The 72089-nt window shown below is 46.7% G+C and overlaps 2 protein-coding genes across 2 annotated transcripts; one reads left to right on the forward strand and one right to left on the reverse strand.

Annotated features, from left to right (window-relative positions):
- Nucleotides 1-46377: 46377 nt before the first annotated feature.
- Nucleotides 46378-47859, reverse strand: LOC123089263 (uncharacterized). The gene is made up of 2 exons (XM_044510983.1): nucleotides 47185-47859; nucleotides 46378-46864 (listed from the first exon to the last, which is right to left on the reverse strand). The coding sequence occupies exons 1-2, from the start codon at nucleotides 47831-47833 to the stop codon at nucleotides 46779-46781; spliced, it is 735 nt and encodes a 244-aa protein (XP_044366918.1). The 5' UTR covers nucleotides 47834-47859; the 3' UTR covers nucleotides 46378-46778.
- Nucleotides 47860-51711: 3852 nt separating this feature from the next.
- LOC123093387 (uncharacterized) lies at nucleotides 51712-55475 on the forward strand. The gene is made up of 7 exons (XM_044515340.1): nucleotides 51712-52016; nucleotides 52193-52266; nucleotides 52385-52447; nucleotides 52911-53012; nucleotides 53117-53182; nucleotides 54069-54147; nucleotides 54250-55475. Exons 1-7 carry the CDS (start codon nucleotides 51908-51910, stop codon nucleotides 55167-55169), a joined length of 1413 nt encoding a protein of 470 aa, XP_044371275.1. The 5' UTR covers nucleotides 51712-51907; the 3' UTR covers nucleotides 55170-55475.
- Nucleotides 55476-72089: the final 16614 nt, after the last annotated feature.

Consider the following 72089-nt stretch of genomic DNA (forward strand, 5'->3'; position numbering starts at 1 on the left):
GCCTTACCAGGCCCGGGACTGTTTGCGCCTTTTGGCACACGTATATGATAGTGTCGCCAGCATCCATATGACAAGGAGCCCGATCTGACATAGCTAGTCATGAACCCAAAGTGGCACTAACTTACAAGGACAGGCATACATGACCCAGCAACGAACGTGTCGGTCATCAGCGAGTGAATCCGGGCTGTAGCAACTGGGCTAGCAGGACTCCGGTAAATCGGGCTGTAGCAGGCTAACAGGACTCCGTATACACCACGTGACATTTCCCTGAAGGGACAAACACAGGAACGAAGAAGGACACATGCCAGCCATCCTAAGTGTTCCGGAGCAGTAGCAAGCTACCAAGGCTCAGTGGAAGCACTAGGAGACATTTCCCGGTAAGAGAGGCTACCAAGGATAAACAACTAGATAGTCAGATCCCACACATACCAAGCATTTCAATAACATACACACAATATGCTCGATATGTGCAAATACAACATGGCATCACAACATGACTCTACAACTCAAGTATTTTATTCAATAGGCTCCGAGGAGCGAGATATTACAAACATGGGTCTCATGACCAAACATTCAGAGCATGCAAGTCAAAGCACAAGCGGAAGCTTAACATGTCTGAGTATAGACATCTACAAATGAAAAAGGCTGAGAAGCCTGACTATCTACCAAATCCTGCCGAGGGCACAAGATCGTAGCTGAGGTAACATGCTAAACATCGAAGTCCACGCGGAACTACTAGCGAGACCGAAGTCTCTCTGCAAAACATAAAATAGGCAAACGTGAGTACAAATGTACCCAGCAAGACTTGCATCCGAACTAACTACATATGCATCATTATCAACAAAGGGGTGGTGGAGTTTAACTGCAGCAAGACAGCTTTGACTCGGTGGCTATCCTGAACTACGAATGCAAGTAACTCTTTTGATGTGGCGCACATGAGTCCACATATTCACCATATCAATACACTACTATGGATCCGCTCCCGTCTCCCTACGAGAATGCCATCCATAGCACTCACGCTTATCTCGCGCATTTTAAAGTATCCACTTTCACTTGTCTATGAACTGTATAGGCAACCCAAAGGTCCTTTACCGCCGACGCGGCTATTCGAATAGATGATGTTAACCCTGCAGGGGTGTACTTCTTCACACACGCTCTTGCCACGTACCGCCATGTACACGTCATGTATCTCGGCAACCTTCAAGCGGAAGCCTGGCAAGGGTGTCGGACACGGCCAACCTAAACACTCAAGTCTCTAGTCCAGGTTTATCGCCTATTCAGGTTCCATCCGCAGGGAGTCCGGCCGAGGTTTCCACATACGGCCCCGAACGATGTGTACAGGGTTCCGCGACACCAAATGGGCGTCCAACATACCTGGTCACGTGCCTACTGCATCACAGCCCACCTGTGACGCCCCCGATTCAATCATACACTAAACATACATGCAAATGTGTACGATCAAGATTAGGGACTCACGGGAAGATATCACAACACAACTCTAAAAATAAAATAAGTCATACAAGCATCATAATACAAGCCAGGGGCCTCGAGGGCTCGAATACAAGTGCTCGATCATAGACGAGTCAGCGGAAGCAACGATATCTGAGTATAAACATAAGTTAAACAAGTTTTCCTTAAGAAGGCTAGCACAAACTAGGATACAGATCGAAAGAGGCGCAGACCTCCTTCTTGGGATCCTCCTAAACTACTCCTGGTCGTCGTCAGCGGCCTGCACGTAGTAGTAGGCACTTCCAGTGTAGTAGGAGTCGTCGTCGATGGTGGCGTCAAGCTCCTGGGCTCCAGCATGTGGTTGCGACAACCAGGTAGAATGGAAAGGGGGAAACATGGAGAAAAGCAACCGTGAGTACTCATCCAAAGTACTCGCAAGCAAGGATCTACACTACATATGCATGGGTATATGTGTAAAGAGGCAATATCGGTGGACTGAACTGCAGAATGCCAGAATAAGAGGGGGATAGCTAGTCCTATTGAAGACTACGCTTCTGGCAGCCTCCGTCTTGCAGCATGTAGAATAGACTAGATTGAAGTCCTCCAAGTAGCATCGCATCGCATAATCCTACCCGGCAATCCTCCCCCGTCGCCCTATGGAAAAGCGATCACCGGTTTGTCTGTGGAACTTGTCTGGGTGTGTTTTATTAAGTATCCGGTTCTAGTTGTCATAAGATCAAGGTACAACTCCGGATCGTCCTTTTACCGAGGGACACGGCTATTCGAATAGATTAACTTCCCTGAGGGGTGCACCACATAACCCAACACGCTCGATCCCATTTGGCCGGACACACTTTGCTGGGTCATGCCTGGCCTCGGAAGATCAACACATTGCAGCCCCACCTAGGCACAACAGAGAGGTCAGCACGCCGGTCTAAATCCTATGCGCGCAGGGGTCTGGGCCCATCGTCCATTGCACACCTGCATGTTGCGAGAGCGGTCGGAAGCAGAACTAGCCCCCTTAATACAAGAGCAGGCTTATGTTCCAATCCGGCGTGCGCCGCTCAGTCACTGACGTCATGAAGGCTTCGGCTGATACCACGATGTCGAGTGCCCATATCTTTCCCACGTAGTTGGTTAGTGCGTATAGGCCAGTGGCCAGACTCAGATCAAATACCAAGATCTCGTTAAGCGTGTTATTATGAAGCAACCGTGAACGCCGACCAGGGCCAGGCCCACCTCTTGCCAAGGCGGTCTCAACCTGCCCTGTCGCTCCGCCTCAAAGTAACAGTCGGGGGCCGTCGGGAACCCAGGCCCACCTCTACCGGGATGGAGCCACCTGTCCTTCCAGCCCTCACATCGAAATCACTTGCGGGTACTCAACGAGCCAACCCGACTTTAGTCACCATCTGTATAGTATGTAGGTATGTATTGTATATACCCGTGATCACCTCCCGAGTGATCATGGCCCGATAGTATAGCAAGGTAGACTGACAAGAATGTAGGGCCAATGATGATAAACTAGCATCCTATACTAAGCATTTAGGATTGCGGGTAAGGTATCAACAGATGTAGCAACAATGACAGGCTATGCATCAGAATAGGATTAATCAAAACAGTAACATGCTACACTACTCTAATGCAAGCAGTAGAGAGTAAAATAGGCGATATCTGGTGATCAAAGGGGGGGCTTGCCTGGTTGCTCTGATAAGGAGGGGTCGTCAACACCGTAGTCGAACTAGGCAGTAGCAGCGTCGATCTCGTAGTCTACCGGAGAGAAGAGGGGGAAGAAACAAAGAATACAATGCAAACAGATGCATAACGATGCATGACATAACAAGTAACGGTGTCAGGTGTGCCCTAACGCAGTAGGAGGTGATACCGGTGAAGGGGGGAAACATCCGGGAAAGTATCCCCTGAGTTTCGAGTTTTTGGACAGATGAACCGGAGGGGAAAAGTTGCGTGTTTTCTATGCTAGGGATGTGTGGCGGACGAACGGGCTGCGTATTCGAATTCGTCTCGTCGTTCTGAGCAACATTCATGTACAACGTATTTTCATTTGAGCTACGAATTATTTTATAGTCTCGTCGTTCTGAGCGACCCGTTGACTTAGTCAAGTTCCTATGCAAGCAGAATTCGTTCGCAATTGAAGTTATTTCATACATACCTTGTAAAGTCTCCCTGGAGATGAATCAGCAGCTCAACGCCCCGTTTTATGAGCAGGAGGTCAAAGATGTTTTATTTTAGATGTTCCCAACAAAAGCCCCGTGGACGGATTGGCTGCCTGCACATTTTATTCAGAACAAACGAAAACTTTGTCGCGAAGAGGTGACAGGTGTGGTTTTGCGAATTCTCAATGGAGAGGATTCCATGGAAGAGTTAAACAAAACATTCATCATTATTATCCCTAAGGTAGAAAAATTGACACTTTTGTCTCAGTTTTGACCAATAAGCTTGTGCAACATGATATATAAGATTGTCTCGAAGGTACCTGCTAAAAACTTATTCTATTGGAGTAATCCTGTGAAGCTTATTCCATCGAGGATTTTTTTGTTGAAAATCTGATTTCGTGCCAGGTAGACTCGCTAAGAACAATGTGATCAGGACATATGAATGCATGCGTTACATGAAAATTGAAAGGGGAAAGAAGAATACTCCCTCTGTCCGGAAATACTTGTCGCACAAATGGATAAAATTGGATGTATTTAGAATTAAAATACATCTAGATACATCCATTTCAACACTTCCAAATCTATCTTGCATTTTTTAAATGATGAGATTATTAATAACGCAAACCAGTTGGGTGTTTCTCTGGGTAGAAATGATGTTGAAGTCGATAAGTCAATTAATGATCTCTTGGATCTCAAAGCGGACCGCGCTTTAGAGATGATTAGAAGCCTAGCGGTCGTTAAACCTAGGAATGATGCTAATGTTGATGCTTTGGGGGTCAATGTGCTTGACAGCCTTTGTGCTGATCTGGCACCCCCTCCCCCCTTCAGGAGTATGAGGAGGACAACCTTTCTAGTTCCCCAAGTGACTCCATTATTGATGATTCCCAAGTGGATATGTCCACTGAGCTCGGGGTAGAACCGGGTAGAGGATCAACAAAGACCTAAACACAAATAAAGTCGTAAGATTTATCCGGTGTCGGCCGTGCGTAGAAGTGCTAGGATCTGAACAACCAAAAAATTACATGATGAGATATGAAAGGAATCTTTTGGAATAGCAGAGGTCTTAAAGACTTGGCTAAAAGAAGGTTTCTAGCGGATGCTTCTATTGAGCACAGTTTGGATTTCATTGCCTTGTTAGAAACGAGAAGGGACAATTTTACCCCCCAGTTTCTTAGTACTCTGTCAGGAGGGGTTGACTTTGATTGGCATTGTGTACCTCCAAGAGGAAGATCCAGAGGGATCTTACTTGGGGTTAAGTCTGAATCGTTGGAAGTTAGGAGTGTGGTTATGGGAGATTTTGCGGTCAATTTTCGGGTTAGATCAAAGGTCGATGGGTTTAATTGGGCCTTGGTGGCGATATATGGGGCCGCACAACTGATACGTCCATTTTTCATCATGCTTTTATATCAATATTTATTGCATTATGGGCTGTTATTACACATTATATATCAATACTTATGGCTATTCTCTCTTATTTTATAAGGTTTACCATGAAGAGGGGGAATGCCGGCAGCTGGAATTCTGGCTGGAAAAGGAGCAAACATTGGAAACATATTCTGCACTGCTCCAAAAGACCTGAAACTCCATGAAACTTATTTTTAGATTTAATAAAAATTATTGAGCGGAAGAAACACCTCAAGGGGCCCACACCCTGGCCAGGAGGGTGGGGGCGCGCCCACCCCTACTGGGCGCGCCCCCTATCTCCTGGGCCCCCTGGTGGCCCCCCGTTGTCCATCTTGTGCTATATGAAGGCTTTTACCCTATAAAAAATCGTGGGCAAGCTTACGGGATGAAACTCCACCGCCACGAGGCGGAACCTTGGCGGAACCAATCTAGAGCTCCGGCAGAGCTGTTCTGTCGGGGACACTTCCCTCTGGAAGGGAGAAATCATCACCATCGTCATCACCAACGATCCTCTCATCGGGAGGGGGTCAATCTCCATCAGCATCTTCACCAGCACCATTTCCTCTCAAACCCTAGTTCATCTTTTGTATCCAATCTTGTATCTAAAACCACAAATTGGTACCTGTGGGTTGCTAGTAGTGTTGATTACTCCTTGTAGTTGATACTTATTGGTTTACTTGGTGGGAGATCATATGTTCAGATCCTTAATGCATATTATTACACCTCTGATTATGAACATGAATATGCTTTGTGAGTAGTTACGTTTGTTCCTGAGGACATGGGTGAAGTCTTGCTATTAGTAGTCATGTGAATTTGGTATTCGTTCGATATTTTGATGAGATGTATGTTGTCTTTCCTCTAGTGGTGTTATGTGAACGTCGACTACATGACACTTCACCATTATTTGGGCCTAGAGGAAGGCATTGGGAAGTAATAAGTAGATGATGGGTTGCTAGAGTGACAGAAGCTTAAACCCTAGTTTATGCGTTGCTTCGTAAGGGGCTGATTTGGATCCAAATGTTTAATGTTGTGGTTAGGTTTACCTTAATACTTTTGTTGTAGTTGCGGATGCTTGCAATAGGGGTTAATCATAAGTGGGATGCTTTTCCAAGTAAGGGTAGTACCCAAGCACCGGTCCACCCACATATCAAATTATCAAAGTACCGAACGCGAATCATATGAGTGTGATGAAACTAGCTTGACGATAATTCCCATGTGTCCTCGGGAGCGCTTTTCTCAATATAAGAAATTGTCCAGGCTTGTCCTTTGCTACAAAAAGGATTGGGCCACCTTGCTGCACCTTATTTACTTTTATTGCTTGCTACTCGTTACAATTTATCTTATCACAAAACTATCTATTACCTACAATTTCAGTGCTTGTAGATAAAACCTTATTGAAAACCGCTTATCATTTCCTTCTGCTCCTCATTGGGTTTGACACTCTTACTTATCGGAAGGACTACGATAGATCCTATAAACTTGTGGGTCATCAAGACTCTTTTCTGGCGCCGTTGCCGAGGAGTGTAGCGCTTTTGGTGAGTGGAACTTGGTAAGGAAACATTAATATAGTGTGCTGAAATTTTCTGTTACTTGTTACTATGGAAACTAATCCTTTGAGGGGCTTGTTTGGGGCATCTTCGCCCCGACCAGTAGAGCAAAGATTTTCTCCTCAACCTACTGAACCTACTGAACCTACTGAAAATGTTCACTTTGAAATTCCTTCGGGTATGATAGAGAAACTGCTAGCTAATCCATTTGCAGGAGATGGAACATTGCATCCCGATTTACACCTTATCTTTGTGGATGAAGTTTGTGGATTATTTAAGCTTGCAAGTATTCCCGATGATATTGTCAAAAGGAAGGTTTTCCCTTTATCTTTGAAGGGAGATGCATTGACATGGTATAGGCTATGTGATGATACGGGATCTTGGAATTATAAATGATTGAAGTTGGAATTTCACCAGAAGTTCTATCCTATGCATCTTGTTCACCGTGATCGTAATTATATATATAATTTCTGGCCTCGCGAAGGAGAAAGCATCGCTCAAGCTTGGGGGAGGCTTAAGTCAATGTTATATTCATGCCCCAATCATGAACTCTCAAGAGAAATGATTATTCAAAAAAATTTATGCTCGGCTTTCTCTCAATGCTCGATACTTCTTGTGTTGGTTCTTATATGTTGAAGACTATTGAATTCAAATGGGACTTATTGGAAAGAATTGAACGAAACTCTGAAGATTGGGGTTCCGACGATGGTAAGGAGTCAGGTATGACACCTAAGTTTGATTGTGTTAAATCTTTTATGGATACCGATGCTTTTCGTGGATTTAGCGCTAAATATGGAGTTGACTCTGAGATAGTAGCTTCATTCTGCGAATCTTTTGCTACTCACATTGATCTCCCTAAGGAGAAGTGGTTTAAATATAATCCTCCCATTGAAGTAAAAGTAGTTGCACCTATTACAGTTGAAGAAAATACTATCACTTATAATGATCCTATTGTTCCTACTACTTATGTTGAGAAACCACCTTTTCCTGTTAGGATAAAGGATCATGCTAAAACTTCGACTGTTGTTGGTAAGAGTAATACTAGAACCTATACACCTCCTGAGCAAATCAAAGTTGAACCTAGTATTGCTATAGTTAAAGATCTCTTGGATGATAATTTAGATGGGCATCTTATTTATTTCTGTGATGAAGCTGCTAATATTGCAAAACCAGATGCTAAGATACATAGACCCGTTGTAGGCATGCCTATTATTTCTGTTAAAATAGGAGATCATTGTTATCATGGCTTATGTGATATGTGCTAGTCGGCGGGAAAAGGAAGAAGGAGTGGGGAGAGTGGGGGATCGGGGGGGAGAAGTGGGGGTTAGGGTTTCGGTCGATGGACCGGGGGGTTAAGTGGTGGTGGGGTGGGCCGGCCTATTCAGGCGGCTAAGGCCAGTTGGGCCACGAGGCCCAGCGGGGGGGTATGTTGTTGTTTTTTAGTTCTTGTTTTTATTTATTTTCTGTTTATTAGTTTTCTATTTTATTTTCTATTTATATTTGTTTTATAAAATATATAAGTAGTACCCAAATTAGTGTTTCAAAATACCCCGATGCCACAAAAAGTTTGGTGACAAACTAAAACTGTTTAGTATTTTATTAATTGTAAAAGGCATGTAATTAATTATTTTTGCTACTGTCATAATTATTTTAGAGCCTTTAAACACTTCTTCAGAGTTTGGTTTCGCCACCACATACTTATGATTTATCGGACACATTTTGGACATTTTTGTTATAGTGTTTCAAAACTTTTGTTGTTTGCTTGATTTTGAATTTGAATTTGAATCATTTTCGAACTAACGCAAGATTAGCAACAGTAATCGGGGTGACGTGGCAACATTAATAGGGAATTACTGTAGTCTGATTATCCGGGCGTCACAATTCTCCTCCACTACAAGAAATCTCGTCCCGAGATTTAAGAGGGGAGTAAGGGGGAAAGTTTTGATTATGAAATTCTAACGAATCTTCTCGGTCTTGGTTGCTCTTCTTGAAGAGGTCGATCCATACCATTGATGTCTCCATTCCTATGCATCAATGCATCATGATGAAGTTGGCGTCCTTCCTTCAGGATCTTCGCCTTACTTACGAAAGGATAAGAAGGGGAACTCCGGGAGAACGGACCCTTGCAAGGTTGACTATCTAGTAGATAACATCGGGGAAGGTGGCGGAAAGTAACTCTCGAATTGAACCATAAGAAAATATCGAGAGCAAAGTAAGAAGGTGTCATGAGAAGTTTCGAGCAGGCGGGCAATCGTTCGGTGCCTGAAACAGAGTGTGAAAGGGGTTCAGAGCAACTGGAATAAGTATTGTGTTCGATACCAGAATTGATCATTAGGACGGTGGCTTGAGAAATACATACGAAACGAAGTGCAAGGGATAACTTCGAAACAGGGATGTACAAGAGAGTCAGGTTTCGATCCAGTGGACCTGTGGGTTATGGGCCCACCATGTGGGTTGAAAGTAGGAAGGGTGGTGACATCTTGCATAGGCGCGACAGGGAGGCATGTCAGTGGATAGCTTGTCAGCTATGTCGGCAACAATGTCGATACCAAGGACGGGAAACAAAGAGACCCATTTTCGTGCTCGTTGAACGAGGCGAACCAATTGGCAAAGTTCTCATCCATCGGTGGTTACCGGAATGTCATCAACAATTGTAATAGGGTCTTATAGACAGAGTGGTACAACAAGGTGCTTACCTAACCAGGGAATTATCTCTGCTTAGTTAAGTCAGATTCAGGAAAGGTTAAACAAAAGAATGGAAAGGAAAATGCGATTATCGGATTAAACAGAACAATGGAAAGGAAAATTGTGATTACACACAATTATTAGGAGTACATCCTTCCCATGGTCAAGCAGAACATGGCATACAGGGTAGGAGAGCAAGTACCCAACCATTCAGATAAAGAGGCAAAGATTAATCAAGATGTTACCCATACAATGGTGTTTGGATAACTGACCAAGAAACATATAGCATCGCGCCTCCAATGTTTTGTTGATGAGCGGGGTATCATAGTCATGCTTCGAGGTAGCAATGATATGGTGTTTCAATCAAGGGCCAGACTTTGGATACACAAATGATCCATCAGGAGCAACTTACAAAATAAGTCTTACAATTTTCTTGAGGAAGAATGGTTACCCATGCAAAAGAAATTATAATGATAGGTCCTCCAGCCAGGGGGGTTCTAGGCATGACATCATATTACCGGGTCATCAAAGGACCAACATCATATCTCGTGGAAAGTTGTCCCAACCATCATACCTGACTGAGATTCAGATCCGATTGGTGTCATGATACCTCAGACTCAGGATGTCCGAGAAGAAAAGGTGCAACACAAATCGACGAAATGACATTGCAAGATTCTCGGGAAATGAACTATGGGAGCGAGTTCCAAAACAGTAGTTCATCTTTAAACCAAAGAGGGGATGAGGAGGTGGCTGATGGGCTCAGCGACAATTCATCGAGAATTCCAAACGAATGGATTTCCACAATAATGTGAACAAGAAAATGACACTTGTTAATTAAAATGATATAATGTTGTATGATCAAGGAAAAACATACACCATCAATCATTAGTTGAAAGGTGTGCCCGAAATATGGCATTTGGCAGCAAGATCAATGTTAGAGTGTCGATTCAATAACCAACAGTCTAAGAACAAACTGTCGATCGTTAACTCCAAAGCAATAGCGTTGCTAGAAGTACATAACTCAAACAACATCATTAGCATATTGGTATCCTGGTTAAAAACAACACGAGGACCAAGGAAGAATGGTGATGGTGAGAAATATCATCATACCAAGAATTTCTAAGAGGTGGAGCAATCCCCACAAAATTCTCGACATAAAAGACAGTAATAGTTCAAGGCAGAACACAACACTAGCTGGAGAGCAATTTGCATTCATAATGTGGACAAGTTCGTGATGGAAGGAAGTCAAGGGTGTTATCAATGATAATAAAAATCATCAAGGGCAAGGAGGGTATTTATCATTAAGAATTCGATAGATATCTTGGAAGCGCTCAGAATGCTGATGATGATCACAACACATTTGTCGAGAGATCTCATGAAGATGTAATCGATCGGCGATGATATCAAGTTGAAGGAATGATGAAGCGAAAGGTTATTGGAACCATGGGTACGACACAAACTCGAAATCAATTTTGTTGTTCAAGCAGAAATGATATGACGAGGAAGATCGACGTAAGATTAGCTCACCGTCGAAATTTGTGCTTCGGGAAGAACCAGATAGCACAGTTAAATTTAGCATGATAATGATGTAGCCGATAAGGCTAGGAAAGACATGATGGAGTATTAAACTCGTAAGCAATGAAGATTACTAAGAGTTGTCGAGTCGTAGTGCGGACTCGATTCACTATTTGGTGTTCTCGGTTGACTACAACCCAAAACTGATGGAGTGACTATGATATGGAAAGGTATTACTCCGGCACAAATTCATAAGATGTAGTGCAATGGCATGATATCCTCGAGATACCAGGGAGATAATACTCGAAGGCATATCAAATTAAAGGTTGAAGTGAGGTGTATTGATCTATAGAAGACAAGCGCTTTTACTTATTTGAGAAATGGAATCAAAGGAAGAAATTACGGTCGGAACCACGATTGCAAAGGATCAATTCACAGATCCAGATGATATTTTCAAGGAAATAGTTATTATTGCAAGAAGCTTTCATGATAGGATCTACATCGTGTCCATGGGCATGAACACAAAGGTTCAAGGTCGACTCCCACTTCGTCAATGCATAACCTTCCATTCACCTCTCGTATTTCAAAAATGACATTAGTTCTTGAAAGTTTACCTGGTGCAATATCAGATAAGTATGACCCGTGAAATCTTTCGGGTTCACACGGATTAGGGAACGCGTAGGTTCAACCCATCAGTGCATCTTAGGAACATATACCACAAACTTCAATAGTAATTAACAAGCTCGATAGTAGAGCATGGGTGACAAAAGGAGAGGATACAATTTACCGAATGCATTATGTATTAGGGAAAGATCTTCTCGAGGTTTTTGTATACGAAGGACACTGTCGGATGATATTACAACAAAGGATCTGACGGTCCATAGCGGAGCTAATGTGAGTATCGGTACAAAGCAGAGGAAGAAACAATGCGAAGGCATTGGATTATAGAAGCAACTGACTAATTCAAAGCTCAATGTAAAGAATCATGATTCCTGACTCAAGGGATCAGAAGCAAACGCTCTGATTAAGGATGGTTAAGCTGAATAGACTTAGGGGTACAATCAACGACAATTTGATTGGTCGATAAACGGATCATGTTCAAAATGACATCTTAGCTGGAAAGGTAATTTTAAAAGAATCAACCGATGATTGTGTGCATTCGCACTCATGTTGAATCAATAGGATCAAAATGACGGTGTCAAAGGAGACTAACGAATGTTGCTAGACCTATGGGAAGCAACCATAGTGCAAGCAGACAAGTATATGTAGAGCAATAGTTTTAAAGAGGATTCTCGAATGATCGGATAGAATTTCCAAGTATCATATGAAACATATGAACAACTCGGGATGGATGAATACTCGATAAGTGCGAGTAATTATTTGCAGGGGTATTCATGTGGTAAAGAACGGCAAAGCAGTAGACACAAGGTATTCTTTTATCAATAGAGAGCAAGATCAACTGGGGATAAAAGTAAGAACGACATGTGTATGTATTTATCCATAGGGATATTTTGGTGGTAGGGAATTGCAAAAGCAACAGGCACAAAGTCTCAAGAGAACATCAGAGGGTATCTTTGGAATCCTTCGGTGCTCCAAGCAATCATCTGGAGTGAGGGGCTCTCCGGGAGAAAGTAGTTATGAGAACCTAGTGTTAGAGTTAGGAAAAACCATTTAACCTGAATAGAAGAGATGACAGAGTCCCAGAGTATAGGTCAAGGAATAAAAGATCCTAATACCACCCAATGGCGACGTGGAACCGTAAGACTCACAGCCATGTTAGTAAAAGTTATGTAATGACTAGACTCGACTTCGTCCAAGGAGTTTGGAAGGGGGATTCCTATAGGCAGTCGGCTCTGATACCAACTTGTGACGCCCCCGATTCAATCGTACACTAATCATACACGCAAATGTGTATCATCAAGATCAGGAACTCACGGGAAGATATCACAACACAACTCTAAAAATAAAATAAGTCATACAAGCATCATAATAAAGGCCAGGGGCCTCGAGGAGTGGGGGATCGGGGGGGAGAAGTGGGGGTTAGGGTTTTGGTCGGTGGACCGGGGGGTTAAGTGGTGGTGGGGTGGGCCGGCCTATTCAGGCGGCTAAGGCCAGTTGGGCCACGAGGCCCAAGCGATGGGGGCTATGTTGTTGATTTTTAGTTCTTATTTTTATTTATTTTCTATTTATTAGTTTTCTATTTTATTTTCTATTTATATTTGTTTTATAAAATATATAAGTAGTACCCAAATTAGTGTTTCAAAATACCTCGATGCCACAAAAAGTTTGGTGACAAACGAAAACTATTTAGTATTTTATTAATTGTAAAACACATGCAATTAATTGTTTTTGCTACTGTCATAATTATTTTAGAGCCTTTAAACACTTCTTCAGAGTTTGGTTTCACCACCACAATTACCTATGATTTATCGGACACATTTTGGACATTTTCGTTATAGCGTTTCAAAACTTTTGTTGTTTGCTTGATTTTGAATTTGAATTTGAATCGTTTTCAAACTAACGCAAGATTAGCAACAGTAGTCGAGGTGATGTGGCATCATTAACAGGGAATTAATATAGTCTGATTATCCGGGCGTCACACCACCCCTCGGGTCAGCGCTGTGCAGGGCCTCCAGCATACTACAAACACCAGAAACTACTTGCAACTCCTGGACAGAGGACAAGGGTGATTAAGAAGCCGAGAGGGTCAATTAAGGATCCCAATGAGTGGTAGTAGATGTTCATGGATCACAAACACAGAACTCAGTTCCTGAGGACGGCTTCAATGAGACAACCCACCACGTACTCCTACATGGCCTCTCACCGCTACCTTTACCAAATCGTGTTCACACACTTAGCTCACACACAGTAGGACATGTTCAACACCATTCCAATCCATCCCCGATGAATCAGACCTGACTCAACTCTAAGCAGTAGCAGGCATGACAAACAAGCAAGAATGAGTAGGCACATCAGGGCTCAAACAACTCCTACTCATGCTAGTGGGTTTCATCTAATTACTGTGGAAATGACAGGTCATGTAGAGGAAAAGGGGTTCAACTACCACAGCAGGTAACACATGAGTCATTGTTGTCCTAATGCAGTAAAAGAGAGCAGGAGCGAGAGTGTGGGATTGTATCAGAATGAACAAGGGGGTTTTGCTTGCCTGGCACTTCTGAAGATAGTATAGTTCTTCATCGGTGTCATCGAACTCATCGTTGGAACCACGTCTATCGGGAGGGGACAAACACCGGCAAATAAGGAAGAACACAATCAATGCAATGCACAATATGATGCATGATCATGACATGGCAATATGCTGTGGTTTGATCTAATGCAACTAGCAGCGGGTTAAATGGAGTTGGTTTGAATCTAAGATTCAAATTCAAACTCCATATATGACATTTCAAATGCCATTAATTCAAATTGTTGTATACAGCAGCTTTAAGTTGTTCAAACATGCATGATAATGCCATAAACAGATTCTTTGGATTTTTCTGATCATTTTTCATATATAACTTATTCCATTTGGAGTTACAGATAATTTTCTATGATTTATTGAAGTTTTGGGCATTTTCTGGATTTCCTGAATAGATTAAATCCAGAAAATACATATTTCGTCAGCATGACATCACCCTGATGTCAGCAGGTCAACTGGGTGCCTCCAGGTCAAACCTGGCCAGTGGGGTCCACTGGTTAGTGACTGGGGCTGGTTAGTGATGCTGACAAGTGGGCTGGTCAACAGACACGTGAGCGTGGTCAACACTGATGTGTGGGATCGGTTAAAGTGTGACGGGGCCAGGTAAAACTGACCTGTGGGGCCCGTGGGGTTAGTTTTATTAAACAGAAACAAACCCAGGTTAATTAGGCCGTAGGGCCCATGTGTAAGTGGGTCAGGGGGTAATTAAGCTGGGTGATTAGCGCTGACTAGGTGGCCATGTCGACAGTCGTCGGAGCCTCGCCGGCGGTGACCTCGAACCGCAGCGGAGTTTGCTCGGAACTCGCCAGAGGCGACAGATCGACGCACCAGGGGCACCAGAAGGTAGCCCATGCCCGTGCGCATCTAGGGAGAGCAACGGGAGGTGCGGGGTGGCCGGAGTTCAGGCTCGAGCGGGTGTGGGGCTGCGGTGGTCGGGCGAGCGAACGGAGTGGCTAGGCAGCACCTACAGGGCAGCAGAAGCTCGTCGGAGCAACTGGCTTGAGCGGAGGGGCTCGGGAGCACGGAGCTCGCCGGCCATGGCGGACAAGGACGTCGGGTGTTCGTGGGGCGGTGGCTAGCGCGCAAGTTAGAGCGGGAGGTGAGGGGGAAGACGGAGGGGCTCACTTGGATTCCAATGGAGGACTCAACGGGCTCAGGGAGGGGCTGATGAGATCATGTGGCCGCCGGTGATCTCGGGGCAGAGGCGGCGAAGATGGCGGGGCAGAGGGTGGTGCAGGGCGTCTGGCATCGTACGAGCTGATGGAGAGGAGTGTGCAATGGAGCCGGAGCCCGTGGACAGGTCGGAGAGGCGAGGGGAGCTCAGTGGGCACGGCTATAGCGAGCGGCGGCGACGGCGGCGCTCGGGGAAGAGAGGGGGAGGGAGCCAGAGGAAGGGATGAGCATGGGGAGAGTGAGAGAGCGACGAGGGGGTCGGCTGGCGTCGTCTAGGCGCTCCTGGGAGGAGCAGGCAGGCAGGAAGGGAGGAGGTGGCCGGGGCGCGTGCATGCGCGCGTCGGCCACACGCGCGTCCTCCTCGCAGAGGAGGAAGGCGACAGGAGAGGGGCCAAGTGGGCTGGGCTGGCTTTGCCCAGCTAGGCTGCTATAGTGCCAGGCCAGGTGGGCTTTACCAGGTAAGTTTCCTTTCATTTTATTATTTCCTGTTTTCTATTATTTCTGTAATTGTTGGGCTTTATTAAAAATAGCTAGGCACTTCCAAAAATCCTAAAAATAATTGTGGGCTCTGTTTAGATTATTCTCAACAACCCTCACTTATTTCCAGAATTATTTGGGCATTTAGAATATTTTATAGCATTTAAATGCCCAAATGCAAATACTATATGATTTAATTCAGTGACCCTCTGTTGTCCTAGAAAAGGGTGCACCATTTTTGTCATAGGTTCTAGACCAAGGCAAAGATGATGAACATTTTAGAAGGACATTTTGGGTTCAGTGAAAATGGTTTTAGTAAACCCTAGTTGGTTTAAAGGGGTGCTGGGGGTTCTGTCTTCCCCATTTCAAGTTTCTGAGAAAATTTAAACATGATGCAACAACAGATGCTAGCTCTAGACAGACCAGAGCTAGGGATGTGACAGGAGCAGCAGCACTTGAAGTGAGTTTCTTCGTCAGATTGACGAACCGGACCTTGGCGCCCTTCCAATCAGCATAGTAGCGATTGAATTCATCACTCAGTTGCTTGATTTCAGCTTGCAAGGCAACAAGTTGATCAGGGGTAAGAGTGAGGACATTGTCCTTGAGCTAGCGCTGCTTCTTGTACTGCGCTTTCTTTAGCCTTCTGCCTTTCTTCAAATTTCCACTTCTCTTCCTCAATGAAGGCAGTCAGAACATGACTTTGACCAGGAGTGAGATTCATCTCCAGCAAAGGTGTGTTAGGGTCTTTGTGCCATAGGTCAATGAAGTCGAGGATCAACTTTGGATCCAATAGAAGTGGCAGATTGCTGCCTTTGGCTCTAACGGACCTGGCCTGCCTGTCTCTGATGATTTCGGCAAGTTCTTCATCATCAGCCTCATCGTCATCAGAGGGCACTTGGAAGGCGACCTGCTTCTTGTGAGGACTTGGTCAAAGGCCTTGTCCAGCAGTGGCATTTTTCTTCAGCGGAGAGGGGCCAGCTGAGGAGTTTGGTGCAGCAGAGGAACTTGTAGATGCTCCTGAGGCAATTGAGATGCCTATAGTCCTTTGGCACGTAGCGAGATGCACAGGTGCACAGGATTTGGTCGGAGCAGCTAAAGACTTTGTCGGAGGAGCTGAGGACTTTGAAGGAGGAGGAGCAGTCTGAGGAATTGGCCGTGAGGGCTTTGAAGAATCTGGCCTTGAGGGCATTGCTGAGGAGCTTGGCCGTGAGGGCATTGAAGGAGAAGCACTTGACTTATGCGGAGGCTTCTTAGGCATCGCCTTCTTCGGGTTACTAGCAGAGGCCTCAGCAGCGGTAGCAGTAGCAGCAGAGTCTGCATTGAATTTCCTCACTGCTTCCTTTGCTTGCTTGGCCAGTTTGGCCTAGCGCTTTGCCCATTCATCAACATAGTCCTCACCGCGCTTGAGGCTGGTGGGATCTGCCAATTGGCCTGGTGCCAATGGAGGTATTGAGCATGGAGGGTTGAGTGCAAATTTCTTCATGTACTTGGGAGTAACATACATGTACTCCCTCCATTCTCGTGTCCATCTCCTTTCTATCCTTTGTATGCGCACCTTGCACTGATTTTTATCTTCCTTGCCAAATTTGGCCTCATCAGGAGTGCAGTATCCAGCATAAATGTCCTCAGGGATTTCGAAAGCAGTATTGACCTCACGCCTCTTTCCTCCCTTCTGTGGCTTCTTACCTTCAGCCATTTTCTTTAGCTGAGGAAAATGAACAACTGAAGTTTCTGAAGAGGTGTGTAACTTTTCTTCGAGGAACGCTGCAAATGAGTTAAGTTGATGAGAACCTAGTGATTCAGCAGCGGACATGAGTACCTGTGAACAGAGTATAGTTGCGAGGAATATGGAGAGGTCATATGCATTCTCAAAAGATTTTCAAAAAGAATAGGTTTGAGGAATTTGACCAGATCAGTATTAAAGAATTTCACTAAGCGTTCTTAATCTAAGGTTCCAGAGTTGTACAGATTGAAAATCCACACAATTGAGGAATCTAGAAGAAAATCATCGCTTAGAGAAACGAATCAAGAGCAGATGACATGTGAGGTGTTCATGTGTGTGAAGAGTTGAAGAATAAACACCTTTGAAGATTTTCAAGAAAACATATGAATCAAAGAGGGCAGTAAAAGTAACTTTTAATTACCCGAAATGAAGAACTCGACGAACTGGGAAGTGTAGATGTGAAGTTCGTCAGTTCAGATCTTCCATGCCCTAACTCGGCAGAGGAAGACGGCTACGGCGGCGGTGGAGTGAAGAAATCCGCAACCGGCGCGAGTACGACGGCGACGAGGTCGAGGCAGTGAAGCTCTTCCTCACCGGCGACGATGAAGTAGCAGCAGCGCAAGGGTTTGGGAAGCTCGAGTGGGAGAGAGAGCGGGCGGAGTAAAAAACGAAGTGAAGAAGAAACATGGGTATTTATAGTGGAAGTGAAACACAGTACGCCCGAGGAAATCGGACGAACGTGCCCCTGGCCCTTCTCATTCGCTTGACATGTGTCACCCACGTACTGAGAGGTGGCGATCGTGTAGGATCGTGGGTGAAGATAAGTATTGTCGTGGGATGCGGAACGGTTTGAGCGGCAAAGCCGAAAATTCAGATAAGATAAATTAAAGGTTCCGTTCGCAATTTCTTCGGCTGTCAAGGACACAGTGAAGATTTTGAACGAGTTTCAATTAGAACGCACATGAAGAATTTGTGAACAGACTTGGTTGAGTTTAGCATAGAGGGGAAAGAGTCCGATCACATTCACTTAGCAGAAAAATCAACTTGAAGAAATAGTAATAAGTGAATGCTGTAGAGGACATAAACTCATATCTATATATATATATATATATATATATATATATATATATATATATATATATATTCAAATGAAGAACAACACCGGAAGGAGTGAAGACAAAGCAAATTTGAAGAATTTGAAAAACTGAGGAATTTCAAAAAACAAAGAAAAACTCAAATTGAAGATTTTCAACTTTGGTTGGTGGCGTATCCCACCGTATAAGAAAGCTGATTTCAGACACCACGTACAATTGTCGTAGGGCTCTGAGAATCAATTTCTTCATTAATTTCTTCACACTTAGAGGGTTAGTCTTCATTAATCGAAGAAAAACGTTACTTCATGTGTTGCGCATCTAAGTCATCAAGTCAGCATAAGTGTTAGGATGAGTGTCCATTTCAGAGAGCATTCGAAGATTTTAGGATATTTAGCTCACACCGCAACTTGCTAAATCTCTTCTCATCCAAGGGCTTAGTGAAGATATCGGCCAGCTGATCTTCAGTGCTTGCATGGTCAATGGAGATATCGCCCTTCAACACATGTTCACGAAGAAAATGATGACGAATTTGGAAGATCGTCCTAGGAAATGGCATGTGCCTGACGTTGACTTGCGATCCACACGATTGCCAGCATAGTCAGAGTCTGAATATCCAATGAGATCAAATGAGGAGCCCTCGGGATACCATAATCCAAGTGTTGGTGTGTGAGCTAGATATCGAAGAATATGCTTCACAGCCTTATGGTGTGATTCCTTCAGTGTAGCTTGAAATCGGGCACACACGCAAACACTAAGCATAATATCTGGCCTAGATGCACATAGGTACAATGAAGAGCCAATCATGGAGCGGTATACCTTTTGATCAAAGTCTTTACCATTTTCATTAGTGCATAGATGGCCATTTGTGGGCATTGGAATTTTGACCCCTTTGCAATATTGCATGTCGAATTTCCTCAATACGTCCTTGAGGTATTTCTCCTGAGAAATGAATATGCCATTGCGTTGTTGACAAATTTGAAGACCTAAAAAGAATTTCAATTCTCCCATCATAGACATTTGATATTCTTCACTCATCATATAGGCAAATTCATCACTATATCGTTGGTCAGACAGCCAAAAATGATATCATCAATGTCGGTGCGAGGACGACACCTATGGGATCACGAGATTCCCTAATATGGTTGCGGGGCGCGGGGTTGTGAGAAGGGCGGATCGAACAGATAGCACACGGGTTCTTTTATCCAGGTTCGGGCCGCGAGGATGCGTAAAACCCTACTCCTGCCTTGATGGTTTGTTTATCTGTGTTCTTGAGCTAGCAATGGGGCATGAGGAGCTCCAAATAGCCGAATCCCCCTCCTGGTCGCCTCGGGCCTCCTTTTATATGGAAAGGGGTTGCCACAGTGGCACCCAGGAGGTGGAAAGGGTACAGTGATGCGAGTTTATCCCTCACATTACATGACAAGGCGCATTTAATGCGTTTTGCTTAGGTGTTCTTGCTTTATCGGGGACGGGGGAGAGCCCAGTCTCGTCCGTCGCCGCTCCCTTTCGTGTCGACACGCGCCCTAGCCAGCGGTGCCCGTGGTGCCATGTAGGCAGGCAGGCAGCTGAGGTGGCGCAGTGCTGGGTCTCCACGAAGATCCTTTCGCCGCCATGCAGGTGCCTGCCCAACTAGTTGGGTCAGCAGCTACGTGTGAACGGTGGTGGAGGTTTGTATTGGTGTGGGCCTGATGGTGGCCCTACCGGTGTCCTTGGCAAGGGCCTTGCTGTAGCCCCGGCAAGGGTCTTGCCGGGGCCCCGGCAAGGGTCTTGCCGTGGCGCCTGCTGTCATCCCCGGCAAGGCTCTTGCCGGGGGCCTTGTGGTCTTCCTTGGCTGGGATCCCGCCAAGGGTCGTCATCTTCTATAGTGTGTATCCGATCTTGAATGTCTTCACAAAGATCTGCATGCCACCACGGGGATGTCTCCCGAGCCCTTGCCCTTATGGGGGCAGTTGACTCAAGGGTGATTCGCTCCGTAGGTGTGGGGCGAGCTGCTACGGCAAGGGTCTTGTCGGGTTTGCTAAAACCGCCCCCCGGCAGGGATCTTGCCGGGGGAGTCCGCTTCGCCCCCTTTGCTCTTTGTGGTCTTGGTCTTGGCGTTGTTCTGCTCCTTTCAAGCCCTGGCCTTAACCCTGGCTCACCTCCCTTGCCTTGCTCAGTGCGGTGGTGTCCGTGGCTTAGACTGCCCGTGCACAGTTATAGGGGTTCAAAAAGTGTACTCCTCTTTTTGTACACCGACAGGAGCCCCCGGGCCAAGGCCACACGTAAGCGCAATCGCGTCGTTGGGCTAGGCCCAAAAATGGTGCGCGGGCAGGCGGGGTAGTTTTTACCGCGGTAAGTTTCTTCGCGCGTTGCGCTTCCCATGCCTCCCGCGCGTGGCTCGGCGTGGGGAGGCGTGCGTGACATGGGCGGCATGCGTGGGGCTGAGCTCTGCGCGCATGCGTCACGTCGTTGTAAAAGGGGGCGGTTCGCGCCTTCCCCATAAACGGAGGGAGGCGTGGAGGCTTGGCCCATTCACTGAACGGGGCCAGGGTGTGGTCTTCAAGGCGCCCACCCCCCATGATCACGGGGTGGGGAGAGGTCACCTCACCCGTCGCCTCGGTCCCGCATGCCTGTCACATGGTTCTCACGCGCTCAGGGTGGCGAACGGTGGAGGCGGGGAACCGGGCCGTCGCGGGCCGGGCAGTGAGTTGGTCCCAGTTCCCTGCGCCTTCCGCGTCTTGATTGGCTGAGTGGGGTGCCCGAGCCCCCATCCTGGCTCTTTATAAAGAGCGGGGGGAAGGAAATGGCGTCCCGCACTCTTCCATCTTCTCTTTCCTTCAGCTTCTGCTCCCCCCTCCCTCCATCCGCCCTGGAGAGAGGGAATCCTGGCTCTTCAACGGTGGTGGCGAGGGTCACCGCTCAACAACGCGCCCTCCCTTCCCCTTTACCCGTGGTGGAAGAGCCAGCCGCGAGGGGAAGGGGGAGGGGGCGAGGCTGTGGGCGAGGCCGAGGCGCCCAGGGAAGAGGAGAACGAGGCGGCGCGCCGGTCTCGCCTTCGCCAGTAGTTCCTCCCCCCAAGGAGGGCCATGTTGGGGATGACCCTTGCGAGTTCTTCGTCAGACTGCGCCGGTTGCCTTGCCGTCGTCTTCGTCTCCCGACTCCATTCGCGAGCGAGATGGAGCTAGATCCACCAGAGTCCTTGCGGTTGCACATGAGGGGCTGCTGGATCAGCGGTACGCGAGCTCGCGTCGACTTCCCATCCCCTCACGTGATGTATCTTGGCCGAGGGTGGAAGACGTTTGCTCATATCCATCGCTTGACGGCGGGGCTCACCCTTCATTTCAAGCTGATGGAGGGCGGCCTCCTCTCCGTCAAGGTCTTTGGGTGCTTCGGGATTCAGGCAAGGTGCTGCGTGGAGAGCTCTTCTGATAGTGAAGACTCCTCCTCGGGCGGGAGTGACGAGGAGGACAGCGGCAGCGACGACGAGGGTAGCGGGCGGCAGGATGACGGGTCCGACTAGGTGTCAGGCGCCGCTCCATGCGGCACCGGCGATCCCATCATTCGTGTCGCCGGCTTCCTGAACTTCTCGGGGTCGTCTCCATGGGAGGCTGGCGTTGGGAGGCTGCGGAAGAGGAAGAGGGCGGGCGGCAAGGCCATCAAATCGGAGTATGCGGGCACCGACGCCTTCGACCCGTGCTGACGTCCTGCCGCCTCGTCTTCGAGCTCTGCTTCCGGCGCCGCCATCACCATCCAGCCTTGGGACGGTCCCCGAGATGTTCTCTTGGTACCTCCTGCCACCCGTAGCTCGCCTAGGAGCTCGTTTTGCCCTTTTCGCCTCCTTGACCTGCCTCCTGAGGAGAGGGACAAGAAAGGGGTTACGGGCACCTTATCTCTTTTTAGTTTGTATGCCTTTAGGCTTTAGCTGAATTTAAAACTTGTAATCCCACCATTCATGTTTTTCATTCCCTATGGGTTGTACCTGAGTGGAATGTTTTTAATGAAAAAGGGATGCTTGCCGGGTCATTTGTTTGCGGGTAGAACCAACGACAAGGAGTAAATCCTTGATATCCTCAAGATAAACATTTCCTTGCCCGGCAACAGGCCCTACCGTCTTCCCACTTCGCTCGACCCTTCTCACCCTTTCGGCGGAGGCAGGGATGAGGTGGGTTCAGGCTCCTCGTTTCATCCTTTTGCCGTCGCGACCACGATTAAACCTGGCCCCAGGAACGAGCCCTAGGGCCTAGAGTTTTTAGGGGAGCACGGTAGCCTTGGAAAAAACGAGGTTTCACATACCTCAGTCCATGAGGGAATGCATGATAAGGGATGAAGAACTTATCTGAAGTTGTAGCCCCGGCAACTCTGGTTTGCGTGGGTGAATCTTTGTACTTGCAGCCCCCGGCAATACTGGCTAGTCGGGGTCTAGATGTCGGTCTGTCCCTCTTTTCTTTTTCGTCCTCAAGTGATCCGGCAAGGATATCTGCGAGTCCTGCGAACCAAAGAAGACAAAAGAACAGAAAAGAGACGCACACTCGACCTCTAAGCTAGGGGTTAGTCGCCGCTTAAGCACTATCAACCCTAACCAAGGACGAGACTTGACCTAGCATGCATGCTATAACTTAGGGCGCCAGCGCTTCATTCATTTATGCTCAGGGTCTGCGTCTGGCTTTGTACAAAGGGTTACATGCATCATCGGCAATGCTTGTACAAAAGGTGGCTCGCCGAGGGGCCCGGCAGGCCGCGCCTCACGGGTAAAACTTGCGAAGATGCTCAATGTTCCAGGAGTTACTCACCGGAACAACATCTTCGGTCTCCAGGCGAACTGCGCCGGGCCTGGTGACTCGTATTACCCGATAAGGTCCTTCCCACTTTGGCGTCAACTTGTTGGAATTCTTGGCCGATTGAACGCGCCGAAGGACAAGGTCGCCTTCCTCAAGGCTTCAGGCATGAACCTTGCGGCTATGGTAGCGGCGCAAGGCTTGCTAGTAGCGTGCTGCTCTCACAGCCGCCCGAAGACGATCTTCCTCAAGTAGCATTGCGTCATCTTGCCGCAGTTGCTCTTGCTCAAGCTCGTCATAAGCGAGCACTCGAGGTGACCCGTATATGAGTTCAGTGGGGAGAACTGCTTCTGCCCCGTATACCAGGGCAAAAGGTGTCTGGCCGGTGGCTCGATTTGGCGTCGTCCTGATTGACCAAAGAACCGCCGGCAACTCATCAATCCAGTGCCTTCCACTCTTGTGCAGCCTGTCAAAGGTCTTAGTCCTTAAGCCTCGCAATACTTCAGCATTTGCCCTCTCAGCTTGACCATTGCTTTGCGGGTGAGAAACGGAAGCGAAACAGACTTTGCTGCTGAGGTCTCGGGTATATTGCATGAAGGTGTGGCTTGTGAACTGTGTGCCGTTGTCGGTGATAACCCTGTTGGGCACACCAAAGCGGCACACTAGTTCCTTGAAGAACTTGACGGCCGACTCAGCTGTAACCTTCCTCACTGCCTCCACTTCTGGCCACTTTGTGAACTTGTCGATTGCTACGTACAAGTACTCAAAGCCCCCGACAGCGCGGGGAAAGGGGACCAGTATGTCGAGCCCCCAGATCGAGAAGGGCCAGGAGAGAGGAATGGTTTGAAGGGCTTGAGCTAGCTGATGAAGCTTCTTTGAATGGAACTGACACGCTTCACACCTGGTGACTAGTGTCGTCGCATCCTGGAGGGCGGTGGGCCAGAAGAAGCCTTGCCGGAATGCCTTGCCGGCAAGGGCCCTTGACCCAATGTGGGATCCACGTACGCCCCCGTGTATCTCTGCCAACAGCTCCAGTCCTTCCTCTTGAGGGATACACTTCAATTTCACACCGTTCGGCCTCTTTCTGTACAGGGCGTCATCGACGAACTGGTACATGGCAGAGCGATGGGCTACTTTCTCTGCTTCCTCCTGCTCCTTAGGAAGTTCCCCTGTTTGGAGGAATCAGACGGTATGTTGTGCCCATGCTGGAGCCTGGGGCTCGACGGCGAGGGCCAAAGGCATTTCCTCCACCATAGGAGAGGTTGTCTCGACGGCAAGAGCTTGACGCTCCGCCGGAGCCAGGCGTCCCATGGCGGGCTCAGTGTCCTTGGCAACATCCCTGCCGGCGGCTCTGGGGAGCTCGGCGGGAAAGTACTTGCCAGGCCCTGATTTCCTCCTCTTATTCTTCTCTGTCGATGGATCAACGGACGGCTGAGTTAGCTGAAGCAGAAAGGTACCTGGTTCCACAGGTAGCTTGAGGGCAGCGTGTTTTGACAGGTAATCGGCGATATCGTTCTCTGCTCGGGGAACGTGTTCAGCCTGTATACCGTCGAAACGCTCTTCCAGCTTTCTCACTTCATCGACGTAGGCCTTCATCAACGGGCTTTGGTAATCCTTGTTGACTTGCTTGACGACAAGCTGCGAGTCCCCCCTGACGATGAGTTTCTTGATTCCGAGGTCCACCGCGATCCTAAGACCAGCAAGCAGCCCTTCGTACTCTGTCGTATTGTTGGTCGACACCTCCCTGGGGAAGTGCATCTGGATCACGTACTTGAGGTGCTCTCCGGTGGGCGCGACAAGCAGTACGCCAGCTCCGGCGCCTTGTAAGGAGAAAGCTCCATCAAAGTACATGATCCAATCACAACTTGCTTCCTTGCCGGGGAGAGCAGTCTCTTGGGCTTCTTCATAGGCATTGTGGTCCATTCTGCAATGAACTCTGCTAGGGCTCGGCTCTGAATCGTCGAGGTACTTTCAAACTTGAGGCCAAAGCTGGACAGCTCCAGCGCCCATTCCACAATTCTTCCCGTTGCAGCCGGATTGTGCAATATCCGCTACAGAGGGAAGCGAGTGACGACAGTAATCTCGTGTGCCTGGAAGTAGTGACGCAGCTTCCTCAAGGCCATAAGAAGGCCGAAGAGCAGTTTCTGCATGCCGGAGTACCTTGATCTAGCCCCCTGCAGGAGGGAACTAACAAAGTAGACCAGGTGCTGCATCATTTTCTTCCTCGGTGGCACGTCAACTGGCTGTGTCGTCTCTGCATTGGTGGTATCGGGCTCTGCCGCTGCCATAACCTTGTCGTCAACCTCTCTCTGCGCCACTAGTGCGGCGCTGACCACCTGGTCCGTTGCCGCCAGGTATAGCAGCAACGGCTCCTGCGGCCTAGGCGCAACTAGTATTGGCGCGGAGGAGAGGTACTTCTTCAAACCTTGCAATGTTGCTTCGGCTTTTGGCGTCCACTCCATCGGGCCCGCCTTTTTCAGGATCTTGAGAAAGGGAAGGGCACGCTCGGCAGACTTGGAAATGAACCTGCCCATGGCGGCGATGCAACCGGCAAGCCGACGCACATCCTTGATTTGCTTGGGTGCCTCAATCTGCTCTATAGCTTTGATTTTGTCCGGATTGGCCTCTATCCCACGTTGTGACACCAAGAACCCGAGAAGCTTGCCGGACGGGATGCCAAAGACGCACTTCTCAGGGTTCAGCTTGAGATTGATCTTGCGCAGGTTCGCAAATGTTTCTTGCAAATCTGGTATGAGGGTTGCCCTGTCCTTGGTTTTGACCACTATGTCATCCATATAGGCTTCCATATTTCTATGGAGTTGGGGTTCAAAACCAATCTGGACCGCCCTTGCAAATGTCGAACCAGCACTCTTCAACCCGAAAGGCATCCGCATGAAACAATACGTACCACATGGGGTGATGAATGCTGTTTTCTCTTCGTCTTCTCTTGTCATGAAGATCTGGTGGTAGCCGGAGTAGGCGTCGAGGAATGACAGCAGATCACACCCAACCGTGGAGCCAACAATTTGGTCGATGCGCGGCAACGGGAAGGGGTCTTTAGGGCAAGCCTTATTAATATCCGTGTAATCAATGCATAGTCTCCACTTCCCATTTGCCTTGCGCACCACGACCGGATTGGCCAACCACGTTGGATGGAGCACTCCTCTTACCAAACCCGCTGCTTCCAGTTTCCGGATCTCTTCTGTGATGAACTCTTGTCGTTCCAAAGCTTGCTTTCTGACCTTCTGCTTGACGGGCCGCGCATGTGGGCAGACAGCAAGGTGGTGCTCAATCACCTCCCTGGGAACACCGGGGATGTAGGAAGCTTGCCATGCAAACACATCGACATTCGCCCGTAGGAAGGTGATGAGCGCGTCTTCCTATTTGTCGTCAAGGGTGGAGCTTATGGTAAAAGCTCCTCACGTGCCATCCTCATTGACAGAGACCTTCTTGGTTCCCGGTGGTACGACCCTGGGCTTCTTGTTTCCGCCGGTGGAGTTCTCTGGCACGTCCTCGACGGCAGCGCTACACCCCGAAGAGGTGTGTTTGCCGGAGTGGGTGTCCGAGGTCTCACCGGTCTTCTTCTTCTTCTTCCCTCCCGGGGTCCCAGCGGCAGGAGCAAGTGCCCAAGCGGCGGCAGCTGCTGCAACTGCTTGCTGGTATAGTTGGTCAACGCAAACCAGCACATCTTTCTTGTCGGAGGGAATGGTGATGATCGTCATAGGCCCTGGCATCTTCACGGTGTTGTAGGCGTAGTGTGACGCCGCCATGAACTTGGCCAGCGCTGGGCGGCCAAGGATCCCGTTGTAGGGCAAGGGGATCTTGGCAACATCAAACAGATCCTCTCCGTCCTGAAGTTTAAGTCGCTTCCAAAAGTCACGGGTAGCGTGACCTTTCCCTTGGGTTGACTTCTTCCCAGGTTGACCCCCTGAAACGTACCCGTCTCTTCGAGGTCTTCATCAGGAATCTGCAGTTTCTCGATCATGGCGGGCGAGATCAAGTTCAGACCGGCCCCGCCATCGACTAGCATCTTCGTCACCTTGAGGTTGCGTATTGTTGGTGAAACCAACAATGGCAAGCACCCGACCGCAGTAGTCCGATCAGGGTGGTCCTCAGTGTCAAAAATGATAGGCGTGCTGGACCACTTCTTCGGCCTTTGGGCATCAAACGACGGCTCTGCCGCTGTAATCTCTCGCGCCCACTGTTTAAGCCGGCGGTGAGAAGTATGCAGCGAGGCGCCACCGTCGATGCACATGGCCTCTGTAGCTTTCTGAAACTCTTGGTCGCCGGATTCATCGTCCTCTTCATGATCGTCGTCTTCCGGCTTTCTGTCACGGCCCCGGGTGGGCCTTTCCTGTTGCTTGTCCTTGCCGCGACGGCCTGCCTGGCCGTCACGCTTCTTGCCGGACCCCTCAGCACCATCTGGGCCCTTCTCCTTGTCCCGCCTATCATACTCAGCTCTCTTCTTCTCAACGAGGAGCTCAACCTGTCGGCAGTCTTGGAGAGCATGGCCTTTGGTGCGATGGATCTTGCAGTATCGCTTGTCGGAGCTTCCTGGCTTCTCGGCAGCCGCCAAGGCCCGGCAGGCGACACATCTGGCAACCTCCTTGCCGGGGTCATTTGCCTTGGTTTTCTTGGTGGAGTCGGCGTCATCAGATTGCTCGACGGCAAGCACGGCTTTCCCTTTGCGCTTCCTGTTGCGGCGCCGGCCTTTCTTCGCCGGGGCGGCGATATCCTCATCTGAGGAGTCGGTTTCCATGCCGGCATCTTCGCCGGGGTACTTCCTTCCCTCTTCAGCTCGGGCACATTTGTCAGCAAGAACATAGAGTTCTGCTACATCTCTCACCTTGTTCATTGCCAGCTCTTCGCGCATCTTGCGGTTGCGCACATTCTGATGGAACACGCTGATGATGGCGGCAGGGTGAACATTGGGGATATTGTACTGTACCTAGCTGAACCTCTGTATATACTTGCGGAGACTCTCGCCTCCCTTCTGGGGAATGACGTGCAGGTCGCTTGCTTGGCCATGGGCTTGGTGGCCTCCAATAAAGGTGCCCACGAACTCATGGCACAAATCTAACCAGGAGGAAATAGAGTCTACTGGCAAGTGCATCAACCATGACATGGCGTTGGGTTTAAGAGACAATGGAAAGTAATTCGCCAGCACCTTATCGTCGCGGGCTCCGGCAGCTTGCATCGTGATGGTGTAGACGCTGAGGAACTCGGACGGGTGGGTCTTTCCACTGTACTTTTCACCCACGCCAGGTTTGAAGGTGCGGTGAGTGGGCCACTGGAACTGTCGCAGCTCATGGGTAAAAGCCGGACAGCCTACCTTGTAAGGGAGGCCTCCAGGGCTCCCCGGTGCCGGGTGGCTCACAGCAGGTCCTACTCGCCTGTCTGATTGGTGGCACGCTTCGCGCCGGCGCTCGATAGTGGTTCGAGCGTCTTCATGTTCTCGTTCCCGAAGAACTTGGCGCTGGTCACAGTGGGCCCGCGGGTCGGACGATGCCACGGAGATCTCGTCGCCCGTACATCGCGACGGGCTGGCGTCCGCGGTACCGGGCGAGGAGGAGGCGAGTGCACCGTGGTCGCGGCGCCGCCGGCTCTCCTGCCACTGGTGCGTGGGATTCCGTCGGAGCGTCGACCCGGGGCCTCCAACGGACTCGGTTCGTCTTTGTTGGCCACCGCAACAAGGCTTCGGATAGTGGCTCTCCATTCGTCGAGTTTCCCCGTGGTGGGAGGGAAATCGAGGAGCAACTGCGCGCGCGCCAGGGCTTCTGCTGGCGTTGGTGGCAGCGAAACCTGCACGGATCGCGACGCGCTCTGACTTCTGACCATGTCAGAAGGAGTTCTAACACGACCCCGCGGTCGCATGCCATCTTCACCGGCGCCTCGGCGAGCGGGCAGGTCTTCTAAGTCCCGGGAGTGGCGCTCGGGGCTCTTTCCGCGGCGACGTCCGGGGTCCTCGGCGTGATCACGCCGTTCGTCGCGCGCCGCTTGAGAGGAGCGCGCCGTCGGCGCCGGCATGGGAGTCTTGGAAGCCCTCGCATCGCCTTCGGGCGGGGTGGCAGCGATCTCGGAGGGCCCTGCGCCACCGCCGCCTCCCAAACTTTGGCTGCTGGGACGGTGTTGGTGTTCACGAACGGCGCCCCGGGTCCTTTCTGCGACCGGTCCGCTGCTCACCCGCGTCGGGACGGAATGTCCGGCTCCCAACGGGCCAACCGCCATCGTCATCTTCTTCTTGGGCGCCATGACGATGAAGAAGCGTCGAACTAACTGCTAGAGCCGATTCTCACAACTGTGCCCCCCTACCTGGCGCGCCAAAGATGTCGGTGCGAGGACGACACCTATGGGATCACGAGAATCCCTACTACGGTTGCGGGGCACGGGGTTGTGAGAAGGGCGGATCGAACAGATAGCACACAGGTTCTTTTATCCAGGTTCGGGCCACGAGGATGCGTAAAACCCAACTCCTGCCTTGATGGTTTGTTTATTTGTGTTCTTGAGCTAGCAATGGGGCATGAGGAGCTCCAAAAAGCCGAATCCCCCTCCTGGTCGCCTCGGGCCTCCTTTTATACGGAAAGGGGTTGCCACAGTGGCACCCAGGAGGTGGAAAGGGTACAATGATGTGAGTTTATCCCTCGCATTACATGACAAGGCACATTTAATGCGTTTTGCTTAGGTGTTCTTGCTTTATCGGGGACGGGGGAGAGCCCAGTCTCGTCCGTCGCCGCTCCCTTTCGTGTTGACACGCGCCCTAGCCAGCGGTGCCCGTGGTGCCATGTAGGCAGGCAGGCAGCTGAGGTGGCGCAGTGCTGGGTCTCCACGAAGATCCTTTCGCCGCCATGTAGGTGCCTGCCCAACTGGTTGGGTTGGCAGCTGCGTGTGAACGGTGGTGGAGGTTTGTACTGGTGTGGGCCTGATGGTGGCCCTACGGGTGTCCTTGGCAAGGGCCTTGCTGTAGCCCCGCAAGGGTCTTGCCGGGGCCCCGGCAAGGGTCTTGCCGTGGCGCCTGCTGTCATCCCCGGCAAGGCTCTTGCCGGGGGCCTTGTGGTCTTCCTTAGCTGGGATCCCGCCAAGGGTCGTCATCTTCTATAGTGTGTATCCGATCTTGAATGTCTTCACAAAGATCTGCATGCCACCACGAGGATGTCTCCCGAGCCCTTGCCCTTATGGAGGCAGTTGACTCAAGGGTGATTCGCTCCGTAGGTGTGGGGCGAGCTGCTACGGCAAGGGTCTTGCCGGGTTTGCTAAAACCGCCCCCCGGTAGGTATCTTGCCGGGGGAGTCCGCTTCGTCCCCTTTGCTCTTTGTGGTCTTGGTCTTGGCGTCGTTCTGCTCCTTTCAAGCCCTGGCCTTAACCTTGGCTCACGTCCCTTGCCTTGCTCAGTGCGGTGGTGTCCGTGGCTCAGACTGCCCGTCCACAGTTATAAGGGTACAAAAAATGTACTCCTCTTTTTGTACACTGACAATCAACATAAATTTGGCACACAAACAATTCACCATCATAAGATTTAGTGAAAAGAGTTGGGTTGAGTGAACCGGGTTTGAAGCCTTTCTTCATGAGAAATTCCTTCAAAGTATCGTACCACGCCCGAGGGGCTTGCTTGAGGCCATACATGGCCTTATTGAGTCTGAAGACTTCGTTAGGATGCTTTGGATCTTCAAAACCTGGGGGTTGAGCAACATATACTTCTTCCTCAAGCTTACCATTGAGGAATGCACTTTTCACATCCATTTGTTGTAAGATAATATCATGATGGTTAGCATAAGCAAGTAATATGCGAATAGCCTCAAGTCTAGCAACAGGTGCAAAAGTTTCATCGAAATCAATCCTTCAACCTGTGTGTAGCCTTGAGCTACAAGCCGTTCCTTATTCCTCACCACAAGGCCATTTTCATCTTGCTTGTTGCGGTAGATCCACTTTGTGCCAATAATGTTGTGCTTGCGAGGATCTGGACGTTTGACCAGTTCCCAGACGTTGTTGAGATCGAACTTATGTAATTCTTCTTGCATAGCATGAATCCACTCAGGCTCCAGAAATGCTTCATCTACCTTAGTGGGCTCTGTGATAGAGACAAAAGCAAAGTGCCCACAAAAGTTAGATAAATGTGAAGATTTTGAGCGTGTGAGAGGACCTGGTGCTTCAATGTCATCGATGATCTTCTCGATTTGCACTTCGTTTGCAATGCGAGGATGATCGGGTTGTCTTCGAGGAATTTGATCCGCATTCTCTTCAGGAGCATTTTCCTCAGTGCCATTTTCTTCAGGTGCGCCAGCTCGACGTTCATCACATTCTGGAATGAATTCTTCAGCAGATTCTTCGGTGGGAATGACATCCTCAGTAGCCTTGAACTTGATAGATTCCTCAGGTGTTGGTTCATCTAACACAGAAGGTAGGTGATCTCTTTGCAAGCCATTAGTTTCATCGAACCGCACATCTACAGTTTCAACAACCTTGCGAAGAACGGTGTTGAAGACTTTGTAGGTGTGCGAGCCCGTTCCGTAACCAAGCATAAAACCCTCATGTGCTTTCAGTGCAAATTTAGAGTTGTTGAGGATCTCTAATCCAACATTTATCACCGAAGACTTTGAAGTAACTCACATTGGGTTTCTTGTCAGTGAGGAGTTCATAAGCAATCTTCTTGAAGAATTTGTGAAGATATACTCTATTGATGATGTGGCATGTAGTATCAATAGCCTCAATCCATAAACGACGAGGTTTCTTGTATTCATCAAGCATAGTGCGAGCCATCTCAGCAAGAGTTATGTTCTTGCGCTCTACGACGCCATTCTGCTGAGGAGTATAAGGAGCAGATAACTCATGAGTAATACCAAGTTCATCAAGATAATCATCAAGACCGGAATTCTTGAACTCGGTCCCATTGTCACTTCTGATGTGCTTGATCTTCACACCAAAGTTGGTTGAAGCCCTCGAGGAAAATCGTTTGAAGACTTCCTACACCTCATGTTTGTAAGTGACAATGTGCACCCATGTATAACGAGAATAATCATCAACAATAACAAAACCATATAGAGATGCATCATTTGTAAGAGCAGAATAATGATTAGGACCGAAGAGATCCATGTGAAGCAATTCAAATGGTCGAGTGGTAGTCATGCTAGTCTTCGCTGGATGCTTGGCATTTGTCATCTTTCCAGCTTCACAGGCTCCGCATAAGTGACCCTTGAGGAATTTGACATTCTCAATGCCAATGACATGCTTATTCTTCGCAAGCGTGTGCAAATTCCTCATGCCAGCATGACCAAGTCGTCGATGCCATAGCCAGCCTTCTGAAGCTTTTGCAAGTAAGCATACGGCCGGTTGTGGTCCTGTAGAGAAATCAACGATATACAAGTCTCCTCTCCTAAAGCCTTCGAAGACTTTGGAATGGTCAGCTTCCATGATCACAACACAACAATATTTTCCAAAGACAACAACCATATCGAGATCACAAAGCATTAAGACAGACATGAGGTTGTATTCTAAGGACTCGACAAGCATGACTTTGTCCATGTGTCGATCCTTTGAGATCGCAACCTTGCCTAGATCCAATACCTCACTACAAGAAACTTGTTAATACACGACAGATTCAGACCGTCACAAATGTGCTCAAAACCATCATGGAAGGGCGTCCATGACGGATTTGAAATCCGTCATGTATATCGCGTCATAATTTGTCCACCACACAGTCCATGACGGATATTGGCCGTCATGGATCCATGACGGATTTTGACCGTCACAGGTGAGTATTTAACGGACGCGCTCATAACGACGTTAAGATGCATTCCACATCATCATCTAACGTGGCAGCCTCCATGAATATGAGGTGGCAGCCCATTTGATCACCGGCCCAGTTAAAATTTTGGCCCACTACATTTGACTATAATTAAGATTTCAACCCAATAATTCCAATACGGCCCAAATAGCACAGCCCATTTAATTCAACCAGCTAGCACAGCCCAATACATATAATTTTGCCGAGCCTACAAATTTCCATTAAATTGTTTCATTCAATTACAATAACCATCAGAGGTACATCACTGAAGCCACATTGCCATCATTTACAAAAAATATCCAAAACATCAGAAATTACACACAATAATCACTAACAAAATACAAATGTGTGTGTCAAATGCAGTACCATGGGTTGCATGAGATTTGTCCTTGAGATGAAGCAGGTAGAAGTCGATGATGTGATTCTTGCTCTGGTACAGCTGCTCCTGAGCAGCTGTTAAAATACTACACCAATGGGTTTCTAGCTGATATGGAATAAGGAAATAGGAAATGATCATTATATGCACAGTACAATTATGGAGGAAAGTTAACAATTGTGCCTCAAAGAAAATGTGCATCACACGTGTCACTTAAACAATTGTTGGGAGGCCTAATTTTGTATTTTCTAAACAAGTAAAGAAACAGAGTTTACAATTGTCAAAAGCCCTATTTTCTATTCAAAAATATATAATTCTAAGGCGACGTTTTGGGTCATACTACCATATGATCCTATTATCTGGACCGCAGGATCAGCTTCTTGGGTGTGTCTCGTCACCATTAAATGATCAATGATGTATGTGCGAGCAAATAGATATTCAGGTATTCAGCTTGTCTGTGTATCTATAGAAGTACCTAGAAGTTGGATACGTAGGCTGGTTTCACCAAATAAATAGCTCACATGGCGGGCCCGGGCACTGGACATTGGATGAGACGGATGGTCTGTCAGTACGGGAGATGCCTTGTAGCAGGACCAAGGTACACAACATTTTGCAACCAGCACGTTTACACAAACACAACCCATAGATTGATTAGAGATTAATAATACAAAAGTCTGTGCTAACCAAGTACTAAAAAAACTATCAAGAAAATCATGTACACCCTGCAAAAAAGAAAAAGAAATCTTGTATGCAAATTGGGGTATCCTTTACCATCACAAAAGCTTCAAAATGTACTACTGAGATTTGCATGCTGGGCGAGAACAATCAACAGGGGTTGAAAAAGCTAATTCAAATCTATACAAACTAGACCAGATTTCTTATTTTTGCACAGGCCGGGTTAGTTAGAAGTATTTTATGTAAAAATATCAGTTCAACGGACATGTAAATTAATGCATGTGTTTTTCCTTCTACAAAACAAAAAAATTTGAGAACTTTTTTTTTGCACCAGTGAGCCAAAGTGAAGTTTAAAGCAACAAATAATATTTTGATAAGAATGGACGCAGCTTGATTCCAGATTTCATTGACAATGCAAAAGTCCACAGGATGCTTACACATACATAACTGGGAGTATAGGCCATGCTGCTCGAGCTCCATGGAGGTCTTCAAAAAATATATTCAAAATCCACATTTCAAAGTTTCAACAATTATAAAATATGCAAACTGTCATATGAACACATACTAGATGTGTGCAAATTTTAATGATGGATGGAAAGGGATACCTCGCTGCCAGCTTAACTTTGTACTGTGATCTGTGCATCAAATCAAGTTATCCATCACTTTTAGTTTTGAAGTACAGTTTCCGAAAAAAAATACTAGACAAAAAAGTTGGAGGGCACTAGATTTGTCTTCAAACCACAATCTTGTCCATGTGCTTACCAGATATCTAAGTTGGAAATAATTTGGGAATATTAAACCTAGAGAGGACCTAATAATGCATTGAAACTAATGTTCAATTTGAAATATGGATCATTCAATAGCGTAATTCTGATCCTAAGGTAATTTCACATACTGTGATTGGATGCAAAGTATTTTTGCAGTTTTTTTAAAATACTATTGTTTCTGAATAACTTTGGTATTAAATACTTTGAGGTGTTTGGATAAAACAAATACTGTACTTTCACATAACAAGGTATCTACCATACTATGGTTTTTTTGCGATATTTAGAAAAGAGGTCGGGACCTCTTTTTTCTAAACTGAACTGAGAGAACTCGTCGGCTTGTCTACATCCAAAGTTGATAAAATGTGATTGCCGCCTCTGATCCCTCTATATATTATCTTTTCAACGAAGTGTTTCTGATTATTAGGTGCTTTAGGTTTGGTGTTAGTTTCTCTACAGAGATGGCGCGCATGTTACATTCTTCTGAAGATCTTGCACGCTTCTATTGGAATGATGGCTGCAAATTACACGAGTAGCGCATGATTTAAAAAAATTGCTCCTGGAGTATATCCATTGGTCGTTGGAGCACTTGTATGCAGCAGGCTAAAAGCTACCTACCAATCAATTCTACGCACATATAGGCTATGCGCCCGTACACGCACATATAGGCTAGGAGGGGATTTGACGTGCATGACATGCTGCATGCATTGGGCGTCGTTTCTACATGCAGATCAGCTCCACGAATATAGTTGAGCAAGGCGCAGCAAGTCAAAATAACACTTGCCAAATACATCGGTGGTTTTATCAAAACTGAGGAAAAATATGGTATTTAGAAACTGAAGTATTCATTTCCCACACATTTAAAAACCGAGGTTTCAGATTACTATGGTTTTTCAGAAACAGTGCTGCCAAACTAAGCTATGTTCAACTTCAATCTGAAACGGCAGAATCTAATACTACATCATTATTTCAATCCTAAGGAAGCATCCCAACTTAATTCTGAAGTATCTAATTTGACAACATAACATAGCAAAACAAATATCAGAACAGAGAGTAGAGATGCAGATATGAACTACTAATAAATCTGTAGTAAATCTAAGAAACAGGGGATTCGACAACAGCTACATCGGATTATCAAATAACCATAATTCCAATCCCAACTAATCATATCCTGTGCATGGGAATAGAACAACGACTGCGCCCACTAGAAGAAATTCCAGATGGATGCACGTACCGGAGACAGTGTTGGTGGGGTTCATTGCGAGCTGGTTCAGGCGACGTAGGAGGGCGTGGTGTGGTATGCGGTTGCCCTGGTCGTTGGCCATGATTTCGACCTACTGCCACACGCTGACGTAGGAGTAGGTCGTCCCAAGGTCGATGCCGATCAATGGAACCTCGCCCTTGGTCATCTCCTCCTCTGCTCTCTTTGGGGTTCGCTGGAAGACGTGAGCAGCGCTCTTTCTCGCGCGCGCTTGCCTATTGAACGCAGAACCGCACGCCCACCGGAGCCCGCGCTTGGGTTCGGTGGATGCGATTTGGGCGCCGATGTTGGCTGCCGTAGTCGCGCCCTGGTGAGGTGGTGCCTGCCCGTGTCGTGCCCGGCTCGACCACGCGCCGTCGCGTCGCACCTCGCGCCTTCCTCTGGCTGGAGCAGTCGTGCGCGCCTTGCACGTTTCTGCTGCCTGCCGCCGACGGAGGAGAAGGCGGGGACGACTAGAAGATCGAGATCCGGCCACTGCCTCGGCGGATCCGGCCGGTGGCTCAGCGGAACCGGCCGCTGGCTCGGCGGATCCGGCCGCTGGATCAGCAGATCCGGCAGGTGCGGTGGGGCGACGTCCTTTCCTCGACCTGCAAATGAATCGTGGGAGGTGGGACGACGGAGATCACGGGAGGTGGGAGAGAAGACGGGGTGGCGGGGGGCTTTGTTCCTCTAGGTGGAAGAGCAGCCGACGGCTCGGGGTGGAGAAGCAAGGAGAGAGAGGGGCGGTTGTGCCCACCGTTGGATCCCAGGGAATGGGCGGTGCTTATGCATGATCCATGGGAGGGTCGTATCAACCAATCAGAAAGCAGCTTCGGCAACACACATGATCGAGGGAAGCAGGACACATCAGCACGAGCAGTCTGTGACGGTCTGGATGGTTTAGAAAAAAAAGTTTAGGCTCGGTGAAGAATATGACATCAATATCATCAGATCAATCTCATCAAGCAGAAGAACAGATAAAACAATATGAGGATGTGAGAAATGAAAGTTCATTTCTTCATGATTAGCCTGCGTCCTTTCAGGCACTGTTCAGGTCTCCAGCAAATTCTTCAGACGTTTTAAGCACGTCTCGAGACCTGACCCTGCATAAGGGATTAGTTCTTTTTCTTCACCACCAACATCTGAAGGGGTGGCAAAGAATTCATCACTCTGCGAGCACCATATGAGAAAGGTGGCATAGAAGCCAGACCACTTCGTTTCACATGTGAGGGGTTAGGGTAAGCATATGAATAAGCAGAGAAATTCTTTGAGGACTTATGAACATAATGATTGGAAGAATAATGCTCATATTCATAGCCCTTAGCTCTACCCTGCGAAATGAAGGGGTTAGCACGATGATGATCATGTGAGGACTTTGATCCTTTTGAGGAATTTGATCCACGTGAGGAATTTGGTCCGTATGAGGACTTGGATCCATATTATGAAGAATTTGATCCGGAGTTTCTATTCTTCACAGGTGATGTCATGAGGACATTCAGCTGAAGACTTTCAAGGCAACTTTTGGGAACCCAGATTTTCCCTTAGGGGAACCATTCATGCAGTTAGTGCCAACATATCTAGCAAATACTTCACCATTCTGATTTTTGAAGAGTTTATAGTTGGAGTTAAATGACTCATCAGAAGAATGAGGAGATTCACATGAAAAACCAGATAAATTGGATGGATCCTGGAGGTCCCTTTGCAGCAACCCATGAGGTTTTGGGATATTGCTCAGGCTTCCAATATGTTCATCAGCATTGAGTTTCCTCTCAAAGGCAATACCCTCTTTCCTAGGGTTCCTGTTGAGGATCTACTTTTTAAGCACATCACAAAGAGTCTGATGCCCTTTAAGGCTTTCGTACATGTCTATCATGTACAATTCCTTCAGCCCTGCATCATCAGTGATACTAGCAACGTCCTCAGATGAGGAATTAGTGATAGCAGAGACAGGTGAAGAATTTGTAACATTAGAAGTATTTGAACATTCAGGTGAACAATTAGCAGATTCACGTTCAATGCACTTCAGACATGGAGGAACAAATTCTTCCTGAGTAGCGCTGATTTGTTGAGCAAGTAATGAATCGTGCTCCTTCTGAAGATCTTCATAACTCACTCTTAGCTTCTCAATATCTTGCTTTGTTTGAAGAAATTCATAAGAAAGCTTCTCGTGATCAGATAAGAGAGTGTTATGATGACCCTGAAGGTTGTCAAACTTGGACTGAAGTCTCTGAAGATTTTCAGTCAAGGTTTTAGTATGATCCATTTCTTCACCCAACATATCATCACTTTTATCTAGCATGTTTTGAATTTTTTCAATAGTCTTTTATTGTTTCACAGCAATCTTAGCAAGTTTAGAGTAGCTGGGCTTGAGGTTTTCATCAAATTCATCCTCACTAGATTCAGAGGAGGCGTATTTAGTTACCTTGGCACCCTTTGCCATGAAGCAATAGGTGGAAGTGTAGTCGTCATTGCCTTCATCAGCCCTGTTGGTGAAGCCATTTTCTTCAGAGTTGAAGATAGACTTGCTGACGAATGTCGTGTCGAGAGCTAGACTTGGCACACTAGACTCGGACTCCTCGGATGCCTCCTCTTCCTCATGTTATTCAGGTTCAGCCTCAGAGTCCATTTCTGTGCCAATGAATGCTCGAGCCTTCTTGGAGCTGCTCTTCTTGTGAGATGAAGATTTTGAGGATTTTGATGATGAAGACTTTGAAGATTTCTTCTTCTTCTTGGCATCATCAGAACTATAATCCTTGTATTTCTTCTTCTTTAATTCCTTATCCCACTGAGGACAATCTTGAATGTAGTGACCAGGTTTCTTGCATTTGTGGCATAGCCTCTTCTTGTAGTCACTGGATGAGGAATCATTACTCCTTGAGGATTTTCTAAAGCGACCATGTCTTGAGAACTTCTGAAATTTCTTCACGAGCAGTGCTAGTTCCTGGCTCAGTTCTTCAGGATCACCAAAGCTGCTAGTAGAGTCCTCTTCTTCAGACTCAGAGACTGTCTTGGCCTTCAGAGCACGTGGTTTGTCATAGCTCGAACCATAGAGATCTCTCTTCTTAGCAAGCTGGAACTCATGAGTGTTTAGCCTCTCGAGGATATTAGCAGGATCAAGTGACTTGTAATCAGCACGCTCTTGAATCATCAGTGCCAGAGTGTTAAATGAAGAATCGAGCGATCTCAGCAATTTCTTCACCACCTCATGGTCGGTGATGTCAGTGGCGCCAAGAACTTGAAGCTCATTTGAGATATCAGTGAGGCGATCGAAGGTTTGCTGAACATTTTCATTGTCGAGTCTTTTGAAGCGGTTGAAGAGATTGCGAAGAACGTCAACACGAGAATCGCGTTGAGTTGAGACTCCTTCATTCACTTTGGAAAGCCTATCCCAGATAAGCTTAGCAGTTTCCAAAGCACTCACTCTTCCATATTGCCCTTTGCTCAGATGGCCACATATGATGTTCTTCGCTTGAGAATCAAGTTTCTTAAATCTCTTCACATCAGCAGCATTCAGGGAAAGTGTGACTGAGGGAACACCATTTTCCACAACATACCAGAGATCGTTATCAATTGCCTCAAGATGCATTCGCATCTTATTCTTCTAGTAGGGGTAGTCCGTTCCATCGAAGGTAGGACACCCAGCAGAGACCTTGATCATACCCGCGGTCGACATAACTAAAACTCCAAGCGGTTAAACCAAAATCACACAGAACAAGGGAGTACCTTGCTCTGATACCAATTGAAAGTGCGTTATATCGACTAGAGGGGGGTGAATAGGCGATTTTTATGAATTCTTCACTGAGGAATTTGCTGGTGAGGAAATTCCTAAATGAAGAAGTACTTGCAGCAGAATAAGTACTCGAAAGTAAACATAGCAGAACACAAGCATGGTCATCATGATGGAATGAAGACAAGCACAGAGTACAGAAAGCGTAAGCACAGGATAACACAAGATGAAGACGAACTAACTGAAGAAATTGAACTGAGGAAATTGAGAAAGTCTTCAGTCAAAGTCTTCAAACAGATATGAACAAGCACACAACAACAGAACTGAGGAAATGAAAGAGTTGAGGAAATAGAACCAGTAAGCTTGGTGATTTGGTAGACCAGTTCCAACTGTTGTCTTAATTGTATGTCTGGTTGGAGCGGCTGAGTATTTAAACTCGAGGACACACAGTCCTCACCGTATTCTCCTTGAGCTAAGGTCACATAGACCTCGCCCAATCACCCGTGGTAAGTCTTCAGGTGACTTCCAAACCTTCATAGACTAGGTCACTCGGTGATCCACAATTCCTCTTGGATGCTCTAGACCATGATGCCTAACCGTCTGTAAGAAGCACAGTCTTCAAAGGTAACAAGCGTAGGATCGACGCAGGATCAATCTCTTCAGTGATGCTCAATAACTTTGGGTTTGTAGGTGTGTTGGGTTTGGGTTTTCCTCACTTGATGATTTTCGCTCAAAGTCCTCGGAGGATGGGATGCTCTCAAATGACAAGTGTCAGTTTCTCTCGGAGCAGCCAACCAGCTAGTGGTTGTAGGGGGTGGCTATTTATAGCCTAGGGAGCAGCCCGACATGATAAGACATAAATGCCCTTGTCTGATATGACCGTTAGGTGGGCAGATATTTCGGGATAGCTGGCGCGTAGCACAGCAACGGTCGGAATTTTGACTCTCAAATTCCTCGGGGCTATCATGTTCCTCACTGTGTAGGCAATTCGCACTGGCGAATTCCTAACTCCTCAGTCATAACAAATTCCTCAGCAACTAGAAGAACTTCTTCTCTGTTACTGAAGAAATTGACTGAACTATATGAGATTTCCAATGGCTTCACTCAAAGGGATTGGTAGGTGTAGGATTATGAGTTGAGCATCACTTAAAAAATTTTCCTTAGTATTTCCTCGACCCCCTTTAACAGTAAGGTGTTTCCTATGACTCAAGAAAGAGAAAATGAAACTACGAAAACAAAAGTCTTTATGCTTCATGTTCCTCGAATGATTGCCAAGTCTTCCAGGTCACAACAATTTCTTCACTTTCAAAGTCTTCAGATATCCAAAGTCTTGAGTTGAAGAACTTCATTTTTAGGGGTCGACTTTCTCTGTAAATATCAAACTCCTCATAGACTTATAGACCTGTGTACACTCACAAACGCATCAGTCCCTTAACCTATAAGTCTTCAATACACCAAAATCACTAAGGGGCACTAGATGCACTTACAGTGTATTTGGGCTCTAGTGGATGAAGACCTCTCTCAGCAACTAGCAGTTATAACAGAACCAAATGCGAAGCAGTGGCTGTTCACACTTATGGAGTTGTTATCACATGACCAGTTCGTTAAGCTCACGGTTACGCTGTGGGCGGTTTGGCATGCACGCCGTAAAGCTATCCATGAGGGAATTTTTCAGAGTCCGAAAAGCACACATGGGTTCATATGCAGGTTCTTACAAGAGCTCGAACTTATCGTAGAACCAGGGCAGATTACCTCAAAGCGACGAGCGGGAACAACTCAACAAAATCACCGGCCGAAAGCCCCTCCTCCGGGGGTGGCCAAGATACATGTTGATGCAGCTTGCCGCTTAGGCACAGGAGGAGTCGCAGCAGCAGTGCGCAGAGATGCAGATGGGGTATTCACGGGGAGCTCTGCTCTAGGCATCACAGGTGTTGACAATCCTGCTATTTTGGAGACTATTGCATGCCGGGAGGCACTATCCCTAGCTCAAGATCTAAACCTCCATGATGTTCTAGTGGCGTCCGATGCCAAGGATGTTGTGAGCGCAATCAACAAGTCTTGCCAGGGTTCAAACGGAGCCATAATTGCTGAGATAAATAGTTTATCCTCTTTATTTGGAGTTTCTTTTACTTTTGAGTCTCGTGTCGTCAATGTAGAGGCACATAGTTTAGCCAAGCATGCTTTTTCATTGGGTCCGGGCCGTCACTTGTGGTTAGGCCAACCCCATGATCAGCGATGTATCCCACATTCTGTGGAATTCTCTGAATAAAGCTTGGTTTATCGCTAAAAAAATAAATAAACAAACGAGATACTATAAGAAAGATGTGTGTGTGTGTGTGTGTGTGTGTGTGTGTGTGTGTGAGTAGAAGAGAGGACGAGGGCTCATTTTATAGCCAAAAGGCCGGTGGAATATATGGAAAGTTATAATTGTTGGGCAAATATATGCGTGTGAATCCAAAATATATTTATTTTGAAGATATTTCCTGTGGGTCCAGATCCTCTTCTTTAACTGTACCGCAGATATGGTCGCTGACATTGGCAGTACGGCGCAAAGTTACTGCAGAGGATCTTCTCAACCCATATCCTCGCCACAAAATCTTTGTTTTCCCAAAACAGAAGTATGTGAACCAAAAAGATTTTGCTTGAAATATATTTCCTCACATATGTACATAAAATCGAAACTAATTCTTCCTGTTAAATATTTGCTCCCGAGATTTCTCACGTGCTCATATTTTTAAGCAAAATAGCTCACATCACGTATACATCTAAGGGACTATCTAATTGTCATACGTCTCATTTTCAATTCGTTTTAGGTCATATTTTAGCCCAGTCATGTGTTCACGCGTGTCTTTGCTGTCTACTCAGTCCAAACTTAGCACACAAAATCCAATTGTTTTCATCCTAGTTTCAGGTCGAATTCCCTACCCCTACTCTCCCTCTTCGACATTCTAACGATTGCACCAGCCTCTCCCTCACGAGCCGCATGCAAACCCGTTATTAACACACAAAACAAAGAGTGTGCTTTGCTTCCTTCCCCCATTTACGAGCATGTTCTTCTTCTTCCCTAGGCTGATCCGGGACAAGCAACTGGGAGTAATGTTGCTTGCGATCTGGACCGCAACCACATGCAGCCACCCAATGCGGGATCAACTCATGTACACCCCCCCCCCCCCCCCACACACACACACCACCCCCACCCACATGTTCCTTCATGTGAGAACAGGGTGTCATCCTGTTGGTTAGGATAGCATAGAGCTATCTAGCCCACTCGGGTTCGAGTCACGAAGTGACCCGTGGTGCTTAGAGTTACTTCTATAAAAAATATGCCTCCAAGGGCTAGTTCTGGATAGTCTCGTTTTTTCATGTTCCTGCATACCGGGGTCTATCACTCCCCTATGTATTGTATGTTAGACGCCGTTTGCAAGCAAGGAAAATTTAGACCTTGTATCTGGAAAAGGAGACAGGAACCGGACAACACCTAAATTTTAGGAATACGTCACTGAACATGAACATGTATGGAAAGTTAATAATTAAAGTAGAATGAATGACTGAAGAAAACTGAGAACTAGAGTGCAGCCACATACAGAATGACAAATAAATTTTATAAACAGAAGGGTGCACGCGCCAAAAAGAGGTTTCGTACCTAATGTTCCATGTAAAAATGCCCCATAGAGAGTCCTCCCGCGTAGGTACCTTTGTATACAAACATGCCAGAAAAGAAACATAAGGGAAAAGGACTGGAACTTTATATTCTTGTTTTTGTCCTCGAAAAAGACATGCAAACTAAAAGGTGAGATGAAGGTTATTGCATCCAAAATATATTAAGTATGTGTCATAAATAGAAATTGCGTATGAATTGATCGGTATAGTTTTTGTGATATATAATCCGTGTTTTATTGGTCAAATCGATGGTCAGCGACATATAAATAGGTACGGAAGGATTAATAACTAACGGTTGTGAATTAATATTGATGTATATGGATATATTTTTGTTATAGGTGAGACACTGAATAAGAAGATAAAAATCCGTGGCAAAATAGAACCTAACAACAAAATATCATGGCAGCAAAAGAACATCGAAATCACTATGCACACCGACATCTTCGAGTCCATTTTTCTATGCTAATAAAATAGATGGCTGCAACCCATGCACCGAAACTGATTAATGGCCGTTAACATGTGCTGTACAAAAATCGGATAGAAGGTAGCACACGTATAGATGTACTCGAAGAATACTAGCCACTGAGGTTAGCTCAGAAACCGAGCATGGTTAATACTATCCCCGCATTCTTCTTGTGGGCTCCATACAGGCCCCCCCTGCCGCCTGCTTTCTTTCTTAAAGGCAATCTCGCCTCCTGCCGCTGCGAGAGCGTCTTCCTTCGCCGCCGTCCTCCGACGGCTCTCCTCCGCTGACGACCTCGGTCGTCGGTGGTGAGGGGGGTCGCCGGATCCACGCGTGTGGATTGTTTTAGGCATTAGTTTCTTAGGATTTTGGGTTGTTCATCGTCATGGCTTCGGCGGTGGGGATGGCGGCGTCAACTAATAAATCTTCAGATTCTTTCCCAACGAGGCAATCCGTTTTTGGGGTGGATTTGGAAACCAGACTGTTCAAGCAAGGATGGTGCGGCGGCGGCGGCATCCTCGTGATGGACCTGTGTCCTCGGGCTCCGTCGTTGCGCCGGCGTTTGCTCCAACGCCGCCGTGGAGCTTGGGAGGTAGTCCAGGAGAGGATGCAGATTGTGGTCTGCATCGACAACATCTGGAAGATGGTGGATCTGGGTTCGTGGTTCGTGGCAGGCAGATATGGTTTCCTCCTCCAACGTCTTAGTTGCGCGGGGGTGCCAGATCTGGAGTTTGATGGCGTGTCCGGGGTGTTGCACCGGTCTGATTCGTTCAATGGCAATGGCTTAGCCTTTATTGGCGAGCCACCTTGGAGGTCCACAAAGCTGCATATCAGCGATGAAGCCGCGTCGAGCTCGGGTGTGGAGGTGATCCGTCATTTTCTCCTTTGGTGGCTGCTATGGTGGTGCCAGAGGCAGGTGACGGGCGTTGGTGTCAAGCTCAGAGGATTCTTCAGTCTTGTTTGTAATTTTACTTCTTGGCTGGTGTTTCTGTCTGCAAAGGCTAGCATTCTGCTGTCTTTTCAGTTTTGTCAGGTCGGTATGTATGTGGCTTGTACTATGATCCTTATGATAATGAGACACGTATTACCATGCAAAAAAAAATACTATCCCCGCAAAAAAAACATGGTTAATACTAGTATTGTGTTAAAAAATACGAGCCAACGCCACCTAGGTTTGTTGGAGTCGGGTCGAAGGGATCGTTTTCCTCCTATCCTGGCGGCTGCAACCCTAACTGCCACCAGGAGAGGCCAATTTTCCAGCGCCATCCTCTGGCGGCTCCCCTCCGCCGGCGACCTCGATCGTCAGTGGTGAGGGGGGTCGCCGTATCCAAGCATGTGGATCGTTTTTACTCCCTCGTAGTCTAGGTTTTTAGGCCGCTCGTTGTCTTTGCTTCGGCGGCGACAATGACGACGCTGAATAAAGATTTTTAGAATCCTTTCATGACGAGGCCATCAGTTTTATGGTTGGGGATGGATTTGAAAACCAGTCTGTTCAAGCACGGGTGGCGTGGCGGCGGCGGCATCCTTGTGGTGGACCTGTGTCCTGGGGATCTGTCGTTGCGACCGTGTTTGCTCCAACGTCGGCACGGAGCTTGGGAGGTAGTTCAGGAGCTGATGCAGATTGTGGTCTGCATCGACGACATCTGGAAGGCGGAACGTGTGCTGAGTTCGTGGTTCGTGGATGGCAGGTATGATTTTCTTCTGCGGCGTCTTAGTCGCGGTGGGGTGTCAGATCTAGAGTTCGATGGCGTATCCGTGGTGTTGCCCTGGTCTGATTCGTTCAACGGTAAGGGCTTCACTTTTGGTGATCCACCTTGGAGGTCCGCAAAGCTGCATATCAGCGATGGAGTCGCGTCAAGCTTGGGTGAGGAGGTGATCCGTCATTCTTTTCTTCTGTGGTTGCTGTCGTGGTGCCGGAGTCAGGCGATGGGCGTTGGTGTCAAGCTCAGAGATGTTCTGTTATATTTTCTGTTTTGTCATATGTCGGTCCTTATGTGACTTGTACTTTAATCTCCATGATATGAATGAGACACGTATTACTATGCAAAAAAATACTAATAGAGCCAACTGTTGGCTATAGCACCGGGTAGCTATGTAATCTATAGTCAACCTAAAAGTCAACTCATATAATAATTAGTTATAGACATTTACTATTTTATCATTACTTGGCCACTTTCCTCTCTCATAAAGTTTTTTAGGCACGTGCTACAACTGGCTACTAATATACAACCTGCTTCTCTTCACTCTCTTTTAACTAAGTACATATATTATATTTAAATTTCTTATAGCTTGCTTACACTATTTTATGTACTTTCTCAAAACCTAGTGCCCTTTTTTGCATCGCTCTCTGTAGAGACAGCCACCAGTTCTGCCACTTCTTCTGAAGTCAGCGCCCAACAGGCACATTTTTTTTTTGAAACGGAACACAGATTGCATTCCTCCTACATATCATTGCTGGGCAAGTCCCCAGCTACAAGGTTCTGAACAAACTCTGGGAATTGTCCCAGCCAAGTAATACATGCACCAGAGTTTAATGTTGCTCCAAACGCTGCTAGCCTATGCGCCACTCGGTTACATGTTCGTGAACAGTTTACAACACATACATCTGAAAAACCTACATGTAACTGAAATTTAATCTCTCTGAAAATGGCCCCTAGTGCAGACAGGTCATATTCCTCAGTAGACACAGCCCTTCTTAACTGTGTAGAATCTGTTTCAAACATCACTCTATCACAGCCCATTTGGCTAGCAATGTTTATTGCATACAACATAGCCACTGCTTCAGATTGGAAAGCATCAGCCATATGTTCCAGTTTGCTAGCACCTGCAGCTACAGCTATACCTTGATCATTTCTAATGATAAATCCCCAACCTCCATCATTGGAAATCCTGTGAAAAGCTGCATCAGTGTTGATCTTCAATATTCCTGAAGCTGGTCTTGTCCACTTTTGCTTTGGCTGTTGGGCTATCCCCTTCCCTTTCTCCTGTACCTTCATGACATTTATAAGGTGATAATCAATAGAAGAGCAAATTTCATTTGATGGTTTAATGGCCTTCCCTTTATTTGCATTGTTTCTTTCATGCCACCAAAGCCAAAGTAATAAACATGTTTTTAACTTGATCTCCTCCCTCAAATTAATAATTTCTTCGATGAAGTTTAAAGCATTAACACAGGGGATTAGCTGCAGCCTAACATGCTCGAGTTGAGCCATTCTCCATATTTCTCTTACTTTCTTGCATTTGATGAAACAGTGCCCCCCATCCTCATCCAATCTATAACAAATAGGGCAACGAGTGTCAACTTCCATACCTCTGTTTTGTAGCTTTGTTCGCAACGGTAAGCTATTGGTTGCTAGCCTCCATAAAAAATGGAGCACTTTGTTTGGGAGGGGCATTGTCCATAGTTTAAGCCAGTCAAATCCACCATCTTCTTCAGCTGCACTTGAGGTAGATGTTAGACCTGAGAGAGATTCTCGAGCTGCACAATCTATTGCTACTTTGTATGCAGATTTTACTGAAAATATACCTTTTTTATCATAGTGCCATGTCGTGAAGTCCTCGAGATGATCTTGGATTGGGATCTGAAGGATACACTTTGTATCTTCCGGGGTAAAAGTTTGCCTCACTAGTTCTTCGTCCCATTTGTTGGTGATTGGGTTAATTAGCTCACTGACTTTAGTTATCAAATTATTGCCCCTATGGGAGACGACCCTTCTGGTGTTACCTCTCGGAATCCATGGGTCACTCCATATGTCAATATCCTTGCCATTCCCAACTCTCCATATGATTCCTTTTCTCAGCAGCTCAACACCCTTTAGTATGCTGCGCCATGCATAAGAAATGCCACTACTTGGTCTCGCCCGCAGAATTGAACATCCTGGGTAGTATCTACTTGAAAGAACCTGGGCACAAAGAGAGGAGGGGTTTTGGAGCAGCCTCCATGCTTGTCTTGCCAGCATTGCCAGATTGAACGCACGTAGATCCCTAAATCCCAAGCCTCCATTTCTTTTTGATCTAGTAAGCCTCTCCCAGCTGACCCAATGCACTTTATTTTCCTTATCCATTTGGCTCCACCAATACCTATTAATCATGGTGCTCAGTTCTTCACATAGGCCCTTGGTGAGATCAAAGCACGCCATGCTGTAGACAGGAATAGCTTGTGCCACGGCTTTTATTAGAATTTCTTTCCCTGCCTTCGAAAGTAGTTTCTCCTTCCAACCTTGAATCCTTTTCCATATTCTTTCCTTTACATATTCAAACATCTTCGCTTTTGCTTTGCCAACATATGTTGGAAGACCTAAATATTTTGATGCAAGGCCCTCAGTTATAATGTTCAGTGTCCTCTTCATTTCTTCCTTTTGCCAAGGCCTCGTATTTTTACTGAATAAAATGGATGACTTGTCCTTGTTTATCATTTGCCCTGAGCAGCTTCCATATATGTTCAAAATGCGTTCAACTTCTTGAGCACTGCTTGCACTAGCCTCCATTAGCAGCAGAGAATCATCTGCAAAAAGTAGGTGACTAACACTAGGAGCTCCTCTGCATATTTTAATTCCTCTAATTAACCCTCTCCTTTCAGCATTGTGCAGCATGGCTGAGAACCCTTCCGCACAAAGTAGAAACAGATATGGGGAAAGTGGATCCCCTTGACGAAGTCCCCTTTGGGGTGTGATTGTTTCGGTTACATCCCCATTCACTTTAATCTTGTATTTGACAGTGGAGATGCACTTCATTATCAAATTCATCCACCCTTCATCGAAACCCAGTCTATGCATCATCTCCTTTAAGAAGGTCCATTCGACACGGTCGTATGCCTTGCTCATGTCTAGTTTTATTGCTGCATAACCTACTGAGCCATTTCTTTTCCTCTGCAAGAAGTGTGTTAGTTCATATGCCAGCAGAGTATTATCAGAAATGAGGCGACCAGGCACGAAGGCACTCTGGTTAGGCGAGATTATAACAGACACATTTTGACATAGTGCATTCGATAATTGATTGTCTCCATGAATCATCTTGTCCACACACAAGGCACTTGCTATCCTCCTTCATATGCCTGTTATGCAAAACATCTCCAGTCGCCAGTGGGGATTAGTAAATCACCATAGAAGTACTTGGATCTTTGAGGTACAAGAACCTTTCCATAATGACGCCCATTGCCTCTCGTCATGTGTATGATCCGAACCTGTTTTGTTCCCTCCAACCATGTTTTTCCGGGTGTTCCCTGTGTTTTTATCCGGTTTTCACGGATAAAAAATGTTCACGTAAATCATATGTTCAAAAAATATTTATCCCAAATTATTAAAACAGTGTGCAAATTATGAAAATGGTCCAAAATTTTAAAAAATATTTATTTAATAAAATGTTTCTGAATTAAAAAGTCAGAAAATTCTTAAAATAATTCTTGAATTAAAAGTGTTCACAACATTTTAAAATGTTCTTGAATTAAAAAATGTTGATTAATTTAAAATGATGTTTATGAATTTTAAAAATAAAAAAAATAAAAAGGAGAAAGAGAAAAAACAAAAAGGGGAAATTAATAAAGAAAACTGGAAAATGAGTAGAAAAGCAACGAAAAGGAAAAAATAAACAGAAACAGAAAAAACGGTAGAGAAAATCATAGAAAAAAAACAATAAAATTCATAGAGCCGAGGCATAAATACCAGTAGAACCATAGTGTTTTCAAAACCAGTCTAAGGACCAAACCATAGAGTTATTGATAATTCAGGTTTTCATCAGGCGGAGTTCAACGTTGGTTCAACTTTTCTGTTACATAATAGATTCCAAATGGGATGATTTTTTTTCATTTGTATGATAAGAAAGCTGAGCTTACTGGCCAACTTTAGGCGCCTTACCGTGTAACCACCAAGTGAACTCAGATCGAGTCCTATGAGAATTTCCTTCCTCTTGCCCCTATTGGGCCAGCCCACCCATGATGGTTCAACCCGTGCTTAGAATATATTTTGACTAAGCTTTTCTATATGGCGTGGAAAAACTTGAAATCTCCAATAGGGGGGATTCCCCCCTTCGACCTCACAATCTTTACATGGCAGAGGGGGAGGAGTTCAGGTATTCTGTATATAGTAGTCTAGGATGGAGGCATATGACTAGACATGCCATCTTGACGAGTCATTGAAGTGTTGTCCAACTTTACTAGCATGCAACAAGTGATGATCGTCGATGTGGTGTTCCTCCATGATGGAGGCGAACAGGGAGCCATATATGTGGCGTTAGCTCTCTTAATAAGTGTGTCGATGTACCAAGGCGAGCCACTACATAACTCTCCCTCCTCTTTTCTCGCCATTAGGTGATGACGAGGGATTTGGAGGAAGATCCTAGCATGGCTCGGGTTCCTGATGTGGTGTATTTCCCGATATGAGTTCCTAGCAAGATTGGTATTCGATCCTAATCTAGCAGAGGGCCTCTAGCTCTTCTTTGATGGTTTATTCCATCATGGCGATGGAGGTGTGATGAAGGAGATACGGAGTGCTGGATGCCGCAAATGAGATTCAAGTGCGTCAACGGCGCTGGTTCTAGAGGAGCTACAATGCCCAAGGTGGCCAATTGTCGTCCCCTCCGACGATCTATTGTATTCACGAGCCAAAAGGCGACCCACTTTATTCTTCCCTGCCATGATGCAGGAGAGGAGGCAATGCTACTCAAGGGTGGAGCTCGTCGTGTGGTGTTGTGCAGGTTTTTGTCGAGCTAAGTGGTTTCGTCCTGGTGACATCGAGATCAATTCTGTTTAGGAGCAGACTAAAACCCAATTGCACATTTTCTCTCTCTTTGGGGTCTTCTATGCAAATTTGAGGGATCAATATGTAATTTTTATTTTTTTCGGGTCCTTACGTAAGGTCCAACGGGACACTCAATCCTGGCCAACATGTCGGCCCACGCATGGCATGGTCCGCAGCGGCCCGTTTATAAACGGGTCATGTCGTGCTGGCACGTATGCCTCACCTCGTGCCCCAGGCATGACACATCTTACATTCTTAAGAAATTGATTCCCATTACTACCTATTCTCTCAACATGCAGTCCGTCCACATCATCATCTAGCCGCCTCACCAAATCCCACTCATGTCACTTCATTTCTTCGTTATCTTTTCTTCTTCACGTTCACGTAGCATCTCTTGTTGTCATTCCCCTGAAAGTTTTTTTACCATTGCATTGCTTTCTTTGTTCTTCATGCCACTATTCAGTATGTATTTCCATTTAATTCCCACCAAGCCCATTTCCAAACGTAATAACAGATCAAAGCTCAACCTCTCTCCATAATAAAGGCATAGTTAAATGTGTCGGCCCGTGGCACATTTATCCCTTATGGGTCGTGTGACCTTTTTGGCCCAATTACTTGGGTCGTCGTCATCTCCCGACTATAGGAAGCAAAGCGGGCGTCGACGACACAATTTCTGGCCAGGTCTCGCTAGGTTCATCAAGAACGACGCAAAGGTCGACTTGATCTGGGCGCTTGGAGCTTCGGCCGGAGCGGTTGGTCGTGTAGGGCGACCTGAAGCGGCTTGAACGGCGCAACGATGCCATGAGGACAGGCGAGGGAGAAGAGAATGAGAGGGGGGAGAGGCAAGAGGAGGGATGACGCTGGGAAGGAGGTATTTCCAGCTTTTTTTTTGAGACAAAGGAGGTATTTCCAGTTTTTTTTTTGAGACAAAGGTATTTCCAGCTAAACGTGTCGTGTTGTGCCGACACGTTGGCCTCGCCCTCGCGGAGGAGCACAACCCTAGGGTGCCGGGGGCCAGACACGGCCCGTTTAACCGCATGCCGGGCCAGCCCGCAAAGCACGGGCCGTTGGCCAGGGTCGGGGCCCTTCCACTGTACTCCACCTCCACTCACCCTATGGCCGAACTGCCCCGCCGCGCCGCCTCGGTAAAACATATCGACGACTCCGACCTCCACCTCCACCGCAACCTCAACCCCCCTTCCTCCGACCTCCATCCTCCGCCCCTGCACCACTCCCCATCAGCGATCCTCCCACCGGCGCATCCCCGGGCCCGCCTCCGCCTCCGCCGTCCGGGACGCGATGCGCCTCCGCTCCCCACTATCATCCGTCCCCGCGATTCGCGCGGACGGCCAGGCTGCGGATGCCGACTTCCTGCTTGACTCGTGGCTCGGGGCGCTGCGGGACCTCGGTGAGCTGCAACTGATAGGAACTTTTCTGTCAAAGGTTTTGCATTTCGTATTCTGAAAGAGATTCGATTCGGAACTCCAAGTTCAGTATGGAAAAGGGCGGGTAGCATTTTCAAATGCCAGTTCGAGTGCTATTGCTGTGATTAGCATCTGAGGAGGTTTGGACTTTGGAACGCAGGTGGAGACCGCGGGTGGCAGCAGCCAGGCATTGGGAAGATCCGTGTCGACCGGGCATTAGATCGAGCATGTCGGGTGCGTGTACTCTCCTGTCTTCTCCTTGTTTATTGTCTTTCTCCGAATATCATTTTGCCACTGCTGGTCATATCTGTGTGGTGGATTGAATCGTTCGAGGGCTCTCTGTTGTGATCAGGTCGTTGGGGTGGTGACGTTGTGCACACCAAATGGATACGGCGATCTCATGCTGAATCTGAAGGTGACCATGAGCATCACAGCCTAATGTTATTTATGTTTGGTTTCTTGGAATTCTGTTGCATCGACATTGAGTTTCGCTGATTACCATGTGAAATGTCAGTTTTTTCTTTGCATTGAGTTCATTTGGATACTGGAAAAAATTCCAATCCATGGTTAGTGATAGATTTCTCTTTTGTTGTAACTGCAGAATTTATTCTATGCATAAAGATTAACCAGAAAATTAGTCCTTATTGTCACGACATTTGGGAGAACCATTGTTTTCTCCTAAATATTTTGAAGGAGAAGCTAATGTTTGCTTGCCAGATAGATTATATTTCAATACTTACATCATGTCTTGAGAGTTGTAACTTTGATCTGAATGAGTTTCCAACAACTTAGTTTAGCCCGGAGAAGATTGATTAGAAGATAATAATTACATGTCTTTTAATTCTTAGTAGCAATTGACAACGAGTTGTTCTTGATAGGACCCATCTGGTACTATTGATGCATCAGTTCACAAGAAAGTTCTATCAAATGAAAACCTTTCAAAGGGTTTATCAGTTGGGTCTGTCATTGTTCTCAAACAGGTAAGGGTATATAACTTGTGAACAAAATGTTACTTCTGTTATTAAATTACTCTATTGTGCTGGCACGAAATTGGCTTCGCTGTTGATTCTATTGTCGATTTCAGGTGGCTGTTCTTCGCCCTTCTAGCACAGTGTGCTATCTGAATGTTACCCAGAAAAACGTTGAAAAGGTATTGTTCACACACTTGCATGTTACACTTTTATAGGTGCTGACGTAGGCAAATTACGCGTTATCTTACTACAAATTCCTTAAGTTTTTCTATAAAGTAATGTATTATAATACAAAGCAATTAGTTTACTACATACTCAAAGTCAATGTTGCTCACGAGGTGCGTATAGGTGTGACCGTGTGTCTGCGGGTTGGGTTTAATAAGGTGGACTACTTTGAGCTCATGTTAGCGTAGCTATATATACTAATATATATATACTGTTTCTAATGAAAAGTGGGATCTCTTAGCTTGTTTTTGATACCCTTCCACACTTAAAGTTTCATTAGTTATTATACACTTGGACTATCATGATAATTCATGGATGGACCCTCCTGGTGGAGGTGTCTGACAAAATTATGTCATTTTTATGACTGAATTTATATTGTACAGACTTGAAGGAACAAAATATAAGATGCATTATAAGTAAGAATCTGTCCCATAAAAATCTAGCTGTGACTAATAAAGCAGATTAGAGAAAACTATTGAAGCTTACTTGCACTTAGATGCGCATGTTTTTATGTAATTGTTCAGACTTAAATTAAGGATGTGTGTCATAGATTGGAGTTCTTTTTTTGAAACATGGCAAAAGGGATTACCTGGTTATATTAATGGAGAAGATAGAGCGGAGTTCTAGTTATACGCACTGGTACTTGTTTTGTCATTACAGTTACCTGAAATTAATTGCTTCTCAAGTCTCAGGACCTGAAAACTGTGCAATCATCTTTTGCCATCACTTTCGAGATGATATCTCCTCAGTTTGGGATTGCCGTTATGTTTTATGTCGTAACTGTTGCATCACAGAAGTTCATCTTAGGTCATGAACTCATAATGATGGTCACATTTCCAGGTGCTGCAAAATGACAGTGACTCCCCATGTAAGCAAGCAGTTCCATCAAGTAATTCTGGAAGGCAAAGCCAACAGCCTGGTGACTTACAAATCTCTCTCTTTATTCATTCCCCAAATAAAATTTGATGGTGATTTGGCGTGCTTTCCATAGTGAAATGCAAAGTAACAATGAGTTTTGCAGGCCAAGGAGATAACATGGAAAAGGAAGCTGGAGCGGAAACAACTGATGGAATGACAGCGATCTTCAGTAAGCTCTCGAGGACCAAGGATGGTCGGATAGCCGACTTACTTTGTGATAATGGTGGTGCAGCAAAAGCTGTTAATGGTAGTATTCTGAGAATGGACAAAGATACTCATGGTGTACAAAATCATCATGAGAAACGGATGGATCAAATGGATTCAAGTTCTCAAATAAATAATTTGCCAGGCTTCAACTCCAGTCAGCAGCTGCAGAAAATCATTTCTAGCATGAATCCAGCTAATTGCCAGCTGAAACAAGGAGGAGGCGTACCCAAGTATGGAACAAGCAGTGAAGCTAAAAGTTCCGCTGACGATATAATGAGAAAACTCTCAGGTGGTGAAATGATGGTTCCCAGTAGCAAGGAGATAACTGTTGCTGGGGGTTCTCGTCGTAATTGTGGAACACATGGTGAAAGCAACAATAGGGATGAGCATCAGCAGAAAAACCCGAATGCAGATACAAGATGCACACAGCCGATTCTAGGTGGAAGCTCAGTTATGGCTGGAAGCAGAGATTGTTCGCAAGCTTCCTGTACTGGAAATCCTAGGCAACTCTCTGGCGATGAATCGATGCAGGCTCGTAGTAAAAAACTTAAGAGTGATGCAATGCTTTCTGATGGCAATGGTCTGGATGACATAGCAGATGATTTCCTCGGTGGTCACAGTTTGATCAGGAAGCCCAAGCATCAGCAAAAAGACATCACCCATGGCGCAAGTGCGGGTACCCTCGAGCCAACTCAAGAAAATTGCTCTATGTCTGCCACCGGCGGAACATTACCTTCCAGTCATAAGATGGTTTCAGTGGCTTCTGTACCAGAATGGACTGATGAGCAGCTTTCTCAACTCTTTGATGACTACTGATACCGGAGTGCATACTTCGTCTAGTAGTTGCCTAGCTTATATTTTTCTTTTGGGGTAGTTTGATGTTGTCCCAAGGGTGCGACAAAGTCAGGCATGTTAGTTGTATATATAGTCTAGAAGATGGTTAACACCTCAAGGTTGTGACTCACGTGTTCTCAGTGATGTGCCTCGATGACCAAATAGAGACAGTTTATAGACCAGTGGATGGATTATATCGTAATCTTGTGCAGTTCCTCTGTAAGATGAAAGTTGAAGGATGTTATTGTTACATGTTGCTCCTAAAATGAAATTATTGGTAGTGGACCGTCTTTATGCAGGCCAAACCGAAGGGCTAAGCGGCGCTGAAAGCACTCCTCGGGCTTCCTACTCCCTCCGTCCGAAAATAGTTGTCATCAAAATGGATAAAAAGATATGTATCTAGAACTAAAATGCATCTAGATACATCCCCTTCTATCCATTTTGATGACAAGTATTTCCGGACGGAGGGAGTACAAATCTTGGAGTGGAAAGCGCAGGGTTTCAGAGATCAGGGTTAAAGCGTCGTAACTTAGAAGAAAAAAAAGAAAAAGAAGTGATCACCAAGAATTCCAGCCGTTTTGTTTCCCATTCTCTGATCCAGTTTCAGCGCTGTACACCGGACAGGCCCGACACATTCAGTCCACATCTTTCGTGTGCAACCTCACGGACTTGCAACAAGCAAAGTATCCGCTTACAACATCACCCAGTTCAGTTTTTTTATATTATTTGCGGGAAACTGTCGATCTATTCATCTTTAATTATGACACTACAACGAACACCATAAATAATAAATTACATCTAGATTCATAGACCACCGGTGACTACAAGCACTGAAGCGAGCCGAAGATGTGCCGCCTTCATCGCCCCTCTCTCGCGGGAGCTAGGCGCAACTTGTTAGTCAGGAATTTATCATGCTAAGGCTCTATAGAACCAATGCACCAGAATAGTAACTGCCGCTGATGAAGAGAAGCTTAGATCAGAAGGATCCAACCCGTAGACACAAGAATAAACACGAATAAAGACCGGATCTGAGTGGATCCACCAAAGACCCAGTTGAGTTAAGATCAGAGATTGTTCTCTCTAGACCTCGTCCGCAATTCAACCGTCCACGCAAGGAAATAATATACAAAATGTGTCCATGTGAAAGTCGTCACAACTTAATAATAATAATAATAATAATAATAATAATAATAATAATAATAATAATAATAATAATAGGAGCAACGCCACTAACAATGAGTACAACTTAAAAATACAACGATCAATTCAATAGGGCAGCATAATATTCTGAGAAGAAAGGCAGAATGTGCCACATTGCTGTATTTGCGTATAGAAAAAGGCAGAATGTGAGGCCACATTGCAACAACTGTGTAGTATCTACCACTTCCATTCCATAATATAAGACGTTTTTGGTCCAGTCCCTGAGCTCCCGCGACTAGGGTTCCTCCCCCCGTCCCCCGCCGCCGCCGCCGGCTGCCCCCCTCCCGCCGCCGTCGGCCGCCGGCTGCGCGCGCCCCGCCTCCCTCTCCTCCTCCCCCTTCCCCTCCCCCGTGTTCCCGTCTGCCCGCTCCCCTCCTTTCGCGTGCGACGGGCGGGCCCCTGCCGCTCCTCGCCTCTGGCCCCCTCCCCGTCCATCTCCCTTCCCGCGCCGCCGGTTGGGTTCGCCGGGCCTTGCCCGCGCGGCGCTGGCAGCGGCGGGCCGTCCCTTCCCCGCTCGCTCATGGGGGGCGCGGGGGCCTCCCGATGGCGGCGGTGCAGCTCGGCCGGCTGCGGGTCTCCGGCGAGCTTCGTGGTCCTTGGTGCGGCGGCGCAGCCGTTGGTCGCGGGGCGGCGTGGCGGTGCTGGTGGCCAGCGACGCCCGCGTGGCCCAGATCTGGGCCCTTTCGGGCTCCATCTGGGCTAGGACGGGCCGGCGTCTCGGTGCGCGGCGACGCTTCTCCCTGGTTGGTGGCGAAGAGGCGGTGATCTGCAGGTGGTGGCGGCTCCGTCGGCCTGCGAGCTGCAGCGTGAAGGCAAGGGCTGTTCGGACCCTTTTGGGTCCGGTCGGGCCTCGGCGCCCGACAGGCCCCTTGCATGTGCGTCCGATCGGCTCCGCGGTGGCGGTGGTGGTTGTCCCCTCACGTCGGCGATGTTGCGGATGCCCCCGAGGCCACTATCTCTTCTCCCGTCCTCTAGGTCTCGTGTCGGTGACCTCAGGGAGACGACGAAGTTGATTCAGTGACCGTGGTGGCACATGTTGGTGGGCGGCGGGATGGGCGGTGCACTATGATTCATCTGGGGTGGTGGTGGGGGTTTGGGTTGGGAGAAATCTCTGGCAGCTCGTCTGGATCTAATGCGATGACGCCTGTGGGTGCCGTCGGACCTTCCTGAAGGGCGTCGGGTACACCCCTCCCCCACTCCCCCCCGCATACCGAGGGAAAACCTAGGACTAGTCCGGGCAACGACGGCGTCGCCGTCGCCTCCTTCTTGAAGGTGTTCCTTGGTACGCGGCGATTCAGAGTGCTGGGAACGTGGTGGTACTTCTCCGGAGGGTGCATCGGTCGCCGGTCATCTTCGTTCGTTGATCTGCCGTTGTTGGCATTTGTTTCTCTTTCTTTCTTCTCTGTTTTTCTTTGGGCTTGTTTGTGCTGCGGCCCAGCACCTATCGTTGGATGTATCAGTGGTTGCTTTGTAATACAAAGGGGGGGGGGAACACTTTTTCTTAATATAAGACATTTTTGCAATCTATGTTAGCTTGCAAAAACATCATATATTATGGGACGGATGGAGTAGTCCTGTAGAACATACTCCTAAAGATATTTACACGAGCATATAGATACGGGAAAATGAACAGACAGTTTCACAGTATTAGATAACTAGTCCATCAAGGCCCCAACTGCCTAATATCATGAAATGAGTACAAGTATATCAAATCACCAATAAGCCACCACAAAATCTAGGTGGGAGAATATATCCAAATTTTTAGTTAAGCACTCAGTACAAGCTAAACCATGCTATTAGCTGGGCATAAGCAGCAAGAATAATCAAACTTTAAAACAATGGGCTAAAAATCGAAGGCTTAAATGACAAGTCACAAGACTTACTGGATTTGAGTAAAATTCTGATATAAAGGAGTTTTGTTAGGAGGGAGTACTAAATATTATGTGTACTAGAGGAGTCTTGTTAGAAGCACAGATGCATACATAGAATTCCATTTTACTCTAAATTTATGATAATCACTTCAAGGATTCTTTGATAGCTATTCCTCCAAGGCATGAACTGAAGGAAATATGCCCTAGAGGAAATAATAAAATTATTATTTATTTCCTTATATCATGATAAATGTTTATTATTCATGCTAAAATTGTATTAACTGGAAACATAATACATGTGTGAATGCATAAACAAACATAGTGTCACTAGTATGCCTCTACTTGACTAGCTCGTTTATCAAAGATGATTATGTTTCCTAGCCATGGACAAATGAGTTGTCATTTAATTAACGGGATCACATCATTAGGAGAATGATGTGATTGGCATGACCCATTCCGTTAACTTAGCACTTGATCGTTTAGTATGTTGCTATTGCTTTCTTCATGACTTATACATGTTCCTACGACTATGAGATTATGCAACTCCCGTTTACCGGAGGAACACTTTGTGTGCTACCAAACGTCACAACGTAACTGGGTGATTATAAAGGAGCTCTACAGGTGTCTCCGAAGGTACATGTTGGGTTGGCGTATTTCGAGATTAGGATTTGTCACTCCGATCGTCGGAGAGGTATCTCTGAGCCCTCTCGGTAATGCACATCACTATAAGCCTTGCAAGCAATGTGGCCAATGAGTTGGTTACGGAATGATGCATTATGTAACGAGTAATGAGACTTGCCGGTAACGAGATTGAACTAGGTATTGGATACCGACGATCAAATCTCGGGCAAGTAACATACCGATGACAAAGGGAACAACGTATGTTGTTATGCGGTTTGACCGATAAAGATCTTCGTAGAATATGTGGGAGCCAATATGAGCATCCAGGTTCCGCTATTGGTTATTGACCGGAAACGTGTCTCGGTCATGTCTACATAGTTCTCGAACCCGTAGGGTCCGCACGCTTAAGGTTTCGATGACAGTTATATTATGAGTTTATGAGTTTTGATGTACCGAAGGAGTTCGGAGTCCCGGATGAGATTGGGGACATGACGAGGAGTCTCGAAATGGTCGAGACGTAAAGATCGATATATTGGACGACTATATTCGGACATCGGAAAGGTTCTGAGTGATTCGGGTATTTTTCGGAGTACCGGAGAGTTACGGGAATACGTCCTAGGCCTTATTGGGCCATAAGGGAAAGAAGGAAAAGGGCCTCAAGGGTGGCCGCACCCCTCCCCTTGGTCTGATCCGAATTGGACTAGGGAAGGGGGGCGCTCCCTTCCTTCTCCTTTTCCCTTCCTCTTTTCCTATTCCATATGAGAGGTGGAATCCTACTAGGACTAGGGAGTCCTAGTAGGACTCCACACTTGGTGTGCCCCTGCCTAGGGCCGGCCTCCTCCTCCCTTGCTCCTTTATATACGGGGGCAGGGGGCACCCCATAGACACACAAGTTGATCTTCGTGATCGTTCCTTAGCCGTGTGCAGTGCCCCCCTCCACCATATTTCACCTCGGTCATATCGTTGCAGTGCTTAGGCGAAGCCCTGCGTCGGTAAAACATCATCATCGTCACCACGCCGTCGTGCTGACGGAACTCATCCCCGACATCCTGCTGGATCGGAGTCCGGGGATCGTCACCGAGCTGAACGTGTGCTGAACTCGGAGGTGTCGTACGTTCGGTGCTTGGATCGGTCGGATCATGAAGACGTACGACTACATCAACCGCGTTATCATAACGCTTCCGCTTACGGTCTACGAGGGTACGTGGACAACACTCTCCCCTCTCGTTGCTATGCATCACCATGATCTTGCGTGTGCGTAGGAATTTTTTTGAAATTACTACGTTCCCCAACAGTGGCATCCGAGCCTAGGTTTTATGCGTTGATGTTATATGCACGAGTAGAACACAAGTGAGTTGTGGGCGATACAAGTCATACTGCTTACCAGCATGTCATACTTCGGTTCAGCGGTATTGTTGGATGAAGCGGCCCGGACCGACTACGCGTACGCTTACGCGAGACTGGTTTTACCGCCGTGCTTTGCACACAGGTGACTAGCGGGTGTCTGTTTCTCCAACTTTAGTTGAACCGAGTGTGGCTATGCCCGGTCCTTGCGAAGGTTAAAACAGCACTAACTTGACGAACTATCGTTGTGGTTTTGATGCGTAGGTAAGAACGGTTCTTGCTCAGCCCGTAGCAGCCACGTAAAATTTGCAACAACAAAGTAGAGGACGTCTAACTTGATTTTGCAGGGAATGTTGTGATGTGATATGGTCAAGACATGATGCTATATTGTATGAGATGATCATGTTTTGTAACCGAAGTTATCGGCAACTGGCAGGAGCCATATGGTTGTCGCTTTATTGTATGAAATGCAAACACCCTGTAATTGCTTTACTTTATCACTAAGCGGTAGCGATAGTCGTAGAAGCAATAGATGGCGTAACGACAACGATGCTACGATGGAGATCAAGGTGTCGCGCCTGTGACGATGGTGATCACGACGGTGCTTCGGAGATGGAGATCACAAGCACAAGATGATGATGGCCATATCATATCACTTATATTGATTGCATGTGATGTTTATCCTTTATGCATCTTATCTTGCTTTGATTGACGGTAGCATTTTAAGATGATCTCTCACCAAAAATTATCAAGAAGTGTTCTCCCTGAGTATGCACCGTTGCGAAAGTTTTTCGTGCTGAGACACCACGTGATGATCGGGTGTGATAGGCTCTACATTCAAATACAACGGGTGCAAAATAGTTGCACACACGGAATATTCAGGTTAAACTTGACGAGCCTAGCATATAACAGATATGGCCTCGTAACACGGAGACCGAAAGGTCGAACGTGAATCATATAGTAGATATGATCAACATAGTGATGTTCACGATTGAAACTACTCCATCTCACGTGATGATCGGACATGGTTTAGTTGATTTGGATCACGTGATCACTTAGATGACTAGAGAGATGTCTGTCTAAGTGGGAGTTCTTAAGTAATATGATTAATTGAACTTAAATTTATCATTAACTTAGTCCTGGTAGTATTTTGCAAATTATGTTGTAGATCAATAGCTCGCGTTGTTGCTTCCCTATGTTTTTATATGTGTTCCTAGAGAAAACTAAGTTGAAAAATGTTAGTAGCAATGATGCGGACTTGGTCCGTGATCTGAGGCTTATCCTCATTGCTGCACAGAAGAATTATGTCCTTAATGCACCACTAGGTGACAGATCTATTGCAGGAGGAGATGCATACGTTATGAACGTTTGGCTAGCTCAATATGATGACTACTTGATAGTTTAGTGCACCATGCTTACGGCTTAGAATCGGGACTTCAAAGATGTTTTGAACGTCATGGATCATATGAGATATTCCAGGAATTGAAGTTAATATTTCCATCAAATACCCGAGTTGGGAGATATGAAGTCTCCAACAAGTTCTATAGCTAAAAGATGGAGGAGAATCGCTCAACTAGTGAGCATGTGCTCAGATTGTCTGGGTACTACAATCGCTTGAATCAAGTGGGAGTTAATCTTCCAGATAAGATAGTGATTGATAGAGTTCTCTAGTCACCATCACCAAGTTAGTAGAACTTTGTGATGAACTACAATATGCAAGGGATGACGAAAACGATTCCCGAGCTCTTCGTGATGTTGAAATCGACGAAGGTAGAAATCAAGAAAGAGCATCAAGTGTTGATGGTTGACAAGATCACTAGTTTCAAGAAAAGGGCAAAGAGAAAGAAAGGGAATTTCAAGGAGAATGACAAGCAAGTTGTCAGTCCCGCGAAGAAGCCCAAAGCTGGACCAAAGCCTGAAACTGAGTGATTATACTGCAAAGGAAATGGTCACTAGAAGCAGAAATGCCCTGAATATTTGGTGGATAAGAAGGATGGCAAAGTGAACAAGGGTATATTTGATATACATGTTATTGATGTGTACTTTACTAGTGTTTATAGTAGCCCCTGAGTATTTGATACTTGTTCGGTTGCTAAATATTAGTAACTCGAAACAGGAGTTACAGTATAAATAGAGACTAGTTGAAGGGGAAGTGATGATGAGTGTTGGAAGTGGTTCCAAGATTGATATGATCATCATCGCACACTCCCTATACTTTCGGGATTAGTGTTAAACCTAAATAAATGTTATTTGGCGTTTGCGTTGAGCATGAATATGATTTGATCATGTTTATTGCGATGCGGTTATTCATTTAAAGTCAAAGAATAATTGTTGTTCTGTTTACATGAATAAAACCTTCGATGGTCATACACCCAATGAAAATAGTTTGTTGGATCTCAATCGTAGTAATACACATATTCATAATATTGATGCCAAAAGATGTAAAGTTGATAATGATAGTGCAACTTATTTGTGGCACTGCCGTTTGGGTCATATCGGTGTAAAGCGCATAAAGAAACTCCATAAAGATGGATTTTTGGAATCTCTTGGTTATGAATTATTTGATGCTTACGAACCGTGCCTTTTGGGCAAGATGATTAAAACTCCGTTCTCTGTAACAATGGAATGAGCTACTGACTTGATGGAAATAATACATACCGATGTATAAGGTCCAATGAGTGTTGATGCTTGTGGCGGGTATCGTTATTTTCTGACCTTCACAAGATGAATTGAGCAGATATGAGTATATCTACTTAATGAAGCACAAGTCTGAAAAGTTCAACGAATTTCAGAGTGAAGTGGAGAATGATCGTAACAAGAAAATAAAGTTTCTGCAATTTGATCGCGGAGACAAATATTTGAGTTACGAGTTTGGTTTTCAATTAAAACAATGTGGAATAGTTTCACAAACTCATGCCACCTGGAACACCACAGCTTAATGGTGTGTCCGAACGTCATAATAGTACTTTATTGGATATACTGTAATCTATGATGTCTCTCACCGATTTACCACTATCGTTTTGGGGTTATGCATTAAAGACAGCTGCATTCACTTTAAATAGGGCACCATCAAAATTCGTTGATATGACGCCTTATGAACTGTGGTTTGGCAAGAAACCAAAGTTGTCGTTTCTTAAAAGTTTGGGGCTGCAATGCTTATGTGGAAAAGTTTCAACCTGATAAGCTCGAACCCAAATCGGAGAAGTGCGTCTTCATAGAATACCCAAAAGTAACTATTGGGTACACCTTCTATCACAGATCCGAAGGCAAGTTATTCGTTGCTAAGATGGATCCTTTCTAGAGAAGAAGTTTCTCTCGAAAGAAGTGAGTGGGAGGAAAGTAGAACTTGATGAGGTAATTGTACCTTCTCCCTTATTGGAAAGTAGTTCATCACAAAAATCAGTTCCAGTGATTCCTACACCAATTAGTGAGGAAGTTAATGATGATGATCATGAAACTTCAGATCAAGTTGCTACCAAACCTCGTAGGTCTTCCAGAATAAGATCCGCACCAAAGTGGTATGATAATCTTATTCTAGAAGTCATGTTACTAGACCATGATGAACCTACGAACTATGATGAAGCGATGATGAGCCCAGATTCCGCGAAATGGCTTGAGGCCATAAAATCTGAGATAGGATCCATATATGAGAACAAAGTGTGGACTTTGGTTGACTTGCTCGATGATCAGCAAGTCAAGTTAAATAAATGGATCTTCAAGAGGAAGACGGACACAGATAGTAGTGTTACTATCTACAAAGCTCGACTTGTTGCGAAAGGTTTTCGACAAGTTCAAAGGTGTTGAATACGATGAGATTTTCTCACTCATATCGATGCTTAAGTCTGTCCGAATCATGTTAGCAATTGCCACATTTTATGAAATCTGGCAAATGGATGTCAAAACTGCATTCCTTAATAGATTTATTAAAGAAGAGTTGTATATGATGCAACCAGAAGGTTTTGTCAATCCTAAAGGTGCTAACAAAGTGTGCAAGCTCCAGCGATCCATCAATGGACTGGTGCAAGCATCTCGGAGTTGGAATATACGCTTTGATGTTGATCAAAACATATGATTTTATACAGACTTTTGGAAAGGCCTATATTTACAAGAAAGTAAGTGGGAGCTCTCTAGCATTTCTGATATTATATGTGCAAGACATATTGTTGATTGGAAATGATATAGAATTTCTGGATAGCATAAAAGGATACTTGAATAAAAGTTTTTCAATGAAAGACCCCGGTGAAGCTGTTTACACATTGAGAATCAAGATCTATAAGATAGATCAAGACGCTTGATAAGATTTTTCAATAAGTACATACCTTGATAAGATTTTGAAGTAGTTCAAAATAGAACAGTCAAAGAAGGAGTTCTTGTCTATGTTGCAAGGTGTGAAGTTGAGTAAGACTCAAAACCCGACCATAAGCAGAAAATAGAAAAAGAGAATGATAAGTCATTCCCTATGCCACAGTCATAGGTTCTATAAAGTATGTTATGCTGTATACCAGACCTATTGTATACCTTGCTCTGAGTTTGGCAAAGGAATACAATCTAATAGTAGATCACTGGGCAGCGGTCAAGAATATCCTTAGTGGGGACTAAGGAGATGTTTCTCGATTATGGAGGTGATAAAAGAGTTCGTCATAAAAGTTACATCGATACAAACTTTTACACTGATCCAGATGACTCTAAGTCTCAATCTGGATACATATTGAATGTGGGAGCAATTAGCTAGAGTAGCTCCGTGCAGAACATTGAAGACATAGAATATTTGCAAAATACATACGGCTCTGAATGTGACAGACCCATTGACTAAACTCCTCCCGCGAGCAAAACATGGTCATACCTTAGTACTCTTTTGGGTGTTAATCACATAGCGATGTGAACTAGATTATTGACTCTAGTAAACCCTTTGGGTGTTGATCACATGACGATGTGAACTATGGGTGTTAATCACATACAAATGTGAATATTGGTGTTGAATCACATGATGATGTGAACTAGATTATTGACTCTAGTGCAAGTGGGAGACTGAAGGAAATATGCCCTAGAGGCAATAATAAAGTTATTATTTATTTCCTTATATCATGATAAATGTTTATTATTCATGCTAGAATTGTATTAACTGGAAACATAATACATGTGTGAATGCATAGACAAACATAGTGTCACTAGTATGCCTCTACTTGACTAGCTCGTTTATCAAAGATGGTTATGTTTCCTAGCCATGGACAAATGAGTTGTCATTTGATTAACGGGATCACATCATTAGGAGAATGATGTGATTGACATGACCCATTCCGTTAACTTAGCACTTGATCATTTAGTATGTTGCTATTGCTTTCTTCATGACTTATACATGTTCCTACGACTATGAGATTATGCAACTCCCGTTTACCAGAGGAACACTTTGTGTGCTACCAAACGTCACAACGTAACTGGGTGATTATAAAGGAGCTCTACAGGTGTCTCCGAAGGTACATGTTGAGTTGGCGTATTTCGAGATTAGGATTTGTCACTCCGATCGTCGGAGAGGTATCTCTGAGCCCTCTTGGTAATGCACATCACTATAAGCCTTGCAAGCAATGTGGCCAATGAGTTGGTTACGGAATGATGCATTATGTAACGAGTAAAGAGACTTGCCGGTAACGAGATTGAACTAGGTATTGGATACCGACGATCAAATCTCGGGCAAGTAACATACCGATGACAAAGGGAACAACGTATGTTGTTATGCAGTTTGACCGATAAAGATCTTCGTAGAATATGTGGGAGCCAATATGAGCATCCAGGTTCCGCTATTGGTTATTGACCGGAAACGTGTCTCGGTCATGTCTACATAGTTCTCTAACCCGTAGGGTCCGCACGCTTAAGGTTTCGATGACAGTTATATTATGAGTTTATGAGTTTTGATGTACCGAAGGAGTTCGGAGTCCCGGATGAGATTGGGGACATGATGAGGAGTCTCGAAATGGTCGAGATGTAAAGATCGATATATTGGACGACTATATTCGGACATCGGAAAGGTTCCGAGTGATTCGGGTATTTTTCGGTGTACCGGAGAGTTACGGGAATACGTATTGGGCCTTATTGGGCCATATGGGAAAGAAGGAAAAGGGCCTCAAGGGTGGCCGCACCCCTCCCCTTGGTCTGGTCCGAATTGGACTAGGGAAGGGGGGCGCCCCCTTCCTTCCTTCTCCTTTTCCCTTCCTGTTTTCCTATTCCATATGAGAGGTGGAATCCTACTAGGACTAGGGAGTCCTAGTAGGACTCCACACTTGGTGCGCCCCCTCCTAGGGCCGGCCTCCTCCTCCCTTACTCCTTTATATACGGGGGCAGGGGGCACCCCATAGACACACAAGTTGATCTTCGTGATCGTTCCTTAGCCATGTGCGGTGCCCCCCTCCACCATATTCCACCTCGGTCATATCGTTGCGGTGCTTAGGCGAAGCCTTGCGTCGGTAGAACATCATCATCGTCACCACGCCGTCGTGTTGACGGAACTCATCCCCGACATCCTGCTGGATCGGAGTCCGGGGATCGTCATCGAGCTGAACGTGTGCTGAACTCGGAGGTACCGTCCGTTCGGTGCTTGGATCGGTCGGATCATGAAGACGTACGACTACATCAACCACGTTGTCATAACGCTTCCGCTTACGGTCTACGAGGGTACGTGGACAACACTCTCCCCTCTCGTTGCTATGCATCACCATGATCTTGCGTGTGCGTAGGAATTTTTTTGAAATTACTACGTTCCCCAACATGAACTGCTTAATGTTGCTAACTGAAATGCAAATTACTCCCTCCGTTCCTAAATATAAGTCTTGTTAGAGATTCCATATGGACTACATACAGACCAAAATGAGTGAATCTACACTCTAAAATATGTCTATATACATCTGTATGTAGTTGTATTGAAATCTTTAAAAAGACTTATATTTAGCAATGGAGGGGGTATAAGAGCATCTCTAGCAGACCCCGTATCATGGCGACCCGCAAATGCGTTTACAGTTCGCGGAAAACCGGATTTGCGGGCCGGTGAGGGCGGCGGCCGAGCAGACCCTGCAAAGCGGACCCGTTATGGGAGGGAGGTGAGGGACCCATTTACCACCTAGCACACGTCTTGTCTTCCGCGGGGAGGAAGGTGAGGGAGAAGTCGCTGCGACAAAGGGAGGTGGCGACGTCGGGGTCGAAGTGGCGCAGGGGGCGAAGGTGGGGATGCAGATGCCGCCGGTCTCGAGGAAGATCCCGGGAAGGGCGCCGAGTAGAGCGCGCGAAAGAGGCGATAGAAGGACATTCCTTCGATAACCAGGTTCATTTCTGAAGAAATAAGTGTGGGATACTTGCTGTTTCATTTCCGAATAATTAAAAAAAAGTATCAGCATCAAGAATCAAACACATGGTCAAGACATATTTCACAACACATGTATGAAAGTAAATTGAGTGATGAGGTGACCAGTGATGCTCGATGGTGATGAATGATTTGGTAGACCAGCTCGCTCTTCTATAAAAGAATAAATCTGGTTGAAGGGACTAGTGATGGAACACAAAGGATAAACTCTCTTCGTCCTATTCTTTTCGACAACTAATTCGTCAACTAGTGCTGGTCACTCGTGGTAGATGTTTGAGGCGATCTCCAAATCTTCATAGACTTCTTCTACGTGAACTACAATTAAACTTGGTCACTGAAGACTTGACACCTAACTGTCTAGAGAGTTCGCAGCTCTCAAGTGTAATAGGCGAAGTGTACTAAATTTAGATTAGTGACGCTAAACCACTATCTGATTTTTTGGCTCTAAGATTTTTTCTGTCGCTGAATTTTAAACTCAAATCATTCATAGAGGAGTGCTCACACAATCTTCTCAATCACATGGAGCTGCCAATGATGCACGCTGGATGAGGACGGCTATTTATAGTCGCGGTCTTTCCCAGGGAAAATAAAAAAATTAGACATGACCACTAGTCAATGTATGACCGACACGTAATGAACGGTCGGATTTTGAGCACAACGGTAACATTACTTGCGGAGCACGTAATGCTAACTCCTTGGTTCGAATCAAATCTCACGCAACAAAGAAGAACTATGTCTCTTGGTGGTGAGTATAAATTCAGAACACAAAGAGATTTCTCTCGACACACATAGGTTTTGGTTTAGCATCAGAGAACCGTAAGTTACAAATACTATGTCCCTCTTAATAGTACGGTGGTCCTATGACTCAAGAAAAAGAATAAGAACAACGAAAGAAAACACTATGTCTTTTCTCTGTCTTCAACCTTCTCGGTTGCAGTCAATTTCTTTGAACGAACACTGAATTAATTGATTTGCGTCAACAATTTTGGAGGGGCACTTTGGACAAGTGTGTCCTTCAGTGATAATCCTCGCTGCCTCGCAGGAGATTATCTTCAGAGTTTGTTCCAAACTCCACATGACTCTAGGGACTTGACACTCTGTGTGCACTAGCGAACATATTAGTCCCATACTGTTTATGACAACAATCTCCAAAACACAAGGAGGCAAATTATTGCACCAACAGTGTGTATGGGTATGGGCGACTACGAAGGGTCGCTACGGTGCGTTGTTGCTACTTGGGGCTTATAGAGCTAGCCACTCGCTGGCGGAAGAGGCGGGAAGCGGTGGCATGGTTTGCGGGACATGTGTATAACGCCATTAATTTCTGCACTAGGGCATCTGTGGGTTGGTTCGGGCAGGTGAACGTCATAAGTCTGTGGGTTGGTTCGGGCAGGTGAACGTCATTAATGGTTGGACTGGGGTCGGCTTCTAGGTACGAGCTACTAGCACACGTCTTGTTTCATCAACCATGCACACTCGTTATTAGTATCGCACACAACTCCTTTATTATAATGTGTGCCCATTAAAGGACATAATCTCCGCCACTTCCATGCCGACCCTTTCCTCTTCCGGTCGCCGACGCAGTTGTAGCCGTAGATGGTTGCTGGAGGATCATCTGAGTCGTCCGACGAGGCGCCGTGGTTGTCGTCGTCGGAGGAGACGATGATGAGACCTTTGAGTCGTCGGATGGCCCGGTCCTCCTGTCGAGCCGCCTCCGTTGCCTTCTCCTTGGCCTCGCACTCGGACTGCTCGATGGCAAGCCGGAGAGCCTTCTCATTATTCCAGCGGAGCCGCCGAGCGTTCGTCTCTGCCATCGTAAGTGACCGACGGTAGACCCACGCGAGGAGCCGCTCGTCCTCCTCGGGCTTCGCCGATAACCCGGGGTAGCGGCGGACAGGGCTCTCCGCCGCATCCATCTCCCTTGCCCGTTGCCTCTCACGGCGGGCGGCGCGCGCCTCCGACTCTGGCGTGCATGTTCGAGACGGCTAGGCGGGCACAAGCACCCACCGCTGCCCGCGTGTGGGAGCAGTAGCTGGCTGGGGCAGGGCTTTTCCCTAGTAGTGGGGGGAGACGCGGACTGCGCAGCCCTCGCGGAGCTGCTTGCGGGCCGGGAAGAGCCAGCGTTGGCGGGGGAGAGGCGAGGCGGCAGACCTGGAACTGCCCCTTGTGTCCACCTTGGACCTCTCATTGGCAATGTGGAGGGCCATCTCCTCGTCTCAGTCAGAGTTGGAGCGGCTACTGGCGCTCGACATGGTCGCCGGAGTGGATCGAATCAAAGAAATCATACGGGGGAAGAAGATATGGAGCGAGAGCGGAGTGAGGCAGGGTTTCCGGATTGAGGATATTTATGGGAACGGAGCGGAGTCGGGGTGGGCCGGGCTGACGTGTCGGACGCACCCGGACAACCCGATATCCATCCTATATTTGGGCTGGATATGAGGGGCATTGGACAGCCCGAGCGTTTGAGGCGCCCTGCTAGCTCACATTTTCGTGACCGGTCAGTGACCGGACGACCAGTCCGGGTGTTTGACTGGTTTGAGGCGATGCTCTAAGAGCAACTCCAATGGGGCGACCCATTTCGTTCGCGGCCGTCCGTTTGGGTCGGCGCAGACAGAAAAGGCGTCCCAACGCCCCGACCCAAACGGACGCACGTCCGTTTTTCGTCAGCGGGCGACCCATTCCCGGCCCAATTTTGAGCCCGATTTGCGTCGGTGCGGACACAAGACGGACGCGCGCTCGCCTACTTTTGTCCCAAGGCCCGCTGGTCTGTGGCACATTGGCCTCCCCTCTCACCCCCCGCCCAACAAGCAACCCTCGCCCTGCCTCCTCCGTCACCGACGCCGCCGCCCATTTTTGCCGGCGACTTTTCCAGCTGCCACCGCCTCCACATACGCCCAACAACGCCGCCCCTTCCCCCCGTCGCCCGCCGCCGCCGTTTTGCTGCTGGGGAGCAAAGTGGATCCCACCGCCGCTCCCACACCGCACAGCCGCCTGCACCAAGAAGACGCCTCACCGCCCCCGCCACATCCGACTGGCACGCTTGTCGGATGCCGTCACACTCGTCAGACGCCGGCAGGGCACCTAGCTGGTCTGTGGGCGCCGCGTCTCCGCTCGCCGGCCGTCTCCTTCTTCGACGCCCGTAAGCTGTTCGACAGCTTGCCAAGGTATGAAAATGGACTCCGCCGACGAGTTCTTTTTCCATAATTTCCTTTGCGACTCCGATGATTCGTCATCTGATGACGAGGAGGAGATATTGGCTGCCGTGTTGGTCCATCACCACCTCAACAGCCAGCTGCCGTTGTTTCGTGGCTCCATTCCGGGCCACCTTCCGGCGTTGAATCGCAACCGAGAGAGCGGGCATTTCCTTCTCTAGAAGGACTACTTTGATACAACAAACCCGTTGTTCAAACATCACAAATTCCGCCGCCGGTTCCGTATGAGTAGGCATGTTTTCAACCGTATTAGAGAGGGAGTGGTCGGCTATGATGACTACTTCGAGTGCAAAGAGGATGCCGTCGGCAAGATTGGTTTCTCCTCTTATCAGAAATGCACTGCCGCCATCCGAATGCTTGCATAGGAGTGCCCGGTGATCTCATTGACGAGTACGTCCGTATGAGCGAGTCTACATGCCTAGAGTCTTTGTATAAGTTCTGCAAGGCTGTGATTGTTGTGTTTGGCCCTGAGTACTTGAGAGAGCCGACAGCTGAAGATACAACCCGTTTGTTGGCGATGAATGCGAGAAGGGGCTTCCCGGGGATGCTTGGCAGCATAGACTGCATGCACTGGGAGTGGAAGAACTGCCCTTCTGCTCGGAAAGGGCAGTATAAGGGACATGTCAGGGCTTGCACTGTCATACTAGAGGTCGTGGCGTCTCAAGATCTTTGGATCTGGCACTCTTTCTTTGGCATGGCTGGATCACACAATGATATCAACGTGTTTCAGCGCTCGCCGGTGTTTGCTAGGCTTGCCTAAGGCAACAGCCCACCGGTGAACTTTACTGTCAACGGCCAAAACTACGACAAATAGTACTATTTGGATGACGGTATCTATCCTCAGTGGACCACTATTGTCAAGACAATACCCAACCCTATAGGAGAGAAAAGGAAAAGATTTGCCCAAGAGCAAGAGAGTGCTAGGAAGGATGTCGAGCGTGCCTTTGGTGTTTTGCAATCTCGATGGGGCATCGTTCCGTATCCTGCTAATACTTGGAGCACGCAGAATCTGTGAGAGGTGATGACTACTTGTGTGATCATGTACAAGACGAGCGCCCGGAACGTCTGTACGATCAAGGCTTTCAGTTTCAGGGTGAAAATGTTGTGCCTGAGCATGGAGTAGCGGCAACATTTGAGCAGTTCACTCAGTTTCATGAAGACATGCGTGATTGGGAAACTCACGTGCAACTGTAAAATGATTTGGTTGAGCATATGTGGACTCATGTTGGCAACCAATAGATGTATCTTCTTTTATTCGTTTGTAAAACTATGTGAAACATTTTTATTTGTATTTGGCTTGTAAAAT

The sequence above is a fragment of the Triticum aestivum genome, chromosome 4B (genome assembly GCF_018294505.1).
Source record: "Triticum aestivum cultivar Chinese Spring chromosome 4B, IWGSC CS RefSeq v2.1, whole genome shotgun sequence".
NCBI lineage: Eukaryota > Viridiplantae > Streptophyta > Magnoliopsida > Poales > Poaceae > Triticum > Triticum aestivum.

Coding starts and splice junctions, on each gene's coding strand:
- LOC123089263 (XM_044510983.1), bottom strand. CDS start 47,833: ATGCTGGCAAGACAAGCATGGAGGCTGCTCCAAAACCCCTCCTCTCTT. Junction 46,865..47,184: donor AACAAAGCTACAAAACAGAG/GTATGGAAGTTG, acceptor AATGTCATGAAG/GTACAGGAGAAAGGGAAGGG.
- LOC123093387 (XM_044515340.1), top strand. CDS start 51,908: ATGCGCCTCCGCTCCCCACTATCATCCGTCCCCGCGATTCGCGCGGAC. Junction 53,013..53,116: donor CTGTCATTGTTCTCAAACAG/GTAAGGGTATAT, acceptor TGTCGATTTCAG/GTGGCTGTTCTTCGCCCTTC. Junction 54,148..54,249: donor AAGGCAAAGCCAACAGCCTG/GTGACTTACAAA, acceptor TGAGTTTTGCAG/GCCAAGGAGATAACATGGAA.